Source organism: Asparagus officinalis, chromosome 4 (assembly GCF_001876935.1).
Source record: "Asparagus officinalis chromosome 4, Aspof.V1, whole genome shotgun sequence".
Taxonomy (NCBI): Eukaryota; Viridiplantae; Streptophyta; class Magnoliopsida; order Asparagales; family Asparagaceae; genus Asparagus; species Asparagus officinalis.
The window spans coordinates 131,559,883-131,631,971 of record NC_033797.1 but is presented as its reverse complement, the minus strand read 5'-3'; the positions used below and the strand labels follow the sequence as shown (position 1 = coordinate 131,631,971).

Sequence of the window (72,089 nt, the reverse complement as noted above, 5' to 3'; positions counted from 1 at the left end):
ACTACTGAAGAAAATGTCAGTTTTCAAGTTTCTGTCAAATTACAGTATAGTCGACTAATGAACATTATAGTCGACTACTGAGAACATTTTCCGAAAACACAGAGTCTGTTTGAACTCAGTGTAGTCGACTAATGACTACAGTAGTCGACTACAAAGACAGTTTTCCAGTTTTTCAGAATTTGAATTTCTGACAGTTTTTGGCCGTTTTTAAACGTTTTTAAACTTTAAAAAATTGTCTTTTCAAGGGCTATATATAGGTTATTTGTTCAGAAAAATAAAGACATATACATACCCATAAGCTTTGATTTTTGTGCAATTTTTCAAGTGAAAAACATTCTGATTTTATGAAAAAGAAGAGTTTCTGAAATTGCATATATACTTTCATCAAAAACAAATCAATTAGGCAAATTTACAGAGATTAAAAGAATCCTAAGCCACTGCTACACTTCATTACACATTCAAGGCTTATAGGATCATTGTGTTCTTACTACAACAAGTTTTTCTCTCGGTTGTGAGAGGGTTAATCTCTTGGCTTAGAGATTGGTGTTCAAATTGGCAAGGAGTTTGTCAATTGGTGTTGCAATTGTAAGTTTATTCAAAATCATAGTGAAAAATCTCAAGCGGGATTTGCTTGGGGACTGGATGTACACCTGATTGGTGGAACCAGTATAAAATCCTTGTGTTTGTGTTTGCAAATTTCTGAGTTTGCCATTTTTCTTTGCAATTTATTATCTACTTTGCAATAATTTTAAGAGAACACTATTCCCCCCCCCCCCTCTAGTGTTCTAGTGTATCTATTTCAGATCCTACATTTGGTATCAGAGCAAGGTGAAAGATGGCATCGTCAAATACATCACAATTCAAGGAAGGTCACTCTACAAATCGTCCTCCAATGTTCGATGGTTTGACCTACAACTATTGGAAGTGTCGAATGAAGATATACCTTCAATCAATTGGCTACGAACTTTGAAACGTTGTGGAAACAAAATATGAGAAGCCAACCACTCCTTTCGCGGAATGGACTACATCTCAAAGGAACAATGCAAATTTGGATTCTAAAGCAATGAATGCCTTATTTTGTGCACTTGACAAGAATGAGTTCAATAGGGTGTCAACGGCCACATCCGCATATGATATTTGGCACACACTCGAGGTAACTCATGAAGGTACAAATAAAGTTAAAGAATCTAAAATTTCTGTTCTTGTGCACAGATTTGAATTATTCAAGATGAAGGAAAATGAGACTATTGGAGAAATGTTCACAAGATTCACCGACATCACAAATTCTCTCATTGGTCTTGGAAAAACATATACACAAGTGGAGATGGTAAGAAAGATACTTCGTTTACTTACTCCACAATGGGAAAAGAAAGTTACTGCAATTGAAGAAGCCAATGATTTGTCAACTCTTACGGTTGAAAATCTTATTGGTAATCTTATGGCATATGAAGTACAACTTGAAGATAGGAAAAATGATGAAGAATCTAAGAACAAGAAAGTTCTTGCATTCAATACTACTTCCGATAAAGAAGATTCAGATGGTTTGCACGAAAATTTCGAAAATTTATCAAAAGAGGTAATTTTAAATTTAAGAGTTCAAATTCAAATAACCCTCTTTGTTTTAAGTGTAATAAACCAGGACATATGAAGAAAGATTGTCCAATGTTGAAGAATAAACAAAAATCAAGTTATTTCAACAACTTCAACAATATTCAAAATAACAAGAAAAAGAAAGCAATGGCAGTCACTTGGGATGATAGTGATGAATCATCTTCAGATGAAGAAATTGAAGAAAAGGAAAGTGCTCACATGTGTTTCATGGCACAAGATGATGTAAGTGAAAATGAAGAGCTTTTAGATGCTTTTAATGAATTATATGAAACTTTTATAAGATTAAAAATTTCACATAATTTTCTTAAAGGTGAGAATAAAAGGTTACGTGAAGAAATTTCAGATTTAAATTCCTCTACTTATACTAATTCTCAATTAGTTGAATTAAAAGAAGAAAATTTTTCTTTACTAAAAGAAAATGATAATTTATCTAATGAAAATAAATATTTAAAATCAGAATGTAATAAGTTAAATATTCGAATTAATAGTTTAGATAAAGATATTTCTTCTTTTAAATCAAGATATGAAGATATATGTTTAAATGTAAGCAAATTTAATAAAGGAAAAGAAAATCTTAATAATATTCTTTCTTTTCAAAGAGAATCACAAAAGACAAAAGGATTAGGTTTTCAAATTAATAAAAACAAATCAAAGAATACAATATTTGTAAAACCTTCTTGTGATTTGCATGATTATAAATATGAAAATTTGTATAAAAAGAAATCAAAATTCTTTTCTATTTGGGTTCCAAAAGAATTATCTTCTTTTAATAAGAATTTTTATATTTCTGATTTTATTAAAAATATTTGTTTATCATCTAATTATTTAAGTAAATCAAACTCTTCATGGGTTTGGTTTCCTAAAGGCTAATTTAAAGGACCCAACATAGTATGGGTACCAAAATGTAAATGTTTATTTTTTCAGGTACCCAAGAAAGATAGGTGGATTTTAGATAGTGGTTGCTCTAAACATATGACTGGAAATATTCAATTGTTGTCATCTTTTCAAAACAAGGATGGAGGTACCGTTACTTTTGGAGATAACAACAAAGGAAAAGTCATCGGTATTGGTTCCGTAGGTAATCCAAACAAACCTATCATTGATAATGTTTTATTAGTTAATGGTCTTAAACATAATTTACTAAGTATTAGTCAACTTTGTGATAAAGGTTATAAAATTGTTTTTGAAAAAGAATCATGCTTAATTTATGATATTGATTTAATAACCATTATTTTTAAAGGTTATAGAAAAAATAACATATATGTGTTATCAATGAATAATATTTCAAATGAACATTGTCTTATTGCATCATCTAATGATTCTATTTTATGGCATAAACGTTTTGGACATGTTAACTTTAAACATATGTCTAAGATTTCTAAAAATGATTCAGTAAATGGTTTGCCTAAGATGTCATTTAAAAATAATTTTTGTGATGCATGTCAACAAGGAAAAATGCACAAATCTTCTTTTAAATCTAAAAATATAATATCTACAAATAGACCATTAGAATTAATTCATATAGATCTTTTTGGTCCATCTAGAGTAGCATCTTTAAATGGAAGTAGATATGCATTTGTTCTTGTTGATGATTTTTCTAGATTCACTTGGGTAATTTTTCTTAAACATAAAAATGATGCTTTTAATGAGTTTTCTATATTTTGCAAGAAAATTCAAAATCAAAAATCAACTTCTATTATCTCTATACGTAGTGATCATGGAGGTGAATTTGAAAATGAATTATTTGCAAATTATTGTGATCAACATGGTATATCACACACATTCTCTTTTCCTCGAGCTGCTCCACAAAATGGAGTTGTAGAAAGGAAAAATAGAACCTTACAAGAATGTGCTAGAACCATGTTATGTGATAGTAATTTACCTAAATATTTTTGGGCAGAAGTCGTATCAACAGCTTGTTATGTATTAAATAGAGTTTTATTACGACCTATTTTAAAGAAAACATCTTATGAATTATTTTATAACAAAATTCCTAAAGTATCTTACTTTAAAGTTTTTGGTTGTAAATGTTTTATCTTAAATACAAAGGATAACTTAGATAAATTTGATTCAAAATCCGATGAAGGAATTTTTGTTGGATATTCTAATCACAGTAAAGCATATAGAATTTATAACAAAAGAACACAAGTTATTGAAGAATCTTTACATGTTTCTTTTAATGAAAGTTTTTCAAAAATACCTATTATACTAAATAATGATGATGATGTAATTGATACCATACAAGATACTCCTATGATAGATATTACAAAAGATGATAATCTACAAAATGATTTACCTAAAGATTTTGTAGAAGTTAAAAATCATCCACATGATTTAGTTATAGGAAATATATCTGACAAAGTAACTACTAGATCACATTTTAATTTGATTGCTCATAATGCTTTTATTTCAACTATTGAACCTAAAAATATAAAAGAAGCACTTCTTGATGATTCATGGATAATAGCTATGCAAGATGAACTTAATCAATTTACTAGAAATAATGTTTGGGATCTTATACCTAGACCTCAAAATAAATCCATTATTGGAACAAAATGGATTTTTAGAAACAAATTAGATGAATTTGGTCAAGTTGTTAGAAACAAAGCTAGATTAGTTGCTCAAGGTTATAATCAAGAAGAAGGAATTGATTATGATGAAACTTATGCACCAGTTGCACGATTAGAATCAATTAGGATTTTACTTGCATTTGCATGTTTTATGAATTTTAAATTATTTCAAATGGATGTTAAAAGTGCTTTTTTAAATGGTTTTATAAATGAAGAAGTTTTTGTAGAACAACCTCCAGGTTTTGAACATGAAAGTTTTCCAAATCATGTTTTTAAACTTAAGAAAGCATTATATGGTCTTAAACAAGCACCTCGTGCATGGTATGATAGATTAAAGAAATTTCTTTTAACTTCAGGTTTTGATATTGGAAAAGTTGATTCAACATTGTTTATTAAGAAAATAAATAAAGATATTTTACTAATTCAAATATATGTAGATGATATTATTTTTGGTTCTACTAACAATAATCTTTGTCAAGAATTTGCTAAGAATATGCAGGATGAATTTGAAATGAGTCACATGGGTGAACTAAATTTCTTTCTTGGACTTCAAATTAAACAATTGAAAGAAGGAATTTTCATCAATCAAAGCAAGTACGCAAAAGATTTACTTAAAAGATTCGGATTGGAAAATTCAACAAGCAAACCAACACCTATGAGCACTACAACATCTCTTGACAAAGATGAAAATGGTAAGAATGTTGATCAAAAGCTCTATCGAGGTATGATTGGATCACTTCTTTACATTACTGCTAGTAGACCTGATATTATGTTTAGTGTATGTTTATGTGCAAGATTTCAATCAAATCCTAAAGTTTCACATCTTAAAGCAGTAAAAAGAATATTTAGATATATTAAAGATACTACAAATTATGGTTTATTTTATCCAAAACATAGTTCTTTTGATTTAATATCATATAGTGATGCTGATTTTGCCGGATGTAAATCTGATAGAAAAAGTACAAGTGGAACATGTCATTTCTTAGGACATTCACTTGTATCTTGGTTTAGTAAGAAACAAAATTCAGTATCATTATCAACAACTGAAGCTGAATATATTGCTGCAAGTCTTGCATGTGCACAAATATTATGGATGAAACAAACTTTAACTGATTATGGCATAAATTGTCCCATATCATCTATTATGTGTGATAATTCTAGTGCAATTAATTTATCTAAAAATCCTATTCAACACTCACGTACAAAACACATTGATATTAGACATCATTTTTTACGTGATCATGTTCTTAAAGGTGACATATCATTAGAGTTTATACCTACAGATAAACAAATTGCAGATATATTAACAAAATTTAAATCTTAAGTAGTCGACTAATTTGACTTATAGTCGACTACATGCACAAGTCTTACAAACTTTTTTTTCTAAAAAAAAAAATTTATTACTTTATAGTCGACTATTTACCTTTATAGTCGACTACTCAATGTAAAATCTTAAAAATACACTTTCTGTTGATCAGTGTAGTCGACTAATTCACATATTGGTCGACTACTCAGAGTTAAAAACTACTTAACTTTCTGTCATTTACAGTGTAGTCGACTATTTTGACTATTAGTCGACTACTAATTCTGAACATTCAGTTTTTATTACAAGTGGATATTTTCTGTTTTAAACCCAAAATCCAATAACCATACCCATTTCACTTAAGTAAAAGTCATCTCAACCATTCATTTTCAACTACACCAATCCTAACCATTCAACTAAAATCTAATCTTAACCCTACATTCATTTCAATATCAAATCTGAACCATACATTGAATTTCTTTTTCTAAAAACAAATTAAAATCAAAAATTGCCATATAACTATACCCAAAAACCGAAACCTCTTCTCCCCTACTTCAGAAATTCGATTCCAGGTTAGGGCATTCTTATCTCTCTCAAAATTTCATCAATTTCCTTCAAATTCTCTTCAATTTCATCAATTCTGTCAAATATTCAAGCTCAGTAGACGACTAATCCAGGCTATAGTCGACTAATCTAGGGTTTCTGCAGTTTGGGGTATAATTCTAAACTTGCTCTTTCATTCTCTTGTTATTTATCTAGTTCATCATGTCTAGGTCTAAGAAAGCAAAGCAAACTCACAGTTCTGTTAATGATGAAATCATCGTTTATTTAAAAAGTCCTGAATTATTGGAAGAATTTAACAAACTATCATCTTTTGAAGTTCTTCCAGGACGATTTGTGAAGTTCGATGATTTCATTCCATGGAACTTTAATTCTTATTTTGAAAATGTGGGCTTGCTTGAGTTATTTTCTGCTGAAAATAGGAAACCATCATACCCATTTCTTGTGCAACTGTTCTATACCAATATAGAACGTGTGGGTACAATTGGTGGTTCTGAAAAAATTAAAACCCTTGTTAAAGGAATGGAGATTGAATTAACTACTAAATCAATTGGTAAAATATTCAATATTCCTTATCAAGGAGTTTCTCTTAGCTCTGTTAGGATGAATGATTCAGACTTGTTATCCAATCACATATTTCTTCCTGGACATGGAAAACCTTTGAATAATTCAAACAAACTTCGTCCAATTCCTAGGTTCATTGCTCGTATCCTAGCCTATAACTTGTTTCCAAAAACTGGAAGTTTTCATTTCATTTCCCTAGAATTAGCAAAAACTCTATATGCTATTATGGGAAATATTCAAGTTAATTGAGCTGAGGTTTATTTTGACAATCTTCTGACCATTCCTAGAGGATTTCTTCCTTATGGTGCATTCCTGACTAAGATCTTTGACAAATTCCATGTCGATCTCAAATCTGAAAAATCTGTTGTCCGTTCAATTGAATTTTTTGATTCAAATGCCCTAACTAGGATGAAATTGACAAATTTTGTAATTCAAGATCACAATCCTCAAAATGAACATGTTCAAAATGAACCTGAACCTCAACAAGAAGAAATTCCACAAACCTCAACTCAAACTGGAGCCTCCTCAAGTCAAGCACCACCATTTCCTACTGAACCCTCATGTTTTTCAGACGTGCAATACAATACTTTGAGTGCACGTATTCTAGAACTAGAAACTGGTCAAAGAGCTCTATATGCACAGAACAGATATATCATCAGTAATCAAGAAGACCTAATCAAAAAGTTTAAAAACTTGGACTCAAAGCTTAATTCGTATTTTCAAGGCCAACAACCTCCTCCAGCATCTTAGGATTTGTTTCTGTTATTTGTCAAAACAATTATGTTATTATGTTTAAACTTATGTGGTTGTGTTGCTATTATGTAAAGTTTGCTACAATATGACTATGTGTTAAGTTTGCTACTATGTTAAGTTTACTATTTGAATTGATACTATTTTGGTTAGTTAATATAACTGCTATATATTTTAAACAGATCATGGTGATGAACATTGTGGAACTTATGGTCTTTATGGCAAGTCTTTGCCTACCAATATGGATGGGTGAAGTTATGGACTATGTTCATAACCTGGATGATTTGTTTGAAGTGTTAGCTCATGTTGAAGAAATTATGTTATGTTTAGATTCCTCTTTTTGTTAATAACAAAGGGGGAGAAATAGTTAAGTTTTGTGTTTTTTTTTATTATGTATGTTAAAAAACTTTGCATATATGCAGGGGGAGTAAACATTATATGTTTTAAGTTTTAATATGATGCATAAATTATTTGTTATCATCAAAAAGGGGGAGAATGTTGAATATCATTTCTCCATGATAATGTTTTGATGATAACAATCTATATTGTGTGTGCACTAACTTTCATATGCAGATTTCAATATCAGAATATGTACAAGTGCAAGTGGATATCAAGGCATTTTGAAGTGAAGAAAATGAAGAACAAAAGATAATGTATTTGAATTTTTTCTTTACTTAGAATATTTGTACAAGCTTGATCACACACACACGCACACACACACAATTTTAGAACACACTAACACAGGCTTAGTGTGTTGGTTAACTATAGAAATCCCCTATGTTAACCATTAGAATAGTAGTTAAAACTTAATTATAAAAACTCATTATTTCTGAATTTTTGATCTTAATAGTCGACTAATTAGGATAGTAGTCGACTACTCATGTATATAACTCAAATACATGTTTCTGTCTTTTTACAGTATAGTCGACTAATCAACATTATAGTCGACTACTGAAGAAAATGTCAGTTTTTAAGTTTCTGTCAAATTACAATATAGTCGACTAATGAATATTATAGTCGACTACTGAGAACATTTTCCAAAAACACAGAGTCTGTTTGAACTCAGTGTAGTCGACTAATGACTACAGTAGTCGACTACAAAGACAGTTTTCCAGTTTTTCAGAATTTGAATTTCTGACAGTTTTTGGCCGTTTTTAAATGTTTTTAAACTTTAAAAATTTGTCTTTTCAAGGGCTATATATAGGTTATTTGTTCAGAAAAATAAAGACATATACATACCCATAAGCTTTGATTTTTATGCAATTTTTCAAGTGAAAAACATTCTGATTTTCTGAAAAAGAAGAGTTTCTGAAATTGCCTATATACTTTCATCAAAAACAAATCAATTAGGCAATTTTACAGAGATTAAAAGAATCCTAAGCCACTGCTACACTTCATTACACATTCAAGGCTTATAGGATCATTGTGTTCTTACTACAACAAGTTTTTCTCTCGGTTGATGTGAGAGGGTTAATCTCTTGGCTTAGAGATTGGTGTTCAAATTGGCAAGGAGTTTGTCAATTGGTGTTACAATTTGCAGGGACTTGCAAATTGGTCAGGTTTGCGTTTGATTTTGTAAGTTTATTCAAAATCATAGTGAAAATTCTCAAGCGGGATTTGCTTGGGGACTGGATGTACACCTGATTGGTGGAACCAATATAAAATCCTTGTGTTTGTGTTTGCAAATTTCTGAGATTGTCATTTTTCTTTGTAATTTATTATCTACTTTGCAATAATTTTAAGAGAATACTGTTCACCCCCCTAGTGTTCTAGTGTATCTATTTCAGATCCTACAGATAGGAGATCTTTTTGGAATCCGATCTAGGGTTCAGTTGGGTGGTTCCTAATTTCTATCAAATTTGTTCTTTCTCTACAATTTGGAGTTAGTTTGTAATGGGAGAAGAATGTGAAAGCAGCAAGTCGATGGCGAGTACAATACAAGTTGGTTTTCAGAACACTAAGATTAGTGTGGTGAAGTATGACGGCAAAATCAACTTTGGTTTGTGAATGAGTGACGTACAAGATGCGCTCAATGCTCAGAATTGAAAGAGACCATCATGGTCCACGAGACCACCTAAATATGATGAGGCGATATGGGAGAAGATGAATAGGAACGCGTGTGGGGTGATCAGGTCCTGTTTGGAACAGGAACTGAAATATGATGTGATTGGGGTGACGTCTGCAATAAAGATGTGGGAAATTCTCAATAACAAGTATCTCACAAAGAGTGTTGAGAACAGGTTGCACTTTCTGCGAAAACTCTTCAGATTTCAGATGTCCAGAAGCACCTCACTAGCGGCGCATGTGAACAACTATACTAAGTTGTTGTCGGACTTGGCAAATGTTATAAGAAGATTTCGGATGAGTACAAGGCTATTATCTTATTGGGCTCCTTACCGGATGAGGAGTATGACACCTTTATGCTTACTTTGTTGAATGGGAGATCTTCTATCAGCTATAGTGAAGTAACTAACGCTTTGACGAACTATGACTTGAGGAGGAAGGACAAAGAGACTTCCCGCGCTAGTACTTCAGGAGAGGTCTTGTCGACGAGAGGTAGAAGCACATATCTGAAAGGTGGTAATAGAGGAAGGTCAAAGTCTAGAGGTCGTCACCAGTTAGCAAAGAACCAATGTGCATTCTGCAAGGAGTAGGGACATTGGAAGAGAGACTGCCCGAAGCTCAAGGAGAAGGAGAATGGCAAGAAAAAAGGCCCGAAGGCCAATGAGGTGAACGTTGCGAAAGACGATGATTCTAATGATTCAAGCTTTTTTCTATTGATTACTCTGGAGGTGAACCACTTGGATGTATCAGATTGGATGCTTGATTCCAGTGCTACTTATCATGTGACTCCTAAACGAGATTGGTTTGCATCGTTCGAAAGACTCGATGGGGGTGTTGTTGTCATGAAAAATGATCAATCCTGTGGTATTTGTAGGATAGGTACCGTGCGGATTCGGATGCACGATGGAGTAGTCTGTGAATTGAAGGAGGTGAGATTCGTTCCTCAGCTGAAGAAGAATCTTATCTCAGTTGGAGCTTTAGAGGCAAAGGTATTCAAGGTGATATTTAAAGATGTTGTAGCAAAAGTTACTAAGGGATCTTTAGTGGTGATGAAGGGAGTCCACAGTTGGAACTTGTATTATTTGAAGGGGAGCACCGAGATTAGCCGGGTTGCTTTAGCTATTTAAGAGGCGGACATGAGTAGGCTTTGGCATTATAGGTTAGGGCACACAGGAGAGAAGTCACTGCAGGCGCTGTGCAAGCAGGGGCTATTAAAAGGAGACAAGAGTGGTAAAGTGGAGTTATGTGAGCACTGTGTTTTGAGCAAAAAGACGAAGGTGAAGTTCGGGACGACCATTCATAGGACGAGGGGCATTCTAGACTACGTGCACACAGACGTTTGGGGTCCCATCAAGACTGCATCACTTGGTGGTCGATATTGGTTTGTCACGTTCGTAGATGACTATTCTTGGCATTATTGGGTGTACACCATGAAGCATAAGAATAAAGTCCTAGATTTGTTTGTGAAGTGAAAGAAGAGATTGGAACTGCAGACTGGGAGAAAGATCAAGACGTTGCGATCCGACAACGGTGGTGAATATACTTCAAACCCTTTTTTATAGCTATGTCGAGATGAGAGCATAGAGAGACAGTTCACAATTAGTCATACACCGCAGCAGAATGGGGTGACAGAGAGGCTAAATCGGTCTTTGCTGGAGAAGGTCTGATGTTTATTGTTGCAGAGTGGTTTGGAGAAGATCTTTTGAGCTGAGGCACTTACATATGCGAGTCACCTCATTAACAGGCTGCTTTCATCTGCAATTGAGGGGAAAACCCCTATGGAGAAGTGGTCGGGAGAGCCAACACGAGATTATGACCAGCTCAATGTATTCGGGTGCCCTGTATTTTATCATGTGAGAACAGATAAATTGGAACCTCGAGCTAGGAAGACCATATTTGTAGGATTCAAGCGCGGTGTCAAGGGATACAAGCTTTGGGATTCAGTTGATAGGAAGATTGTGCTGAGTATAGACGTTACGTTTGATGAGGCTTCTATCTTGAAGCTTCCCAGCTCTCATCATATGGAGAGCGACCCGACAGATGAGATATCGCAGGTGGTGGAGATCGATGCAGCTCCACATTGTCCAGATGGTACAGTATCCATTAGAGTACCGACTGAGGTGACGCCAAGCGAGCACGACGATGACACGGGGGATACGAGTACTGATGTGCAGGATCAGGGACCGACGACTCAGATTCAGGATTCTATTGATGTTTGGAGACAGAGGAGAGACATACAAATGCCAACACGGTATGTCTACACAATTACGTATGTACTTCCGGTGAAGAGTATCGATGAGATGGTGCCTACTACATTCAGAGAGGCCGAGCAGAGTTCGGAGGCTGATTCGTGGCAGGTAGCTATGCAAGAGGAGATGGATTCTCTTCACAAGAACGATACGTGGGAGCTTGTTGTGCTTCCAAAGGGGCGGAAGGTAATTGGTTGTAAGTGGGTATACACGAAGAAGGAGGGCATTGAGGGCACTCCATTAAGGTTCAAAGCTAGATTGGTTGCGAAGGGCTATGCACAGAAAGAAGGTATTGACTATAATAAGGTTTTCTCTCCGGTGGTGAAGCACTCTTCGATTCGGATTTTGCTAGCTTTGGTGGCACAGTATGGTTTGGAGTTAGATCAGTTGGATGTGAAGACGACATTTCTTCATGGTGATCTTGATGAAGAAATTTATATGACTCAGCCATTAGGATTCTGAGCAGCAGGGAAGGATAAATTGGTTTGCAGATTGAAGAAATCGCTATACGGTTTGAAGCAGTCTCCTCGACAGTGGTATAGGCGATTCGATGGTTTTATCACTGGTCATTCGTACACTCGGAGCCAGTTTGATCCTTGCGTATATTTTTACAAGTTAAAAGGAGGTGTGTACATCTATTTATTGTTTTATATCAATGATATGTTAGTTGCCTCTATTTCCAGATCTGCTATAGATGAGTTGAAGGCACAGCTTTCAAAGGAGTTTGAGATGAAGGATTTGGGTGAGGCGAAGCGCATTTTAGGGATGGAGATCAGCAGAGACAAGAAGAATAGTAGAATTTATTTGACACAGGTGGTTTATTTGAAGAAGGTTCTACAACGATTCCATGTTAGCATGGATACGAAGCTAGTTGGTGTACCTTTGGGAGCCTATTTGAAGCTTTCAGCTGGTCTTTCACCAAAATCAGTTGAAGATCGAGAGTTGATGTCGAAAACTCCATATGCAAGCGCGGTTGGGAGCTTGATGTACGCGATGGTATGTATGGGACCAGATTTGTCACAGGCGGTGAGCATGGTTTTGAGATACATGCACGATCCAAGAGTGGGTCATTGGGACGCTGTGAGATGAATTTTGAGGTACATTCAAGGTACGCTCAATGTTGGTTTAGTTTATGAGCGGGACACTACAGGTGGGCAGTTATGCATTGGCTATGTTGATTCGGATTATGTCGGGGATTTGGATAAGCGCCGGTCTACGAGGGGGTATGTGTTTACTTTGACCCGTCCGCCAGTGTGTTAGAGATGCACCTTACAGTCTACGGTGGCTTTGTCTACGATGGAGGCCGAGTATATGGCAGTTACGGAGGCTGTAAAGGAGGCTATTTGGCTTCGAAGACTTTTGAAGGAAATTGGTATATCGTAGAGGTCTGTCACTCTTCATTGTGATAGCATGAGTGCTATCTATTTGGCAAAGAATCGGGTTTTTCATACGCAAACGAAGCATATTAATGTTCGTTATCACTTCGTTCGGGATATTCTTGAAGATGACGAGTGAAGGTCCACACGAAGGATAATCCGGCGGATATGCTCACTAAGATGGTTCCGAGCAACAAGTTTGATTATTGTATAAGCTTGTTGCACATTCATGATTGTTGAGGCCGTTGGCGGCCATTTGGATGAACTATGTGAGGCTTGATTCTTGGGCAAGATGATACGTAGGCAGTCTTTACGATGCAGACGGTTTGGATTAGTTGATTTTGATGGGGGTGAGATTGTTTGGACTCTCGTTTGGGTTCCCGACTTGTTGTGGAGTGAGTCATTTTATTAATGTATTAAATGAAAGTAAAGTGTTGGCTAAATGTCCAGTACGTCGTGAAGTTAATGTATTAAATGACGATCACATAAATTTATTACATTAAGATTCATTTATTAATGTATTAAATGAAAGTAAAGTGTTGGCTAAATGTTAGGTCATGTGCAATCAATCACAGCCTAGGTTTGCACACAACAACCAATTTCTTAAATCAATTTCAGTTAGTTTGTCTTTTTTTTTTTGAAATCCACAAATGTGGCGATGCTTTATTAAATCATATCTAAGTTAGTTTGTCTTTAAAAGATCATTAAAAAATTAATCACTCACTACTCTCATTATCCAACCGACTTCCTTTTCTCTCTATTGAGATAAATATTGTTATAAATTTTTTCTCTCTATTTAGATTAAATAATTTAAGATACTCACTACTCTCATTATGAATTTTAAAATTGTTATAAATTTATGTGCATATGTTCTTGTAATAGTAGCAAATTTCAATCCTACGATCAACTAGGTTACAAGATATAGTAAGGTGGACATGAGGAGGGACATCATAATCCAGGAAGACATCACAATCAAAATTGACGACAATGATGCGGTTCTCGAATTACCAAAAAAGAAGATAAAGGTGGAAAATGAATGATCAAGGGACCAAAAAAATTAACATGACCAATTTTTAATTTTCAATACATTTACAAATCTGCTGAAGGATTTTTAACGAACTTTTCATATGCTTTTAAGATGATAAACTGATGAATGTTATTTGTTAGGACAATTTATGAATTATAAGCATATGCACATATAGTTGTTTGATACCTATTGCATGCTTTGATTAATTATGCAATTATTAGCGTAAATTTATCATTCAATTGTGTGAATCTAAATACATATTCATAGAATACTTGACTTTATTACTTTTAAGATGCATATGAGCTATTTTTTTGTGATCTCGCCTACAAGCAAACTCTTGTTGATGAGTCATTGGAAAGAAGGGTTTCAGCTCATGGACATATCCTCTCAGATTCTATTCAATAGGGCAATGACACAGCTTAGTTTATGTGCCTTGAAGTTAAATCTTATTGTAGAAGCGCATGGGTGCCTTTTTGAAATTTATACAGATAGTAGGGTGAAGAACCTGCTTGCGCAAGGTGTATCTCAAAATCGGTATCCTGAAAAAACATATGAGCAGGTATGTGCCATATTTATTGCTGAATTTTTTTCATCCAAGCTAATATAACTGATTTATCATAATAACGCCTCTTCCTTAGTAATGATCACAAGAGCCTGTTCAAATGGTAATATCCTTTAGCACACACGCAGGCACGCACGTGTGTTCTTTAATCCATGCCTTCATCACTTTAGAAGATAATGTTTTATTTTTTTAAACGTCTTTACTTCTGATCCTTCCGCAATAGTGATGACAATGTTTAATACTTCTCTTCTGGAAAATGTTAAGCCAAAGCATCCCAATTGCTATATGAGTCAAAGCTGTACAGAATCCTACAAGGAGGAAGTATGAATTTTTTTAACCTTTTGTTATGTCAGTTAGTTATCAGTGATATTTCTAAGTCGTGTTCTAATTTCTGGTCCTTTTCTTTTAATATGGCAGCTGGGATTCCAAATGTGAAGTGGTTTGAAGTTAAAGGAAACCATAATGTCGTTGTAATGGATTTACTGGGACCGGTTTTGAAGACCTTCTCAATTTCTACAGTAGGAAGCAATCACTAAAGACTCTTCTTATGTTGGCTGATCAAATGGTAAGTTTTAAATGCCTCAATTGCTTTTGATTCTAAGCATAGGTGACTATAATTTCATTATTTCTGGACTTTCTTTGACAGATCAATCGGATTTAATTTGTTCTGCAAATTCTTTTTTGCATAGGAATATTAAACCAGACAATTTCCTAATGGAATTGGGCAAACGATCAAATCACGTAATTATGCTTTTGTAAAGTTAAATATACTATTTTGTTTCCTTTCATTTGTGATTAAAAGTATACACTTTTGACTATTTATTTTTTGCATTTTCATATAGATTTACATTATAGATTTTGACCTTGCTAAGAAGTATAGGGATACTTCAAGTATAGGGATACTTGAAAGCACCAACACACACCTTATAGGTATTGTAAATGTTTTATAATTAGATATTGAAATTTATATTATAAATTTTAATAGCATTTTAAAGCATTCAATTACAACCTGTGTTTATTGCAAAGCGAAGTGGTCCTAAATGATTGTATAATATTTGTGCTAAATTTTCTTTTAGTTATATTTTATTTCCCATATAATGCAAATAGCAGACATAATATATTTGGAAAAATACAAAATTGCTTGTTGTGTTTTTGTGTACATTTTATAGATTGACTATATATTGCTACCCAAAAAAAGCTTGTACATGTGCTTTTATGCAAGTGTTTGTTTACCTAAATTCATGTGTTGCAGAGAGAATAAGAACTTGACTGGGAATGCGAGGTATGCAAGCATGAACATCCACCTTGGTATAGGTATGTATTCTAATATTAATTTCTTCAAACACTTCCTAACATATTTTAGTTTTCTTTTACACCTTGCTGAGGTTGGCAGCTACTTATCATATTTTATATGCTTGACTTATGTACATTAGAATCTTATGAACAAAGCAGGAGGGATGATCTGGAATCTCTAGGATTTGTTCTCACGTATTTTTTATAAGGAAGATCTGGTGTCTATCTCAACTTTATTTTTAGTAGCTTTGTCCATAGTATGGTGTAACGAAAATTTATTTTTCTTATTGTTTCCAGTCTTCCCTGACAAGGTCTAAAAGCTGGAACAAAGAATCAGAAATATTAAAAAATTAATAAAACAACAGTTACCACCTCTATTGAGGTAAGATCTATTTCACATAATAAAGTTGGGAACCTTGACGACATCTTTTCATACTTTTCTTAATAATAACTAAATAGATATATATATTTTTAATCATGACAACATTAACATGTTATCTTCAGGCATTATGCCGTGAATATCCTACATAATTTGCATCCAACTTCCACTACTACCGTTCACTACGGTTTGACGACAAACCTGATTATTTATAACTTACAAGAATATTCTGTGACCTTTTTATTCGTGAGGAGAAGCTATTCTGGTAACTCATACTGTTCATGTTGATGAGGAATTCTGTGCTGATGATAGGTTTAGATATCTGTAATTTCTCAAGCAAGATGTTGAATGATGTTGAATCTTAATCTATAAGATTTCTATTTGAATATATGTTTGATTGGACCATATTGAAGTATCACCAATCACAAATTGCTAGCACTCCTTCATGACCTCTTGTAAGTCTTGCATATATAGGCTTATTAATTTCTTGCAGAAATGTTTTCATTTATTTTGATTTCTTTTTATTTATCATAGTAACACCTTGCTCATTTTTTATCTTCCATATAGGGTTCTGGAGCAGGACCTAGCTCTGGGTTGGCACTAGTTCTTGGTAACGTCAATAGGCAATCTGGTAGTTGATTTTGCTAATTGTTCCTTTGAGAGTATGCTGTTAAGTTTGTTACATCTGTTTATGTCATAGAATACATCTTGTTTTACTTTCTTTTTTATTAAAAAATTACCTCCTTCATGCTTGCTCCGGTATATGTTTTATCAATTTCCTAACCAAGTGCATCTGTGCCACTCAGTTATTGTGTTTCATTAACATGGTCATTTGTTCTTAGGCCTAACATAGAAAAATGTGTTTATAATATCTTCATTTTTATTAACAACTACCAAAAATACCTTTCCCAGAATAGCATTTACTAAATTTCGTACTTGAAAACTTTAATTTAGATGGTAAAGAAGGAAGAACAAGTTGTTGGTTAGCAGACCCTTCTCGTTGCCGTGCATCGGGACAAGCCGTAAATGCAGACAACTTACTAAAAACACGGGTAGCAAATGATTCAAAAAAGGCTTTGGTGAATCAATAGTTCTATATGTCATTGTTTTTAGCCTATGATAAGTCAACTTCAGTGGATCTACGCGCGCAACATTTAAATTTTATTTTAATAAGAAACTTAGTGGAGCCTAATCAGAAATAAACTCTACATGAAATATCAATTAAAGCTGATCCATATCTGTAAAGACAAATCTGTTTCTTTTTAGTTATAGTCTCATGGTTTTCGCCTTTGGTTTCATCTGCAATTGATTTTATCAAAGATAGAACGGCTGTTTTAAGAGTATGATTCTTTGGTTCTTTGCCTTCTAAAAAATTCTGTACTATCTTCGCAATTTTTTAAAATCTTGCAATTTACTTTGATTCGATGAATTTTATAGACATGTAATCAGAAAATCTCACGCTCGTAATAGTTATAAGTAGCTTACCGCTAGAAAGAAATTTGGAACCATTAAAGCTCAAAATATCCAATTATAAAGAGAGATATTTATAGTATCTCTATTATTTGTTGCATAACTATTAATTGTTTTGAAGAGATAGAAATATGTAGGACTAAAGAAAAAAAAATTGATGCTACTATTTTAATTGCATTTATATTAGATGATTATGATTAAATAGGCCGTCTACTGTCATCTATATATAGGTAGCATTGGTTGATTGAAAGTCAATGTTGTATATCAAATAAAATTCTTTTCTAAAATTATTCATTATTTACTATTGTTAAGGATGCAAACAATCTATTATCACCCAGTTGATACATAAATGTAATTTTATTATTCAATCCTTTTGAATTTTTAAATTCTATCCATATGTTTGATACATGGTTTGAATTAAATAAATCTTAATGAAATGAATCAATAATAAAAAATTCTCCCCAAAAATTCGCTCTTTTAAAGGAAGAAAATGAAATGATTTCATATTCTAGGGTCTTATTTGTAATTTTCATACTTAGAGTGAGTATAACTACTATGATTACGATACAGTATAGATATATGTGATGGGAGCATGTAACATACAAATTAAGAGCTGAGATGCTTTTGGGCAAAAGTGCACAAGAATTTGCAGCCTCAGAAGCCAGAGATAGGAGAGACGAATCATTTTTTTTAGCAAAAACAATGGATATACCCTGTCATTTGTATTAAGAGACAAGTTTTACAAAAAAACAAGATACAAATCATTGAACTAAGGTTTTCATTCAAAAAGATATCATATATATACATACATGTAAATTGTATAGGTTTTAATGAGAATGAGTTTGAGAGGGCTTTGTGCAATATTGCACATTAAATTCGTGCATGCATGAGAGAGAGTGCGACAATACTTGTATCATGCAGATTTATGGTTTAGTGCACATGGTTAAATATCATGATTATTTAAATTAATAAAAATAGAATAAAAATAAAAAAAATAAAGTTTTTTTATGGTATTGATCGTCAACTCAATAATATCTGTGGGCCTGTTTGGCTATTTCCCAAAAAAAAAAAAAAATGGAAATGCCACATTTCAAATGCTTTTATGACATTTCAAGACATTTCACAGTTTTCTTTTCTTTTGTTTGTTTCGCAAAGAAAACCTCCATTTTCACTGCCAAGTCACACAAAAAACAAAAAAAAGCCTCCATAGTAACAGTGTTGGACATTTCCATTTCTTTTGTTTGTTTGAGAAAAAAAAATAAAAAGAGAGAAAACCAATTTAAATAATATGTTTTATTCTTCATAACCTCATAAACAATGCTTTTACTAATTAATAATTCTCAGATGGGACATTTCCAAGTGTTTTCAGCCCATTTTGTTGTGAAAACACATTTCTTAAAAATGTGAGGTGACATCCTACGTGGCACTTCATTTCTTAAAAATTAAAAACGAAACAAACACTTGAAATGGAAACCTCTTGAAAACAAAAACACATGTGGTACATGGGTAATTTCTTAAAAGTTGAGGTGGCAACACATTTCTCATTTTTTTGAGCAAACAAACAGACCCTTAGGGCCTGTTCGTTTGCCTAAAAAAAAGAGGGAAATCAAAGAAATGGAAAACTATTAAAATGAAGAATTATTTTTGGAGTGTTTGGTTGGCTAAAAAAAGAAGGAAATCAAAGAAATAAAATTGAAATGATGTTAGTTGTCACCTTATTATTGGATGATGTTTGTGATTTTTTAAGAAAACTAGTTTTGGAGTGTTCGGTTGGTGAAAAAAAAAAGGAAATGAATTATAAGAAACATATTTCCTGTAGTTTCTTGTTTCTTTTGTTCGGTTCATTCTTAAAAATAAGAAATGAAATGAGATGAGATGAGTTGTCATTGTATTATTGGGTGATGTGAAGAAAGATTAAGAAAAGTGTTTTCATAACTTTTTGGGATGAAAATGAAGAAATGAAATGTTAATGAGATGAGGTGAATTGTTATAATATTTTATTGGATGATGTGAGTGATTTGAAATGATGAGAAGAGATGAGTTGAGTGATGTTTGGATGAAAATAATATTTTATTAGATGTGATGGATGAGTTGTTAGATGAAAATAATATTTTATTAGATGTGATGGATGAGTGGTTAGATGAAAATCATATTTTATTAGATGATGTGGATGAGTTATTGGATGAAAATAATATTTTATTAGATGTTGTGGGTGAGTTTTAAGGATGGAAATGGAGGAAATGGTGAGTTTTGAGATTTTCACCATTTCCATTTCTTGGTTTTTAGAAAACAAACGAACAGGCCCTTAACTGAAATATCGGTCATCTCTACATGGGTAGTTCCGTAATATCCCCCTCTCCGGTGCCCCCTTTCCACAACCGACGTTCCTAATTTTCTCTTTCGTTTTCCTATATAAATACAGCAGGATCTAGGGCTCTTTGCTCCGTTATTACGCGGGTCTCAAAGTGCGGGTCTTTTGCTTTAATCTCTCTCAATTTCAGTTTCCAGTTTTCGAATTCTAGGGTTTCGGATCATCGCGATCTCGAGATGCCTCCTCGGGCGGTGAAGAGGGGAGCGAAGGCGAGGGCGGCGAAAGGAGCGAAGGCCGCCCCGCCTCGACGGAGGCGGAGGAGACTGTGAAGATGGAAGAGGAGACGGTGAAGGTGGATGAAGAGACGGTGACTGAGGCGAAGGAAGAAATGAAGGCCGAAGAGGTCGGGATCGAGGAGGGGAAACCCTCGGTTGAGGAATCAGAGGCCAAGAGCTCTGTAAATGCGGAAGGTAAAGTTTTTTTTATCGTTAGATGTAAAATTAGTAGGGCTTTGCTTTGTTTTTAGTGAAATTTGTTTTTTTTTCTTCCCCGTAGTGTTGCATTTTGCTTAATTAATTACTTGATTGTTGCTAATTGTTTGCCGATATTTGTTTTAGATATGATTTTCTCATCCCAAATTTTCCTGCCTAAGTTAAATGTTTCTCCTTTGCATGTTTCTTTTTTACTTTAGGGTTTTACATTACATTAGACCCTAAATTCTTTAAGCTTCATATTTATAACTTACACTCAAGATATAGGAAATTGTTATAAATAACACCTTTTAAACGTAGAGTTTGGCCGTAACATCTTTCTTAATTTTATATAAGGCGCAACTCTATTGATTACGTGTATTAACCATAGTATGGTAATGATTATGGATGAAATCCGGAGTTGGGGGTTTTATTTAGAACAACTTAAGAGGTGTAAATTAGAAATTTGAAGATTTGCAGCGTAATATAAAAATAAGAAAAAAATTAGGCTTCATTATTGCAAAAGCCCTTTTCTTTATTTTTCTTTACCATCTGACAGGTTTGGGGCTTAGTATAAAATACCCCTAAATCTTCATATTTCTAGATGATAAGCCAAATCTATTAATTGGATTAGTTAATCATACTATGGTAACAATTGTGGGTGCAATCTAATAAGCGGGGCAACTTAAGAGATTCAGAACTGTAAATTAGAAATCTTGAGATTTGGGGGCCTGATAATAAATAAATAAGGCTCTAATATGGCAAAAAAAAATCAGTTTTTTTATCTTTCTTATATTTCTCTTTACTCTCTGACAACTTTTTGGGTTGACATTGTTTCTCTTTAATTCTTATGTTTTTTTGTCAAGGATTATATTTTCACTGTAATCCCTTATGTGTGCAAATTCAAGCAATATATATTCTCTGGATGAAGTGATATTACGACCTTCTTGGTGTTTTCAGTCATTTACTTGTCTGATTTTAAGGAAGTATTATTGAGTTTGATATGCCCTTTCTTTTCATAATTCATTAAGTTCATGCATTGTCATTTCTTCTTTTAGCACATAATAATATTTTATGGAAGAAAAAATCAATTTATACTATTGCCCGTTGGCTCGTGTTCGGCTTGATAGAGGAACTTTCGTCCTTATATTGAATTTGTTCCAAATATAGACATAGGGGATGTGAAGGAGCCTCACGAAGAAGAAGATAGAGGTGAGAGGTTAGAGCTCGAAGATGAACCTGAGTATGAAGTTGAGGAAGAGACTGCAGTAGACTATGGAGAACAAGAAGTGGAGCATGGTGAGCAGGAGTTGGTGGAGGAGGCAGCTGAGGAAGATGGTGAAGGAGACATTGGCGACGAGGAAGAAGCTGAGGTCGCAGACCAAGAAATGGATGATGGTGGAGAGGATGCTGAGGGTGAAGAATATGTGGATGGTGAAGAGGAAGAAAATGAGGTTGATGGTGAGGGGCAAGAACACCATGAGGTTGTAAAGGAACATCGCAAACGGAAGGAATTTGAAATATTTGTTGGTGGCTTAGATAAAGATGCAACTGAAGATGATCTCAGGAAAGTGTTCAGTGCAATTGGCGAAATCACTGAAGTTAGGCTCATGATGAATCCTCTGACAAAGAAAAATAAAGGATTCGCTTTTTTGCATTTTGCAGCCGTTGAACAAGCAAAACGTGCTGTTTCGGAGCTAAAGACCCCAGTGGTTTGTGTTTTGCTTTAATCCAACTATCGCTTTTTAGCGTTCACTGAGAGAAGTTTCTTCTGTGGACATTATAATGATCAATTAATTGCCTTAATTAGGTGAATGGTAAACAGTGTGGTGTTGCCCCCTGTCGAGACAGTGACACACTCTTTGTTGGGAACATATGCAAGACTTGGACCAAGGAACATGTAAGTGGACAAACACATTAAAGCTGCAGTTTCTTTTAGCAAGCCCCTTTCAACAAATTACCTATAACCAATTTTTCTTTGATCTATTTAGTTGAAGGAGAAATTGAAGAATTTTGGAATCGAGAATCTTGAGGACTTGAGCCTGGTTGAAGATACAAATAGTGACGGAATGAATCGTGGTTTTGCGTTTTTGGAATTTTCATCGCGTTCTGAAGCAATGGAAGCTTTCAGACGCTTGCAAAGGAGGGATGTTTTTCTTGGTACTGAGAGAAATGCAAAGGTTTCTTTTGCTGATTCTTTTATTGAACCAGATGATGAGATCATGGCTCAGGTGAAGAGCATGTCCACTAATGTGGTTATGGAATTTTTTTTGTTCTTCTTCTTTCCAACCTCCTGTTTTGAATTAGCTTAGCATGTATCTCCTCTCTGTAGGTAGCGAAATTAGTTCCAAATTGAGGCTCCACTAGATATACGATGACCATTAAATATGCTATTGTTTTACCTGGTTTGTTTTTCATAGCTTAGAATCTATCTAATTGTTACGTACAAATTTACATTTAAAATTTCAGGTCAAAACCATCTTTATTGATGGTTTGCCTGCTACATGGGATGAAGACCGCGTTAAGGACTATCTAAAGAAATATGGTCTAGTTGAGAGTATTGAGCTTGCTCGGAATATGCCTTCTGCTAAGAGGAAGGACTTTGGGTTTGTCACTTTCGACACGCATGACAATGCTGTTACATGTGCTGAAGCCATAAACAACAAGGAGTTGGGAGAAGGAGACCACAAGGTTTGTCTCTATGCTTTGATGTTTCATTATTCTTGTTCCATTACATGTGGAGTGCATTGTAAAGTTCTGCCTTTCTACTTGGGTTTATAATTCCATGCATAGGTTAAAGTAAGGGCTAGATTGTCAAGACCTCACCAGAAAGGTACAGGAAACCGTGACAATTGGGGGGAGAGTAGGATCGGTCGAGGTTTTTCCAGAGGCGGTCGCATCTCTTATAGTCGTCCTCCACCTCATAGGTTCCCAGGACGGGGTATCAGACCTATTTTTAGTACTCGTGGTGCACTAACAGGTGGTCGTGGATTTAAGCGTCCTATTCCATTCAGAGGGAAGCGCCCTTTTATGGCTGTGGATGAGAGGCCTCGACGTTTGCCTCCACCAGAGAGGTCCTATGATAGGAGGCCACCAGGTGAATTTCCTTGTTCATTTTCCTTGTTCATTGATCAGCTATAAGTTTTACTTCTTTGCCAGGGTAGTTCATATTTTGCTTAATCTTTTTTCCCCTTTCTGTTGATAGTTCCTGTATATCCTAAAAGTAGCACGAGAAGGGAGCACAGTAGGCGAGATGAACCTCCTCCAAGAAATAGAGCTGTTACTGAATATCCACCTAGAATACCTATCGAGAGACGCTCAGCTTACAGGGATGAGTACTCTGACATCCCACCCCGTAGTGATCCTCGAGGTCCAGATAGGAGAGCGTACGTAGAAGACGGTTATGGGCGAAAACCTGAAAGGCCTCCTCCGACTTATCGAGAAGGACCCAGCCGAAACTATGATTCATTTTCAGGATCCAAGCGCCCATACTCGGAATTGGTGACTATTTGTTTTTTACTTTCCCTTTTTATTCCTACAATAAAGACCTATTTATTTTGACGTTCATGTCAATTTAATGTTTATTGCCTTCAAGGATGATGTGCCTCCTCGATATGTTGATGTGAGCATGCGCCACTCAAGGGCTCGTTTGGAATATGGTGTTGGCGGCAGCAGTGCCCAATATGACGATGCTTATGGAGACAGGTCTGTTTAATAAATTTATCTGGAAATATAATGCTTCATTATTATTTTTGAAGCAGCATTTAAGTTTTCCCCATATGAATTCAGATTTATATTAATAATTGTTGATGCTGTGTAGGTTTGGACCCTCTCATATGGGATATGGAAGTGGTCGCAGTTCTCTTTCTGCTCAAGATGGACTGTACAGCAGCCGTCAGGGCATGAGTTATGGTAGAGGTATATATAAAATTTTCTTATTTGTTTGTGTCAGTCAGTTACTATTGTTTATTTAACCTTTTTATTGATTCTTTTTTGTTTGTTTTCTGTTTTTTTATAGGTTCTGCTAGCGGTAGGGATGTTGGTGGAATGTATTCATCAAGCTATAGTAGCAACTATCCTCCACAAGAATATGATGTAAAGCTTATTTTTGTTGCTTCGGTTATGATCTAGAAATATTCTTATCTCCTGGCATATGCTTTTGTCTCTGCAGGTTGGTGGTAGCTCCTATTCCTCCCTGTATTCTGGTCGTAGCTCTAGTGGCAATGGGTACTTAGGTGGCAGGGGCTCTGGTTCATACTATTAAGGTGCACATTTTTTCATCTAGTTCGGTAATTGTTCATTTAACTATTTGTTTAAAATATATTATATTGATTATTTAAGAAAAAACAAATATTTTTACTCCCCCACCCCCCGCCAAAAAAATTTGTTTTTCCCACTCAAGCCCGATTAAAAATATGAGCATTTACATGTTTTATTTGTTTGTTTACCAATTATTGTTTCTTTTCCTCAATGCTTTTACGTTATTTGATTTAAATTGGTTTTATACTTCTCATCTTCCTTCAAATTTTTTAGTCTAGATTATTTGCTTTCCTTGAGAGACTTGGAGTCCTGATATGTGGCCGTAGCCCTCTCTCTCTCTCTCTCTCTCAACTGATGATGATTCTCACATTGAATTTTGTAATGAAACATTCAAATAACAGACTCATACATCTTCTTCAAGGTTTTAAATATTGGCGGATAAATTGATATTATTGGCGATTTATCGGTTTTTGGGCCCTTCCGCTATGATGAATTCAAATTTTAATCGGTTATCGTTTTGGGGTAATTATTGGCAATAAGCTGATAAATCGGCCGAGTTTAGTTGTAAAAATTATCGGTTAGCAATCTTAAACATGTGTATTTACATTTGATTATTGATATTAAACATGTGTATTTACATTTGATTATTGATCTTAAACATGTGCATTTACATTTTGGTATGTTTATATTTCATCAAGTTTCTACATTTGATTAGTTTATCAATTGTTATTTGCTTGTATGTTATTCAAATTGTATCTTAGGACATTATATTATGCATGTACACCCCTCGATATGCACTCCAATAAATACTACTTATCCCCGATATATCTCGGATTTCTGCTATCCGATATGGATTTTGACCGTCCGATAAATCCCCAATAAACGACATTTAAAACCTTGATCGTCTTATAAAGAAATAGTCTCCTAATCGATTTTAGATTTTAAATTATTATTAGTAAGCGAATCAAATCATTAATCAAATGGAAAATCTGTTTAATTATATAATTTTCTATATATAAACTATAGAATAATTAATTAAGTAAAAACATTATTGTATTATCCCTTCATGTTCTAATTCAGCATTTCAAGGAGAAAAATTGATTTTGGATTCAATGATTTTAGATGAATAGAAGTAGAACCACTTTAAGATTCTATTCATGCTGCCTACTTGTAAATTGCAGGTACTCCCTTGTTCTTGTAAAAACTGAAAGCCATGTGCTCTTATGCTAGTGTTGATTCTGCAGTTATTAATAGTTATAGATTCTGCTATTATAGTCGGTCTAATGAAGGCCTGAACTGTTTTTTCGTATCGGTTTGGATTGTGGGCATGATGCTTGTCCATGACATATGAATTTGTCTCTAACAGATTTGAGATCTCAGGAGGATGGTGTAGGCTTTGGAAAAGAAAAATTGAAGCGTCTTATTGTGCCCTACAAGCTTGGAAAAGAGAGGACAATGCAATATGCACAACCTGTTTATTGATGAGGGAGAAATCACTGGAGTTGAGTTTATGAAGTCAAAAGAACTTTATACTTGTCTGGGCGATTTATCCAGTGATAGACTACTTAAATTATCTCGGTGTAAGAAAGTTTGAGTCATCTGGTCAGCGTTAAGAATATCAAGCAAACCCGGTGTAGTATGTATGACAGTATGAGAACTTCGTTTCTTCTATGTTTATTGAGACATCCACGTGATGGATCGTGCACTTTTTAAGTTTATTACAAGTGACATGAGTGAGATTTTATGGAATTTGACCAGCCTTATGGATGACTAGTTTATGAATAAGTTTCAACATGAATAACTTGTCATTTGCATGCTCGTGCTCAACAGGAAACTTCTATTGGCTCATGAAAAAACCTCTTCTCCCGAGAATAAGCAGGATTTGTAATTGAAAGAGACAGCAGGACGCTCTGTAGGCTTTTTACTGTACCTTTGCTTTCTCTTGAGTTATTTTACACAATGCATTTAAATCTGCTTGAATCCTGGTTCAGTAGGTTATTTATAAGCAATGCAGATCTGTCCTTTGAGTTGTGGACTTGTTTAAAAGGACTCTAAGGTTGTGACTTAAGAGCACATCGGTGCCCTGTGTTAAAACATGGAGTATGATGGATAACCATACGATAGTGTGATTCTTAACCATACTCTTTATTTTTCTTGGTTTGAAGGAAGTTAAAATCTTCTGGAAATTTGTAATTCATTCTTCATGTTGTCTTGAATTTGAGGAAGGCATAGTAGTTAAATATGGATGTGACACATTTAAGACAAGCGGTTGACTGAGGTTTTTTAGAACTTTGGTACTTTATTGGGCATAAAGTGATCACAAAATATGTTGTTTATGGTTCAAGAGATTTCTTTCCTGGCGAATTATACCGAATTATATCTGTGCGTTTTACCACATCAAACAGACTGATTACCAAATGACTTTATTTGAATTCTATAGATTACTACTGGGTTTAGGATGATAAAAAGCAGTAAAAAAATGGATTGTAGCAAGGGGTCTGGGATAAGCACAGACTTCAATGAAGGCGTTGTCAGTTTTCAGTTTGACCCCTATATAAGGGTTGTTTTGTCTGGTTAATGAATTTTTTTTAAGCTTGGTTCAGATTCAAGTTGGGGTTTGCTGGTGAATGTGAATGTTTGCACCAAAGTTATGATGGTGCTTTAATTCAAAGTGGTTTTAGTTAGGGCCACTGAAGAAATGAAAGCCCGTGATGGAAAGATGTACTATTCTGTTTAGGGAGAATGATATGTCATTATCTTGATGCCATATTTCTGCGGACGGAGTTTGTCTAGTTATGTGTCTTGCCATCACATTTTCTAACATAATATCTTCTTTTGTTGCTCGACTGCTAGTGAGAATTCTAAGGAATTCATGAGTTAGTAGATGGTAGTTGTTCTTCCCATATCATTAAATTTGGAATTTTGTCTTCTCTTCGTTTCTTTTTCTCGCTTTTTGTGTTTTAGCCATCTTTTTTTTTAGCTTCTTTAGGCACATTGTGAAGCATAAACATATGTGACATTAGGATTCCAGTAAGTGAAAAGTTTATCTTTTGCTTAGATAAAAATGTCACCAGGGCTGGTTTATTGTTATATACTATTATGTTGTTAGTGTAATTATATATATTTATCAAATGTCTTTATCCAAATTTGTCGATGAACATGGCAAAACCTTACAACATAAATCTTTCCTGTTCATATGTGTGAGTGGTTTGTTATTTAGCTTTGAAGTATTCGTATTATTTGCTGTCAAAAGTGTATTTCACTTTGTTTTTAGACTGTGTTGTTAAGTTGATATTTGTTTGATCAGAGTTCTCTATAGGGCTTATAGTTCCATCATCACGAAAATTATTTTGGGCAAGAATTTCTGCTTTTCTTATTTTTCCTTGTAATGTCCATTAATATAAGCTGTTGCTACTTACCATCAAACTGGAAATAAACAATTAATTAATCATCTAGTTTATTGTAGGGATGCAAATACTTCTTGTTGTGGCCATTCCTCATGTTCGTCTCCTTATATAGACTTGCAGTTTGTACGTGACTATATTTTCTTCTTTAAAAGACTGAAACCTTTTTGTCTTTCAATCATATAAATGAAAATTTTGTCCTTTTTAGTTGATTCTTTTTCTTCTGTTTCATAAGGTTGTCAATATTCATTGAATATTGGCCATGGCTTCTTATGGATGATAAAGTTGACAGGGTGAACTGGTTTTCAATTAAATCCATCAGTATTATATTCTTTTTCATGGTAATTGCAGGGTTCTTGTCGTTTTCTCTATGTTCCCACTCTCATATTTACAAAACTAAAATAGAAAAAGAAAAATGGATGGAAAATAGCTTTTTTGCATTTTGAGGGCTGCTCGTTGATCAGTAGATCTCAATTCAGCCTTTCTATGGTTCATCAGGATGGTAGTACAACTACCCTTAGCATTCAAAAAAAAAATAAAATAAAAATAAATAAAAATAAAAAACAAAACAAAACAAAACAAAACAAAACCACCACAAAAAACACAACAAAACCAAAACCCTCTTAACCCAACATAAAAAAAAAGCCATCCCCCACCCTTCTTTAGTTTTACCCTTAGAAAAAGAGAAATTTGATTTTTAACAAATTGACCATGAAGGGTAAGAACTGCCCTTGTTTGAGGGGGGGTGTTTTTAGAAGCAATCTGAGTTGCGTTTAAAAACACCTAGTGATTTTTGTAGTTTTTATAGTTTTTATGTCATATGTATCTTTAGGTTGACATATTACCTTACCTAAATTTATCTCGTCTAGTTTGATAGATAAAGCTATGTCTATTTTGTTATTTTCACTTATAATGATCTTTAAGCGAAGTTTTATCAAACACCTTTTTTGCTTCATAAGCAGCTTATGATATATGATTACCAAACGGCTATTTCTAGTATCTTATATAGGTTGCTTCTATGAACTTCTAATATAAGCAACTTTCCAGCAACACTAAACTAGTAGCCTGTAGTCGCATCCTAATTGCAAGTATATAATCAAAAGGGGGTCTATCCACTACTAACTCGTTAATTTAATGAAATCTTTTAATTTTGCAGATACTGTAGCTGGGATGAAACTAACCCAGGTCTACGGCTGACTTATCACGTTTACTGCTGTTCAGGGAGTAGTCCAAGTAGGACAAATTTTCATTTTCGACCATTTTTGAAATTTACTTGGCGTTTTCGACATTCTTTGCACTTAATTACCAATTTTGAGCCAGAGGTGGCTAAAACTGGGTTGAAATTGATAAATAAGTGCAAAGTTGATCGAATTTGATAATTAAGTTTTAAAAATAGTCGAAAATGAAAATTTGTCCTGTAAAAGTATGATGCATTAGTTAAAGAAATAAGGGCTCAACTTTATCAAGGGTTGCTGACAATTTAAAATAAGATAGTTTCTATAAAAATTACATTATATTATTTAAAGCTGAAAGTTTTTTAATTGAGACCAAAACATAACAACTGAGTCATTTGCCTATGGGTCATGCAATCAAAGTTATGGTGTATAATTCTTTGGTTCTCTTACCCAAAGACAACTTGTTTAGTTTTTCATGGCAGCTTGAGTACTGGCCATGACAGCTGACTTGAGACTGAACTGCATTTGACATTGATTATGGTTCCGCCAAAATGAAGGTAGGAAACAGCCATATAAGGTTTGCGATGAGAAAGAGGCGTGTCAGAAACTTCGGAGAGGATTTTCTGTGCGTTTGGTTGCTTGCATGCTTTCAAATATCCAGGAAAGATTATATGATAAGTTTTTATTTCTAGATGACCTTATTTAATTGTACAACATCATTGTTATCGTTATTGTCAGTGTTTTAATAGTTGCACATCATCTCTTTTACTGCTCTTTGCTCTTTTGTTGTGATGGGATTTCTTATTTGTATATGCTGACGAGCATAGAGTACTGGTGTTATCATCAGCTGAAGTCGAAATTTTTAAGCTGTGAACAAATTCAACGGGTTCTAACCTTGTTTTTCTGCGCGTGTAATGTGCTCTGCCTAATTGTTGGAAATGGAAAATTGTTTCGATCATAGGTCTCAGAATTTGTTTATGATTCAATCCGCATTGGATACTCATGATACGACAATTTGTAAGTCTATTCATTTGGCTTATCTATGTTGCGTGTTAATTATCTATGTTGCGCGTTTATTTACATTGTTGTACGTTGTCAATCTGTTGGCAAATGTATCTGAATGGCTTAAGCACGATTCGAGTTTGCTGGGTGCATAGAACATGGTTGCTTCTGTGAAGTTTTCGAGGCTTGTTCAGTAGGTTCTTGGGTAAGAGCAAAGTGGTGCCAACTTGTCGTAATACCAAATGTTTCAGCGTTACACTACTGTTGCTGCAACTGTTTGCAAACTGCAGCGATGGGATTCAGCGATGTAACGCGGCATTGTCCTTTGCATTGATTATTTTGTAAAGTAGTGTCTACTTGCTGAAAGATCCTAAGGTAATGTGTGTGGTTAAAAAGTTTGGTGGACAATTTTTTCTTATCCATTTAAGTTGACATAAGAATTACTATATATATAGTTAAACTCCTATAAACTTAGGTGGATTGAAAAACTTGTCCACTAATTTTTTATTTATTTATTAGATTTGTTTTGAGATTTGTGCAAGACATGAATGATATCTTTGAGATGTGTGTTTAAGGTTTTTGAACTTGATAACCCAATATCCATAATTAAACCTTTCTAAAAATATCCAGGAGTTTTGTTTCCCTTTTTTATGGACAGGTGTCCTGTTTGTCAAGTCAAGCGTGTTCCCATTCGTTTCTCTCTCTTCTCCGAACCCAAACATAGGAACGAAGAACACGCTAGCCAGAGCTCAACTAGAGATTGGATCTTCTCTATTCGACACTACAAGACCTTCTCTCATTCCTATTTTTGATTCTAGAATATTTCATATCTCAAAATAGTAAGTGACTTAGTATTTTTAACAGTAAAGCTTTTTAGGGTTTTTTAATTTGAAATCTAATTGAGAAATCATTTTAAGCTTCTCTTTCTTCTTTATTAAGTTGGATTTTCGGATCATTTATATATATATATATATGAGGAAAATGGAGGAACTTCGTACCAAGTTCCTCCAAGGAACTTGGTACCTATGTGGCATCATCTCATTCGTCCATCTACGTTTGAATAGATAATAGTTAGTGGTTGTATTTTTGCAAAAAAACCCTCCACTCTCAACTTTCTCTCTCCCTCCCATGATCTGCTCTCTCTCCCCCCAAAACCCATCACCTCCATTTTTCTCTCTCTCAAACAAATTCAAATCTAAAATCCTTTATAAAAATAGGAGGATCAAAAGAATAATTGTTCATGTTACAGTAAATGCTACAGTAGCATTTACTGTAACGTTATCACCGTAGCAAATAGGATATAGGTTACTGTAGCATTTTTTTTGAAAAAAACGGTATCACAAAAGAATATTGTAGCATTTTTAAAAACTGTAGCAGAGGAGGGATATGTAACGATTCAAAAAATTACTGTAGCATTAAAATTGGGATAACTGTAGCAAGGAAAAAAAAATTAAATGACGTGCTTTACACGGTGTTCACGACTAGTATATATATAGTAAAACCCTAATAAACTTCGGTGGATTGAAAAACTTGTCCATTATTTTTTTTATTATTATTAGATTTGCTTTGAGATTTGTGTAAGACATTAATGATATTTTTGAGATGTGTGCATTTATTTATTAAATTTGTTTTGAGATTTGTATAAGATGTGAATGCATTTTTGAGATGTGTGCATCTATTTATTAGATTTGCTTTGAAATTTGTGTAACACATGAATGTATCTTTGAGATGTGTGCATTCATGCTCGTCACATGTTAGCACAAATCTCAAAACAAATCTAGTGAATAAAAAAGTTAGCGAACAAATATTTTTATTCACTTAAGTTTATAGAAGTTTTACTTTGTGTGTTTGTGTGATAAAATGATATGGTAAGATGCGATTCTTATCGTGAAATGACCTATTAGATTTCAGAACGTGATTGGTGTTGTCTATCGTGTTTTGTACTTATCATGGTCTAATGTAGAAAAATTTTATCGTTTTAAAATTTGTACATATTATTTTAGCCGTAGAAATTTTTAAAACAGACTCATTTATAACTTTATATTCACCCCATTTCAAACATATTCACAAAAATCTACTTATTTTTAGCTAGGTCAAAACATTTTTTTGGTAATTAGTTAGGGTTGTCAACCCCGATTAATTAGTTGGGGTTAGTAACCGTGATTATTTTGAACTTAGTATTAGCCATCACTATAGACTCGTGTAATTAAACTAGCATCTAATTAATTGGGATTAGCAATGCCAATTCTTTAAAAAGAAGCATTTTTTACATAAGTATCCAGTTTCAGCCCGCGCTACTAACGTGGTCAAAACTGAGTCAATTTTCATAAATAAATTTGAAATGAGTAGATTTTGGGGAATAAATAAATCTATTTTGAAAATTTCTCCTATTTTAGCTATGTGCAAAAGGGAGGACGGTTAAGCTATCTGAAAAGTTAATATATTCAACTAGTTTGTTTTATACTCAAGAAGTTTTCAAATTATGTGAAAATTTAACCATATACATTTGATGATATTTTGAACAAGATGTACAGTATAGATCATGAATTTGATAGCGTGTGTGCAATGTATATGAAGTGACGATTCATTTTGCTAAATGAGCTACCAGGATATGGTCATGTGGTGAGACCCACCTTGCTAGTCACATCAAAAGTTATGGACTTTACTATTTTTAACTCATAGTAGCTCATTTAGCAAATGAGCTGCCACCTAGTGTGTGCGTGTATTTGTGTATATGATAAATTTTTTTCCTTCTTTTCTTGTGGCCGAAAGGGAGCCTATTGCCATCGTTATACACTTATACTTTTCCTGCTCATTACCGCTAAATTCTGCTCATTGTTCAGTAATTACTTTAGATTCAAGGCTATCGGAGAAAGCAGGTACTCTCTGGTGCGTGAATATGAAATGCTACGTGTCCACCCTTCGGATATGAAAGGCTATTGGAGACATTTATTAAGTTTTATTTTCGAAGGTTCAAAGCCAATAAATAATGGAAAATTCTTGATGCCAATAGGAATTCAAGAAAGCAAGAAGCATCTGGCTAGTAATCCGTTGTGCGCTTAATTAAAACCGCCCGGCCATCATAAAAGCAAATCAATATTCTTTTATAATAAATTACAAGAACAATGACTAAAATACTTTATTTGCAAATCCTCCGATAATTTACCGCCTTATTAAAGCCTATCGTGCAAGAACAACAATTCTAACAAGGTAAAGATAGACGGTGAGACTTCTTCAGAAGACTCCAAAGAATACGATAATGATGGTTTAATTACTACCCATAGAAACCAATATTATTATTATTATTATTATTAACCAACTTAACAAAATGGAAGGCTTCATACAAAACCTGCCACATGAAAGAAAACATAACAATGCTTCTTTCCAAATACACGAGCTGAGTATACATACATCATTCGAGCAAAAATTAGATTATACTTTTTTTGGGCGTGTTTTTTGCTTTGCATACTACCCCCGCACAAAAATAAAAAAGAAGAAACAAGGGTAGGTAGGTGAATGTCAAGTAGCAATGTCATCAACCTCTGAGTTGAACACAAAACTCGGAAAAGTAGTCGTTATGTCCCTGCAACGAGTCAAAGATGTTTTTTTGCGTCATAAGAAAATAAGCGACAATAAATTAAACAATGCTGTGAAAAGTTCAACCAACATATAAAGATTTTTACAGCTTTATCTCAAGAATGAGTTTGAAAATATGATAAAATCCAAATTGACAAGGAGAAAAGCGACGAAAGATGACAAAATCCTGCATAAAAATGCGTTGTAGCACCTTGGCACATTGAAATTAAATGTATTAGGGTACAACTTTTGTGTGCGCCAAAAAACCTACCATGGCATCTTTGTAAATGTAATTTAGTATATTTGTATTCTAAAAGATGAATTCGCCCAATAACTCCAATGCAAGCCGAAACTACGTAGGTTTTAGGTGAAGCTCATCGATGATCTCCGACATTCTCTGACTCTCCATGAAGCTCTCCCATGCTCCACGAAGCTCTCCGACGAATGCCATTTTCCCCAACAGAGCAATCAGTGATTTATTTTTGATTCATGAAACTTTAGTTCTAGTTTAGGTGTAGTACCTAATTAATTTTAATGTATGGATTAGAATTTTAGTTAACTAGCTATTAATTGTTCAATTGCATGTCTGTTGGTCTCGCCTAAGAATTTTTCATGAATTTTTTTTGTGTGTAATATGTTAAAAACCCAAAATTGCATAATTCCACATGATCCAATTAATCAGCACATAATTTGATTGATCATAACTCATTCTCAGACCGTATGCATAATAAAACTGTGTTTTCTGAACATTTTATTTTTAGCCATTGTAAACGAGTTCATACATTATACCTTGAACTAGTAAATATCACAGTCAAGCAGATCTATTTTCCTTCTTTTTGTGTTTTATTGAACCTGACTATTCATAAAAGTACAAGGTGGTTGTTGATTGCATAGCATCAAATGAAGAAGAAACTCATGTAGCTACAGGGACAAGGATTATGCTAAAATTCAAACAGTAAATTATTATTATCAGTTCAATCGTCAGAGGAGGAGATGGGTTTGACCCATAAACAATATTGTACATCCAATTTATGTTGGGACTTTTAACACAAAGCTAGTAGTTGAGTAAGTATTTGCTAATGCATCAAATATTGTACATGGCCCAAGTCTCAAATTATAGAGGTGAACAATGCTTTAGTTCCAGCCTAAATTGTAACCCAATTGCAGAAAGGAGGGGATCCCAGGGTTTAGTCATAAGGTCACACACAGATATCTCAAGAAACATTTCAAGATCTCCGCGCAACCAAAAACTGTAAGTTTTCCTCTCATTTGATTGTAGAAAATTTTCTATATATTGATCACCACAAGTTTCAATGGAATTGACAAACATGAGATTGGTTTTGATATGGGGCATACATGCATCACACATATTAATAGTTTTTGAAAGGGAGTCAAAATCAATCACGGCCTATACTGAATTTAATTACCTGATATGCTTGAGACCTTGAGACCTAGTTCAAAAGTTTACACTAAAGATCTTACTAGTTTCATGTTTCTATGTACAGAAAAAGACGAGTTGTGGTAAGCTAAAAGGTAGGACAAGAAACTACTAGCTCCGATTGAGGATAGCACACGGTAGAGCAAGATGATTTATTCATGTGCGATGAGGACCACTTGTGCACATGTTAGAAGTGACGGTATCATGGACTGTTAACAGGATAGAACTGAATTAACATGGATTAAGCCGACTAAAAGAAAATATAGATGCTAACATAGAGAAGCCTTAACAGAGATCATTCGAGATTATGTTCCCGAGAAACCTAGAAAAGAAGAATTTGTGTGCTGGCTCCAAGGATTCTAGATAAAAGTTTTGTTGTTGTTGTCGTCGTCAAGAACGTTGTTGTTGCTGCCGTTGATTTCTTTCCTGCACTCTTATGTGCATGATATGAACCGTATTTGCTCTCCTAATGTGGAACTCTAAAATGCTGTAGGCCTTCTTACCTAATGCAGAAAAGATAAGTAACAACTTTTCTTGCTAACGCCAAAGATGGTTCTGAAGTGGAGGATACAAATTGGTTGTATGGTTGCCTAAACTTGATGACTCTTTTGTACCCTTTTTCACAGACATCTACTATGACTTACATGGTTGTGTTGAGCTTCTTCACCTTACCTAAAGCTTTTAAATTAAACTCATCTTTGAGAAATTTGAAATGTCTAAGTGTTTTTGTGACATTGTACTTTCAATTTACGCGTCTCTCAAAGTGTACATGATCTTCACATTTTGTTGTTCTCTCCTATAAGTGCTCATATATATGTGTGTGATTGATTCATGATCCTTGCTATGCATATCTTATACAACTACGAACTAAACAAGGCAAGAATGCAGAGATATTTGCAACTACAAACTAAACAAACTAGCTTGTCAAAGAGTTCGAGGATACTACTTGCCTGAGATATGGGAGAGTCATTATCTTCAACAGTGATGGGTTGTGAGAAACAAAGTTGTGCCACTCTAATTTGTCGATCTTTCCATCCTTGTCTACATCAGCCTCCTGAAATGTCTGTTCATGATGGACATGATTTTAGAATAAATAATTGCCTCAGGTGATTTGTAAACCAGAGAATTGAAACTGAAGTGAACTGACGATGTATTAAAAAATGTTATTTACCTTATCCAGAATAAGTTCAACAGTTTCATCAGATAATCTCATTTCAGATTCTGATAGAAGTGCAATTAGCATTTGCTTGACCTATAAAATAGAAGTGCAGCTGTCATGATACATAGTAATATTATCAACAAATCAAGAACCACCATAAAGAGTTACATGCAAATGATATGACTGCATATATATATATATAATATATATATTATATATATATATAATAATATATATATATAGAGAGAGAGAGAGAGAGAGAAGAGACAGAAATGGAGACCTTAGTACCAAAGTTGCTTAAAGCAACTTGGTAGTGATGTGCATAATCTTGCCCTACATCATACATCGAAGATAGAGCCTCAACCACCCTTCACCAACTCAATGTAGATGTAGGACAAGATTAGGCCACATCATTACCAAGTTTCTCCATTTTTCTCATATATATATATATATATATATATATATATATATATATTATATATATATATATATATATATATATAATATATATATATATATGCAGAAAGCTAGCAAATCTCATAGATACATGAAATTAACTCAAATGGATAAAGATGGAAGGTCTCCTGAATGAAAACAGGACTGAAAATTAATAACCAGCTTTGGTAGTATAAAGTGTATCACGTAATAATTTCAGAAAAATGGTAAATTTTGTAATGTTGTAGCTTGCACGCTCACAATTCAGTAGATGATCGGTTACAACACTTCTATTTCATCAAACTATATTATCCCCTTTATGCATTGTTGCTGCTTATAGTGGGGGTATTTGAACGTTAGCATCTTAAAGTTGACTGCTTGAGCTTCTGCTTCTTTCCAGGCATTTACTTAAACCAAAAATCCAAAAAATTGTTCCCAACTACGGGATAATTTGTAATAGCCATAAACAAAAAAAGTAAAATATTACCTCTTTCCGCTCAATAAAGCCTGTGCCATGCAAATCATGAAGTTTGAATGAGACTGCAAAATCATGTGATATCTCAGTCTCTCATATAATAGTATTATGACAATATGCCAGAAAACTCAGAAAATTCTAGGAACTTACAATCAATTTTTTCTTCTTGTGAGACGCTCGGGTGAAATACATTCAGTGCCCGAACAAAGTCACCAAAATCAATGACTCCCTTTTGCTTTACATCAAACATATCAAAGATCTGTGTTTATATGAATTCAAAATGTCAAAAGATATTGTTCCTTTAGAAGACGGGTGTGCACAAATGCACACCCAAAACTATGTGAATGAATAACTGCAAATGCTTGCATACATACATATGCACATATATTCAGAGTGTACAAGCACAAACACAAAAATACGCGAATGAATAATTGCAAATGCTTGCATACATGCACATGCACATAAATAAAGCCACAGAGTAAGTGAGATTTGGATATTACCAAGTGACATAAATAAAATAACAGAAAGAACGAAAATGGAGAGAAGCTGCCAAAAAGGAGAAAGACATAAAGAGCAAACATGACATAAGGTGTCAATAGAAAAAAAAAATGTTCTACTGTGTAATGATAAAAATTGGACATTGTTAAATGTTCCAAATTCCTAAAAAGATTTAAACATGGCGGATCCATTTATTTTCTTGTTTAGATATGCCAGTAGAGAATTATGGAGGCACTAGTAGTTAAACTTGTAAAGTAGTAGAAGAATAAAATTGAGGCGTACAAATAATTTTTATTTTTATTTACTGTAATAACCTTGTTGTGGGAGGGCGGAAAGCATACAAACAATTATACTGAGGTCAACAACACTACTTTTCCGTATAAATTTATGATTGATGGCACTTATCCTGAACACAAGAATCATCTCTTTCTCCCTTCAATGGTTCAACCTCTCCTCTGGTTCAAAAAAATTCCTCCTGACAGCATTCAACATCTTGGACAGTTTCATATAGAAAATAATATTATTCTGTGTTTCCTTTTTATTTGTTCTTAAGCAGTTTTTTGGTGTACTTACAATGAAATTTACCATGACTGGAAGAGAAAAATAAGACTTGAAACTCCCCACAGAAACAAACTTTTCCACTCATTGTTTTGAAAATTTTAAGATTATAAACACTCAGTATTGGTAAACCAGACCTAGATTTTTCGCTTGAAATGCATCAAGAAGACCGCTAACTTGCAGCTGGAAGTGGAACTGTAGGACTTTCTAAGGTGATATAAAACCAATAGCTGTCACAAATCATAATAAGTATGGTACTTCTGGAGGACCTTATAGAATCCAGTAACATGAGTCAGAAAAGATAAGTTAATAAGAACTAAAATGAAATAGACTCTGTCTTAATCCTACGGAATTGAAACTAACTGAATGATGACTTGACATTAAGATATTAAATGCAATAAAAATTGTGTGTACTACAATAGCAAATGGTAACAAGATGAGAGGCAGGATTTGTGTAGTACCCTGTTTGCGAAAAGATTTTCCTTTCTCTTGTTCTTAAACAAGGCAAGCTGAAATTCTTCCTGCATACAACGAAAATAGATAAATGTTTCAAATTCTTATCTTCTTGTGGCTCATATAATGAATATTGTCAACAAAAGATATACAGACAAGTAAACCTAGTTACTAGTCAACTATAAATTTTAGATTCTAAGTTCTAACTGATACAATGAGTGGACATGTCATCAAACCTTTAAAAAACACTATAGAATACTAGGAATGCAGCATACAGAGACATACTACTACTACAAACATATTAAGGCACACAGTACTGCAATGATTGTGAACTGATATTCCTATTAAATATGTGTCAGTCCTTGACAAGGAAGGAAAAAAAACTATGTCAGTCCTTGACAATGAAGAGTAAGCATCAGGTGTCAACAATTCCACGAGTTTAATAAATTAATTTTGGATTTGCTTAGAAAGCCATATATAACGAATAATAAGCATCAGGTACCACCGTCCATGAATTAGGCACAAGTTGAAAAAAGTATATGGTCTACACACAGCAGTAACTGAGAGCAGACGAGGTGGTACCTAAGTTGCATGGAAACAGGTATGGGTACCGGTATGGGTGTAAATACAGGTACGGGACATGGCAATACTATAAAATGTAAGGTACGGGGACAGGGCTAATATATATATATATATAGTATATATATATACTATATGTATATATATATATATTAATATATATATATCATATAGAAGAGAGAGAGAAGCGAGAGAGGGGGGGGGGAGAGAACTTATGTGAACTAAGTTGGATGCTTCCACCAAATGTTCTCTATCGACTCATTTGTCTAGGGATGCTCTGTGCGATGTATGAGGGCCTTTTTATATATATAAATGAGTGGATAGAAACTTTGGTGCGACAAACTTGCGTGCTCGCACTTAAGTTGACATAATTCTACTCTCTCTCTTCTGCTGCGTCGTCTGGTCCGCGTGGATAGTATGTAGGTATAATACTATATTTATATATATATATATATATATATAATGTACATGAGATTATTTTTTTCCGCTTCATGTGTCATTAGAATTAAAATTCCAATCATATTTTTAAGTTTCTTTTATCATATTGATTATCATAAATTGGAAACTACTCATCTTATTACTAGATATCCAAACAACCCTTTAACTATATAGTTTTGAACTTGGGTATGGACTGAAATGAACCCGACTCATATCTAACTTGTTTCAAGAGATGGATGTCAAGTGTAAGCTATACGTGCAAGAAGTGGCTTGACAAGTGTTTTAAATTAACACATATATAGTATAATTGAGTACATGTTGTAATAAATGCATGAATATATTCAAGAAGCGTCCACGAAGTTTGAGTGCGCGAAGTGTCGGGTACGTGTCCGGTATGGGTACGGCTTAATTATAGAAGAACCTGGGCAACATAGGGTGGTACCCATTGATGTTGACTAGAAGATGGCTCCTGACAAGAAAGAGAAGATCAAACTGAATTTTTCCATAATGGTCCTAAAATTTTCTGAAACATGCAATCTCAAGATTCAAGTGTCCAACACTGAAACTGACCAATGAAATGCATAGGAAAACGATTACAATGCATCCTAGGGCATTTGCTACTTTCAACCATAAAATATAATTGATATTTGGTTTTTCAGATCTCTTAAAATGATATGATCTCGATCAACTTGAATGACATAGACCTCTGATTTGCACCCTTAAGGTCATTGTGAAATTTAAAACAAAAATGAAGGAAAGAAAAACATTTTATGGTCTCGTGTGTCAAAGATGTATATATGAGCATTACCTTGTTTATCAGCCCATCATCTATCACAGAACTGCTAATGCTCTTAAATAGCTCAAACAGTGCCTCAACTTCACTAACACTGACTGCAGATTAAGTAAAGATAAAATCTATATAAAACATTTGTCAAGTAAGTTCCAAGAGAGAGATAAACATCTATTATAAATACGCCAAGTATAATTGTATAACAATCATCTCGTGTGTCTGCATGATAAATAAATGTGAACAATCTACTCGAATGGAAGTAACGATAAATATTTCAGATTTTTTTTTTCTTTTTCAGTGTTGGGTGGGGACTGTTTACCATAATAATCAATTAGTTGATATGAATATATTAAGGAAAAAATTGCAGTACAACACCGCATATATAAATCGAGCACAATAAAATAACTTGAGAAGTGGAATTTTAAGATTTCACAGCAATTGTGTCATCAAGCTATAGTAATGAATTTTAAGACTGGTTCTTGGAGTGGGATGACACAACAGAAAATGCATCACATTTTTCCTTCACCTTTCAATTTGCCCAATGCACATATTCATCATGATAACCATCTCAAGTTCCTCAACATAATTCAACGCATGCACAAAATAAAGTAATTGTGCTAGAAAAAGGAAGAAGCTAAATTGGGTAAAAGAAGAAAATTTTGTTGCATTACTGAACACAACTAGGTTGAGAAGGCAACAGGTAAAGCAAAAATGCCTAGGACATAAAAAAGGGAACATCCACAGATGCTAAACAAATTATGTGAGATTGATAACCTTTCATTTAGTATGTATCTTGAATCCTTGATATAGGAGAGCGTAAGTCCATATCCCAGTTTGCTTGTTAAGGACGAATTAATCACCATTGGCAAGGAGACAAGCAGCAAAGTACACTAATGTGATGTTAAAGGAAGGTATGGGATTAGTGGGAGTAGGTTCTCGCGTCATAAGAAGAAAAACCAATCCTTGAATACATGAACATCATTAGCACCATTGTTATCGAGGCGCGCGCACCAGGCGTGTCCCATGCGCCAGGCGCTACGGCCTGTAGCAAACGCGCCCCCTCTCTGCGCTCCAACTGATGGTGCGCAGTGAGTTGGGTTGTTTTGAATTAAACGGGTTTCGGGTCTGGTACCCGCATATTCCCATTAAACCCTTTTCTTCTTAGGGTTTCGAGTACTAATTTGATTATTTGACTTTATATGAGTTGCAGATACACACCAAGAAGAGGAATAGGTTGGATCACAATAGATTGTAGGATCTAGTATATTGCAAATATAATCAAGCTTTGAAGGAAAGATTTGACTGCAAGGATATTGTTGATCCAATCAAGTTGATTGACATAGATGAAAGCAACGAGTGTTTATTAGGTCAATTTGGAGAGGGCAACAATGAAGAGAATGACTTGGTGGATGAGGAGGATGACCTTAGATGGGGTGTTGTAGGCGAAGCAAGGGGAGTTAAAGAAAATTTTGGACCAACTTTAAGATCTACTGCTAGGGTTCGAGGATCTTCAAGTGGTATTGCTTTGTCATCTAGGAGGAGCGAGTCGGACTCAATGAAGAAGAGTTCGGTGAAGAAGAGGACGAAACTGAGGATGAGGAAATTCCACATCAGTTGGATGACGATGATGATGAGGATGACTAGACACTATTATTTTGCTACTTGTTTATTTTGTTTCGTACACTTTTGCTCATGTTGGATATTATCTTGCATTGTGATTTGTGAAAACTTATGAACTTCTCTATGTTATGCGTTGGATATTATCTTGCATTGTGATTTGTGAAAACTTATGAACTTCTCTATGTTATGCATGCTAATTAAGACTCTTTGTGATTTGTGAAAACTTATGAACTTCTCTATGTTATGCATGCTAATTAAGACTCTTTCGTGATTTAGTAAGTGAAATTATATTTCTTAGTCTTTTTATGTGACAATTTATAAACATGTTGCTTCTTTGTCTTATATTGAAAAATATTAGTTTGAGTTGTGTGCCTCAATTCAGTGAGGTGCGCGTATCGTTACGCGTCTTGCGCATGGTGCGCGTAAAGAACCTTTATGCCCCGCATTGTGCCTTGTGCGTAGATAACACAGATTAGCACAGTAATAAGTTGTGCACGAGGTTCCTACCAACAATGTTATAGACAAATGACATGTGGACTCTTACAACTATTCATGCAGAACCATCTTATAGGGAAAACTAAATTAGAAATGCAAAATGCTTCTCTTTTTAAAGATAGTTTTACTGAAATTAATTAGTGAAGACATAGAATATTGTGACATCACCATTTTCGAGTAAAAGTAAACGAGGTATATGAAGGAACATCATAACTAGCTTCCATTTAACATGGAAATTTTGAGATATGATGTGATACACTACTCATATTCTTGACCTATGTTGCACGGAAATAGATACAAGTACTGGTCCAAAACACGACAAATTTATAAAAGATAGCGTACGGGGATATAACTATGTATATTTTTATACACTCGTATATATTATATATTGAAATTAATAGTTTACACATAATTTTTTTATAAATATTTATATACATATATATATATATATTGAAATTAATAATTTACACTGACATCAATATTTTTTTATTCACTTGTTATGAGAATTAAAGTTTCCATAACATTTTTATGTTCCTTTTATTATGTGGATTATAATTGCAAAATCGCTCATTTTTGAACTAGGCCCAGACCCAACCCATTAAGATCATAGTTAAAGATTCAACGAGTGTCAAGAAGTGGATATGAAGTGTAGAATACAAGCATGACACATGTTCTAAAGTAAAATATATATTGTTTAATTTGAGTACATGCCCGAATAAATGTATACATATCAGTGACGGGCATCCAAGGAGTTTGGGTATGGATATACGTGTCCGGTACGGTACAGCTTCAGATAGAAGTACCAAGGTAACATAGCTCTTAACTAAGTTAAGCACACAAGATAATATTGAGTTGAATAGCCAAGCAAGTATGTCAATGGTTTTGCCCACATTAAAATGGAATATTTTGTCCAATTATATACAATTTTCAAACCAGCAATTATAGTATAAGTAACAAACCGCCTTTACCCTACCACACTTATTCCTTTTATTCCCAAAAGGTTTGCAGTAGAAATTTTCTAAAAGATCTCCAAGATCCAACAAACGATGTCCAATTTACCACTTTAGATCTTTTTTTTTCTCCCCCTATTTGATCTCTCTTCTCCAACATGGCCAACCTAAACTCTGGCTACTCATCACCTCTACCTAACTAACATTGGCTCTATTATCATCCTCTATTACATTGCTCCTTTATCAATGACATCGTGTTTCCTCCAACCTCACCTTCGTTTTTCCTATACAGACGCCATCCCCTCCTTAACATCCATCACCCAATGTGTCCGCTATAGTTTATTTATCTTTGTAGTTTTCTATTGTAGCCTCATACTGTTTTACTGCACATAGCCCAACCGATAGAAATATGTCCGCTTAAAGGCTCAACCTATGTTTCGATAGTTTGGAAGAGATGGACCACAAAATAGTTTGGTGATGCAGAGTTTCTATTTAAATTAAGATTTTCTGGAGTTATTTTTCATTGTCATCACCTTTTGCATGTTAGCTTTTCTGAGAATGTAAGTGCTGAAAAAAATTAAACTATCAAATACAGTACCATCCGAAGGAATCAAAATCAATATTTTAACTCTATGCCCTGCAGTATAAGCATTATTTCCTTCACCTCCCTGAATTTGGACAAGGGAACGTGCACTTCACTCTATCCACAAACAGAGACATCAGTTTCCAATGTCATTCACCTCCATCCATCTTCAATTCAAGAATATAATCAATATCATGAATTTTTAATGACAAACAAGATCTCAAAAAACCTTCCAAATTGATGACAATGTTCACCATCAAGCACTCACAGCCGCACTCCATCAGGTTTTGCTCATGCGTGATATGACTCAGGAAACGATTACATAAACGAATTCCTCAAGTGGTCTATAATTCAAGGAACAGAATATCAAAAAAAGGATGTGCATGAACCTTTTCTTCGAACATCTACAAAAAATAAAATTGTGGAAAACCATTGTCTGGCGCGTCTTCCAGACCAATATTGATGGTATTCCAGAGTTTTATTATTCACATATGTTCAAAGAAAAGATGTGTGCTCTACTCTCTGATGCACCCGCTCTTGAGTTCAGCGTCTTTGATGATGGATCCTTAAGTTATAAACTGCTTAAGGGAGTTTGTTTACTTAATCGCTTGTTGACTCATATCGTGAATGAACAGTCAGATAGAATGCGTTCATAAGCTTCCGATGCTGAGCATTGTCATTGATTTAGAAGGTCCTGTGGAATCTCATCTTGACATCAACTATTCATGATTATTGATTATATTTCTCGAACCGAATATGGACGGAGGTGATTGACATTGGAGTGTGTTCGTTTGTGGATATAAGGCATAAGGCTGAAAATGCACATTTGTATGTCTAAATCTAGGAGGTGGAGAGCAGAAGGAAACCATCTTTATATTGCAGGCTTGGAGTTGAAACATAGATTGTAGTTCCTCTACGTGGTATTGTATTCACTTCTCATGGGTGTCTATTTCTTCTGATTAGATTCATCCATCGCCTCTATGCAATTTCATGGGTTTGCACAACATGCCCCACCAGATAAGATTTAAATAAGTATTTAAGTTTCCTATTGCATAAGGTATAAACAACATTTAATCTTCTTTGTGGATTTTTGGATTTTATTTGATTAATTAGTAATTTCAAGGAAACCATATCTACAAGGTAATATCTTAAGTAGTATAGGTCAGATTTTACTTCAAATGTAAGCCCTTCTAAAAAAGAAGTCATTTGGTTGCGGTGGGATTTTAGAAATCAAGTCCTTAAATAAGATACGAACTCGTTAAAACTAAAAAGCTTAACTGCAATGTTTTCTCTTTAGAAGGACACTAGGTGGAAATGTTTCATCTCTGCTAGCCAAGAATGTATGCATATACATGTATAACTCGTGAATCAAATCCTGAAAAGTACAACCTTGTATCTGTAATACCTCATACTTATTCATCTTTAAAAATTTTAAACAAGGAAACTCTAATAAGAAAAGGAAATATATAATAATCCTACAAGATATTTTTTTTCTTGTTAGTAGTCCTAGTAAGATATTATATTTTAACTTATACATTGAGTATAAGCACTTTTTGTCAATGAACATAAATTTCATTTACAATATGAACAGTGTAAGTAGATTAAGAAACTCAAGCCTACCTGAGAATATAAGGATTAAAACTTCATTTTATATTACAACATCATCCTTTGGAATCCTCATATTTATCAAGCCCTTTCTCTATATTTTATGTTTAAAATTCTTGAAGAAGACAAGAAAGGGTTGGTGGATGTCATTAGGAGGAATACTACTTTGTATAATAGGCTCAAAGGCAATATTTGCAGATCTCGGTCACTTCTCATACACTAACTAATCTCCCCACTATACCAAATCCTAACAAAACCCACCAACCCACTAACTAATTTTTCACTACTTAAAACTAACTCATCCACTAATCTCTCTTAAAAAAACCCTTTTTCAAATTTTTCCTCACAAGAAAAGATTCTCACGAGAGAGAGAGAGAGAGAGAGAGAGGAAGAAAAAAGAAAGAGAAAAAAAAAGAAAGGAAAAAAGGGAGGGGAGATTGGCTAATTGAGAGGAGAATAGGGTATTCAAGGAGAAGGAATGGATAGGGATTTCAAATTTTAGAGTTTAATTTTGGCAAGCATTCCTTTAACTCTTTTATTGATCGCCTAATTTTTTTCATAATCGGCAAGCATTCCTTCAGCTCTTTTATTTTTCATGATTGACTTATTTTTCATACGGCAAGTGTTCATCTCCTTGCTTGTTTTATAAATTCCAGAAATTTTATTTTTCTAAATCTATTTTACCATTTTTATTTGATCTTTGGCTGGCGATAATGTCGGTCGAATCACGCATTGAATTGATTTAGTTGTCTGTGGTCACTCGTAGCTTATGGAACTATATAGAAATTTATTTCTGAATATGGACTCAAGCTATATGGGACAAGTACATTTGTCTCTAGAAAAGATAGGAATAATAATTTCGTGGACATTTGTTATAATATATGTGCACGATGTTCTGTAAAAGGACCCACTTAGATTGGTAAGTTATTTTCTTCTAGGAGTATTGATGAGCTTTGACAAGGATAATTAAGATTAAGTTTTGGTTTAAGGAAGCTTACTGTCACTTCTTCATATAGTTTCTTTCTCATGCCAGCATCTTATCTAAACAGTTGCATGTGTTTCCCATTCATCATTATTAAAATTCATCAACATGATGACATGTGGGATCAGTGCTACACGGGTGACATGTGAAATAGAGGGTGTGTTGTCCTAGAAAACAACATGGAAGCATCTAGGTACTACTTGTATCTCATTGGATATATACGTTTGATGAATTAGTGGAACGTACGTCAGTATTCTAAATATGAGATTATGGGTAAGGGAATGTTTCAAGGTTCATAAAGCATTCAATGTTTGATATATTGTAGCTCTAAAAGAATTATATATGAATCCAAATATACAAAGAAAATATTTGTTGCTATACTACTCATTATTCAACTCCTGAATCTTGAAGCTTACCCATCACTTCATGGGTAGCGTCTAAAGCCAAGTGTTTATTTAAAGTGGATTTTCTCTATGCATGTCTGGATTAAATATAGGAGTGAGCTTGTTATTGGTTGGTTGAGCATTATAGAACACAACTCTCCTCAATGAACCTCTAATTGGGTCTTTACCTCCAAATAAGTAAAGATAGCAACCGCTAAGAACAGCACAACCAAGCTCACCCAAATCCCTTTACAGGTAGAGTGATCAACATAGGTTGTAGATATAAATGTTCATTGTGTGACTGGTATAGTATGTTGTTAGATATCGTATTGTGTTTGACGAATTATACAACCTCCTATTTGATCACATAGCCACATCTACTAGGTGGGCTATGCATGAGTAAGTATCATGTTAAGTTATGGATCAGAGCATGACCTGGTAACGTCGACCATATGATATATGAATTACTGATTTGTACTTTTTAGGAAATATTGTGGTTGACACGCATGACTTTATGAAAAATTGTTGTTTGACCACCTAGTTGTCATCCAATGGGAGAGACTGTGTATGAAGACGACTCTTATTAAAAATGTGATATATAAGCGTGCTTTCATAGCATGGTTATGCTCTCAATATCGATATCCCGATATGAGATTTTTCCTTAGCTATTACTATGATAGCATCGACTAGACGATGCATCCATCTTGATTGGACATGTTCTAGGTCACAACTATTTTTTATAGTTTTACGAAAGCCGTTCCACAATAACTCTGTGGTTAGTCCATAACATTTCATGCACAGTCACTTAAATTAAACCGACAAATATGGGGTTTATAAAACGGAATTGGACGGAGAATATATAAGGTATATAAATGGGCTCATGCGCATTCTTGATATCTTGAGTTATATATATACAAGGGCCAAGGGCCAATACCTGACTTGAAGCTGTATTCTCGGGACGTGTTACGAGAAGACTGATTTATATGCATGATACTATTCTCCTCTAATTCAAACAACATGTAAAATAAGAATAATGTGACTATATGTGTGATAGATTTGACATGCACGACATGTCCTGGATAAGGTGTTGGTGATGTACTTCTTTATTACTTGTTTATAGGATTTTTGGAGTTAATATTTAACGATTCACAATTTGAGATATATGGTATATGCGAGGGTTTTCTTGTTTGGATTATTCACTCGACATACCCATCTCCGTGTTGTGGGTTTCTAAATCTTTACTCCTTTTAGTACAGGGTATAAGATATATGCTTTGTGGTGGACCTTATTTGATATCTACAATTTGCAATTTTATTTATCATCTTTAATTGAGATTTCATCTTTTCTTTATACCTGTCATATACACTTACATGCGCACAATTTTCTCATTTTACATGTTTGCTGGGAGTTTTCTGACTCCCCTGGGGTTTGCGTGCCCCAGACTCGGGGACAATTCTTTCTTCGCAAGACCGAGAGTACTTTGAGGATCAGGTCGATCGACAGTGATCACCTTCTGACCTATCACTCTCTCAACTTTATTTTATTTAGCCAGATATTTGTTTTAGACTTTTCCTGTAATCACATGTGGTTCTCCAGACTATGATGTATCTTCCTTTTTCCCACTTTGGATAATTGTGGACTTATCGTAGAACTCTGTCTTTTCAAAGATTTCTTTATCTATCTATTTTCTTTGTTATCTTAGTTACATGCTCTATGTAGTAGTTCTTTTCGCAATATATTTGTATACATGATGATCCAGAGACGTGAATGTGACCGTATGGTTACATTGTCAGCCAAGTCATGTTCTAAATTATTGCATTTAGAACTGGGGCGTGACAGTATCCAAAATAAAAAAATGCTTACTCGTACAATAAAGGAGAAAATCTATCAAATCCATGAGAATCGAAGGACACACTAAGGCACAACAGTTGTTTTTGTCAAGCATAACAGATCCAATGATGAACATTCAAAGTGCTTCTAGCCCAAATAACTTGGGAATATATTCAAAGAGACGAAGCAAATTTACATTTTCCTTGGGGGGTTTGACAAGATAACTTTTCAATGATCCTTCGGGCCTAGGGCATCAAACCCCTGGGCGTGACCAAGGGGCACCCCAATGCACGGCCACAAATATTCTAGGAAATTAATTTCCTATGGGTGCTCCAAAGAGAGTCGAACGAACTTGGCGTACTACTCATAGGCAGCTTACCAACTCGGCTGGACCCTCTTGGATAATTCACATGAATTTCACATGTAAGAGGTACTTTATCGTAAAAGTTCAAAATATCACATACAGCATACATCCCAACAATCACACAGATCAGAAAGTGAAATCCTCAACTGATTCAAAAATCATAAACAAGATCATGCATCGATCACAAATTAACTGAAAGAACCCAAAATCGAGAACTCACAAGCAGTCTCCGATGCGAGAATCACGGGGTCTTCATAGCCCGGGACATGCTTTCTCGAAGTGGAACCGACGCAGCCCATTGATCGCACGATCGCCGATCGATCGGATCAGGGACCTCGCAGATTACAAACCGCGATCATCTCGATTCGAGAGAATAGGGGAGGAATCACGAAACCCTAACCCTAGATCCGAGAAGGTGAGGGATGAGTAAAAGAGGAAATGTTTTTTTTCTCCCAGCCAGTTGGGTGTTGCCACGTGGCGGGGACATGGATTTAGCTTCTTCAAATCGGAGAGAAGCGCCGTACGGGCAGCCGGTAGGATTTTGACGCGTAATTTTAATTGCTAGGGATTTTGTTTTGAGTGGCACTACAGGCACACTTGTGCCACACTTTCAGCCACACTCTCATCTCTCTGCTACAGTAACCAGGCCCACATGAGATTTATAAATAAATCTCATGTGGGCCCGGTTACTGTAGCAGAGAGAGGGGAGTGTGGCTGAAGGTGTGGCACAAGGTGTGCCTGTATCATATTTGATTTTGTTTTTCCGAATGATGAGAGATCGGGTGGGGAGTCTGGAACAGGAGACAGGGTGACTTTTGGCGCGAAGTTCGTTCGCTTGCGGCCGCGAGGGCTACAGGAGTAGGATCCTTTTCACTTAATTATTGAGCATGTACTGACTCGATATGGAATAATTGAGGTTAATAATCAACGTCACGGCCGAACATGATCCTGTTTTATATGCTTTTTTTATTTCGGCGAAGACTCGAATTAATACTGTTTAATTTTTTGTAGGCCCGAAAGAACTCTGTAAACTGGTTTTAATTTGGACAAATCCTCATCTCGACTAAAATCAATTTATAATGAAACTGTCAGTTTTTAACATGTTGCTAAAGAGCGCTCTTTTTTTTAAGAAATGAGTAAGAGCTGAACTTAAATATGTTTGCAAATACACATGTGAGAATAATTTTGCACACGACGTGAGTTTTTTTTAGTTAAGCATTACACATATGTTGGTTGAGATTCGTGTATATTAATTGTTGTATAATACACGCGCATGAACCTATAATTAAAGTTTAGCAATAAGGATTTTCACCCCCCCCTCCATCTTTTAGTTAGTAAATTAAAGTACATGTTTATGTTTTTCCGCATAAATCATACACATCAAAATTTTACTAGCATACAAAATACGTGTTTATTTCTTGAAAAAGAAGGAAGGTGTACTTTTCCTGTTAAGTGTGTGATTGTACGGTCCAACCCCAACCGCTAAAAAAGATCGAAAACACAATACCTCTTGATCGAACGCTTCACGTGTCTTAGGCAAGCTATGCCGAGCCAGCTGTCATCCGTACTCATAATGTACAAGTAATTGTAAATTTGGAAGATGACGCTATGGGGGGGTGTATGGTTAAATGAAGGTGACTCGAATGTGTGAAAGTCACTTATTTTTGCAAGTGTGAAAGTGAATTTATGTCAACATGAAAGTGAAATGCAATGTTTGTTTGTAAAAATGAATTAATCTTGGAACTAGGAAAATAAATATGATGTGGCGATTATTTATTTATTTGTTATTTAAATTCATATTACACTCTAAACTCTAATAATTATTCCGGTAACAACTAAAGAACGAATTGAAAGCCTCAGGTATATATATCATCAATTACTTGTACTAATTTTTACAGATTCTTTGTATTCTGTATTTTTTACTTATGTACTTTTTTTTTTAATAAAGTAATGGCTTATCAACAATCACGCTAAAATGTGTAGTCATGTTCATAAATTGTCTAATTCGTACTATATACATGACATAACAATGTACACAACTATTAAATGCTATAAAAGAAATAATATAATTAGCATGTAAGAAAATTTTGTGGGGAGGTGGTTGTTTCCACCGAATAACATGGGAAAATAAGTTAAGTTAAATAATAAATATACTAATTAATTAGGAATGATCCCCACTTTTTTCTCACTTTCACTTGACTTCAGCACTTTTTAGGGGAACTTAAACATGCATTTGAGCTGATGTGGACTCATTTTAACATTTCACTTTCAAAATTATTTTCAATAAAACAAACACCAAAAGTCTTAAAATCATTTCACTTTCACACTTTTACAATTCACTTTCATAAAAACAAACACACGCTAACTATAGGTTGACAATCTATTTAGAAAATGAGATACAAAGTCACTAACTTATGAGCAACACGCATTGCACTGATGTGAGTAGTAGGAAAACTCACAAAAGCCCCTATCTATTGGCGGTTCATTTTCTTAAATGGATTGTCAACTCATTTCCAATTTTGCCATTTTAGAATAATATATAGTATGTTATTTTAAAATCAGAGAATTATACATAGTCTATAACTTAGTTGGACAATGCTAATTATAATATTAGTGAACACTTAAGCATAACTAACGGTCATAAAACGCCAACATGATCAACTACTACTTAAACCAATCTGATTAATCCAATCATATGAGTGATTTAACTAATCTTAACAAAAAGCCTCAGTGTACTGTATAAATGTTCCTCGTGCTACTAATTAGTCTTTTTAATATTTACTACAAATTTAGAGGGAAAAAAGATAAAATTATTACCAGTAGTCCGCATGCATAATTTAGGGATTCTACCAGAATCCCACCACAGGGCTCTTAAACACTTGGCTCAGAACGCTCTGCACAATGAAGGATGCTCTGATACGATTCCTGCTCATTAAGGTGGTCCACATAATTGAAAATAGAAGAATATCAGTATTCTAACGTCATAAAAGTCAGAAGAGTTGTTTAAGTTAATTTAAGGAAAGCTTTTGAAGCGTGAGGGATAACACTCCTATGTGTTACTTATCAGATCACTTGACATTCATGGATACAGAGACGGATATACATGGAGATATACACAGATACAAAAAGGACGTGAGAGCCAAATAACATCAAAACATTGTTCATATAATAGAAGAGAGCTCATTAATATATTCTGTATGTCTAAAAAGCTAAAAATGAATCTTTTGATCATCAAAACTAGTCTCAAATCTATTAATTAAGAAATAAAAATAATTGCAACTGTATGATCAACATATAATCTAATATTTACTTCAGATACGAATTTAAATAATTCACTATATAACTATGTCCATAACTTTTATTTGGATTAGAGATTTTTTGGGATTTACTTTTACAATGTTATTGCTGGAGGACAAGGATTAGGATTTTAGAAAAATTCCTCAATGACCCAAAATATGGGACCAATAGAGGGGACAATGTTGTGCGCGGCGGAAGCTTTCTAGGACAACACGAACAATAACTCGAACTAAACCACAAACAATATGCAAACCACAATCACAGCAAGAACACACAATTTACGTGGTTCGGCAAGTTGCCTACGTCCACGGGGCAAGGAGGGGGGAGTTCTTTCTACTAGAAATCAAGAGAATACAAATAGGGTTACAAATCTCTCAGACCAAATCCTAAAACAAAACTCTAGATCTCTCAAAGCTCTCTCACAATTGGATGCAATGATTCTCTCTCTTTGGCTGCTCAAATTCGTCCAACGTCTACCCTAAACAAACAGGTTTAGGTATATATAGAACTTACAAAACGAATCGGGTCGAAAACCTGAAAGCCCAGCCCAAAACAGCGTCGGTCGACCGGACCGGTCGACCGCGATCAATTCCGGTCGACCGGCCCGGTCGACCGACCAGCTCTCAGTAGAAAACCCAAACTCCAGAGAACCCCTCGGTCGACCGCACCGGTCGACCGACCACCTTCCTGACGCACAGTAAGCTTTGTGCACGAATGCGGTCGACCGGACCGGTCGACCGCCGCCTGTTTTTCCTGATTCTGCTGCTGATGCTGAAATTCCTTCAATTCTCCACCTCGGCGAATGTTTCCACCAAAACTGAGCCGACACCAAACCATCCAATAGTTCCTCAACAGGTCCAGGAACAATACTCGAGCTGAAACACGATCTCCCCCCATCTTGATCAACTGATCAAACCGGCTGCATCTAAAGACTGCCTACGTATCCTCTTGCCCAAGGAATCAAGCCGAACGTAGTTCACCCAAATGGCCGCCAACGGCCTCAGCACTGAAGGATGTTCAACAACTTCAAACAATGACCAAATTTCACTCCTGAAACAACTTTGGTCAACATATCTGCAGGGTTGTCATTTGTGTGGACCTTCTCCAATATGACATCTCCATCATTCAAGACGTCCCGTACAAAGTGGAATCTGACATCGATGTGCTTTGTGCGCGCATGATAAACCTGGTTCTTTGCCAAATAGATAGCCGACATACTATCACAATATATCCGAATAGTCTCCTGTGCAATCCCCAAGTCCTCCAATAATCCACGCAACCATAAAGCCTCCTTAATAGCTTCAGTAACTGCCATATACTCTGCCTCTGTAGTAGAGAGAGCCACTGTGGACTGAAGCGTGCAACGCCAACATACAGGTGCACCTGCCAATGTAAAAGCATAACCTGACGTAGACCGGCGTTTGTCAAGATCTCCAGCATAATCTGAATCCACATAACCAATACAAGCCTGCCCGTCCTTCTCATCCTTCTGAAACACTAAACCAACATCCACGGTGCCTCGAACATACCGTAGAATCCACTTCACGGCCTCCCAGTGACCCTTCCCGGGGTCATGCATGTATCTCGATACCATGCTCACGGCCTGTGACAAATCTGGCCTCGTACACACCATCGCATACATCAAGCTACCTACTGCACTAGCATATGGGACCTTCGACATATAATCTCTGTCCTCAACTGAAACAGGTGACATCAACGCTGAAAGCTTGAAGTGGGGAGCCAATGGTGTGCTAACTGCTTTTGCATTGCCATCAAAGCTGAATTTCTTCAACATCTTCTGCAAGTAGCTCTTCTGTGTAAGCTTCAATTTCCCCTTCACCCTGTCTCGCTCGATCTCCATACCCAATATCTTCTTTGCCTCTCCAAGATCCTTCATCTCAAACTCGGATGATAACTCCTCTTTCAGCTTTCGAATAGCTGAAGAATTCCTGGAAGCAATAAGCATATCATCAACATATAAAAGCAAATATATGAGCTCACCATCCTGTAGCTTGTGCATATAAACACATGGGTCATATGGGCTCCTTGTGTACCCTCGGCCAATCATAAAGCCGTCGAATCTCTTATACCACTGTCTTGGTGACTGCTTCAAACCATAAAGAGACTTCTTCAGCTTACAAACCAAATTTTCCTTTCCTGCAGCTTTGAAACCCTGTGGTTGTGTCATGTAGATCTCCTCATCTAAATCACCGTGTAGAAAGGCTGTCTTCACATCCATCTGGACCAAATCCAAATCCAACTGTGCCACCAATGCCAATAAAATCCGAATCGACGAATGCTTCACAACGGGTGAAAATACCTCGTTGTAATCAATGCCCTCAAGCTGTGCATATCCCTTGGCAACTAATCTGGCTTTGAACCGAATGTCCCCAATAGAAGATCCCTCCTTCTTCGCATATACCCACTTGCAACCAATAGCTTTCTTACCCTTAGGTAGATGTGCAAGTGTCCAAGTGTCGTTCTTCTGAAGAGACCGCATCTCCTCCTCCATAGCTTCCCTCCACCTGATCGAATCGGGGCTAGACTCTGCCTCCCTGAATGTGGCTGGAACCATATCATCAACGACCTCCACTGATAATGCATATGCGACCATGACATCATTATACCTAGCTGGCCGACGAATCTCTCTCCTCGGTCTATCTGCTGCAATGGTCCTCTGAACATGACCCTGTTCCTGAGTCCCATGATCTACTGTATCCTGTATCTGCCCATCTGTCATCTCATCTCCTCCCAGTGTCACCTCTGTAGGAGCCTCAATGGATACAGTATTCTCTGGAGTGGGTGGAGTCACATCATCCTCCACCTGCTGCGATATCTCTCCTGTCTGGTCTCCCTCCACCTGCTGAGGGGCTCGAGGCCTCATCATGTACGCCTCGTCAAATGTGACATCTCTGCTAATAACTATCTTCTTGTCCTGTGGATCCCATAACTTGAAGCCTTTGACTCCATCTCTAAATCCCACAAAGACTGCTTTCCTCGCTCTCGGATTTAATTTACCATCACTGACATGATAATAAGCTGGACACCCGAATATCCGAAGCGACTCATAGTCACTAGCCACCGAACCAAACCAACGCTCCAAAGGAGTCTTCCCGTCTATCGCAGTGCACGGCAACCTGTTCACAAGATGGCTCGCATAAACCAACGCCTCGGCCCAAAAGGATCTAGGCAATCCACTCTGCGTCATCATACACCGCACCTTCTCCAGCAAGGTACGGTTCAATCTCTCAGCCACCCCGTTCTGTTGCGATGTCTCTCCGGCAAAACTGCAGAAACGGATCACTCTTGTACTCTCCACCGTTATCTGAACGTAGAGTCTTCACCTTTCTACCTGTCTGCAGCTCCACTTTCTTCTTCCACTCCACAAAAATATCCAGGACCTGATGTTTATGCTTCATCGGGTATACCCAATTCCTCCTGGAATAATCATCAATGAAAGTGACAAAATAGTTGGCCCCACCAAGAGATGTGTTCTTGGAAGGACCCCAAACATCCGTGTGAATATAATCCAATGTACCTTGGGTGTTTGAATATAATCCAATGTACCTAGGGTGTTATGAACAGCGGTGTCAAACTTCACTCTAGTCTTCTTCCCAAGTACACATTGCTCACACAACTCCATCTTGCAGGTCTTAGCACCTTTTAATAGCCCCTGTTTAGCCAATGACTGTAGGGACTTATCTGCTGTGTGTCCAAGTCTCATGTGCCATAAGGTGGTAGTGTCCTCCTCTGTAGTGGTAGAAGCTGCCAGACCCCCTGTAACTGTCTTGCCCTTCAAGTAGTAAAGGTAGTTTTCCCTGACACCTTGCATCACCACCATAGAACCCTTTGTGACCTTCACTGTAGCATCCTCTAAGATCACTCGATATCCTGCTGCCTCCAAAGTCCCAAGAGAAATGATGTTCTTCGTCAACTGCGGCACGAACCTCACTTCCTTCAATTCCCTCACTACACCATCATGCATCCTGATCCGGACTGAACCAATACCACCAATAGGGCATACATGATCATTACCCATAAGCACGACATCCCCTCTTTCCAGCTCCTCAAAGCTAGAAAACCACTCCCTCTTAGGGCAGATGTGATATGTAGCTCCCGAATCCATCATCCACTCCGTGGAATCCGCATAGCAAACCGACGGTAAAGCAGGGCATGAATAGCCTGAAGAATCTGAATCTGAATGCTCACCAATAGCTTTTGCAACATTCACTTCTGAAGCTTGTGCAGCTTTCCCCTTATTCTTTCCGGCTTTTTCTTTCCACTTTGGGCAGTCAATCTTCCAATGTCCTTCTTCTTTACAATACCGACATTGATTTCTACCAACACTCTTATAGGCACTCCTATTCTTTGACTTTGAGCGGTTAAACTGACGACGGTTTGGATCTCGGCCTCGAACTGCTAACGCATCTCCCGATGCCTTCTCGGAGGGTTCACCATCACTCTTCCTCAACTCATAGTTCACCAAAGCTGAGGTCACCTCCTTGTAGCTAACTGTAGTTCTTCCATTGATCATAGTGAGAACGAACGTACCATAATCATCTTCGGGCAACGAACACAGAAGTAGCATCGCCTTGTCTTCATCCTCAACTATAATATCAACATTGGCCATATCTGAAAGTAGCTTAGTGAAATTGTTGACATGCTCCCTGATGGAAACCCCTCTCTTCATCTTGAACTGGTAAAATCTCTTCTTCAAGTGAAGCCGATTCTCAATGCTCTTCGTAAGATATTTCTCATTGAGTGTTTCCCACATCTTCTTCGCCGACGTCTCGTTCATAACATCATAAATAAGATCCGGCGTCAAGCATGACCTAATAACACCACAAGCTCTACTGTTCATCTTTCTCCAAACCTTATCCTCCAACTCAGCGGGTTTCTCTTTTAACTCAAGAGTCTCCTCCAAATTCTGTGCATCCAAAGCATCCATCACCTGACACCTCCACAATCCAAAATTGATCTTGCCATCGAACTTCGGAACATCAATCTTCGTGTTATTGATGCTCAGACTCTGTATCGCCTTTGTTAGAGACGAACCTGACGTGCTTGCATCTCCCATGTTGTCGATCTAGCTCTGATACCAATTGTTGTGCGCGGCGGAAGCTTTCTAGGGCAACACGAACAATAACTCGAACTAAACCACAAACAATATGCAAACCACAACCACAGCAAGAACACACAATTTACGTGGTTCGGCAAGTTGCCTACGTCCACGGGGCAAGGAGGGGGGAGTTCTTTCTACTAGAAATCAAGAGAATACAAATAGGGTTACAAATCTCTCAGACCAAACCCTAAAACAAAGCTCTAGATCTCTCAAAGCTCTCTCACAATTGGATGCAATGATTCTCTCTCTTTGGCTGCTCAAATTCGTCCAACCTCTACCCTAAACAAACAGGTTTAGGTATATATAGAACTTACAAAACGAATCGGGTCGAAAACCTGAAAGCCCAGCCCAAAACAGCGTCGGTCGACCGGACCGGTCGACCGCGATCAATTCCGGTCGACCGGCCCGGTCGACCGATCACCATCCAGCAGAAAACCCAAACTCCAGAGAACCGTCGGTCGACCGCACCGGTCGACCGATCTCCTTGTGCACGAATGCGGTCGACCGGACCGGTCGACCGCCGCCTGGTTTGCCTGATTCTTCTGAGTTTCTGTAATTTCTTCAGACAAGTGAGGTGTCCCCCTCCTATTGGATAATGAGTTGACCATCATTAATGATGGTCAACTCATTATCCAATAGGAGGGGACACCTCACTTGCCCCCCTATTGGTCCCATATTTTAGGTCCCTGTAGCAAAGCTCAGGATTTTAACTCTATGGTGTTATTGGTTTAGGATTAATATGTGTATTTTGACTTTGTGGTGTTATTGGTTGTTTAGAATTATGAATAGGATTAGAACTTCAAAATCCAATTCCAATTCAACTCTATACATTCTAGTGAAAAATTACAAGAAAAAGTCTATATTAAAAATGGATGATTGTGATCTTCCTCCTAGGATTCTCTCTCCCCTTCCTTTAATGAGTTCACAAAAAAAATCACTACTAACTAATAATTAAAATATTTTTCTAGTTAATATCAAATATTAATATTAATATTATATATCCATTTTATAAAACATTAAATATATTTAGTTTAACTATTTTTAAATTAACTATTTAAATATACTTAACATATAAATGAAATATATTTAATAATTAATATCATCTAATCATTTTTATATTTAATAAATTTAATATAATATATTTCATTCTAAATATATAAAAATTATTTAAATATTTAATATTAATATTAAATATTTATATTTTTACTTAAACATTACATAAGAATATAGTAAATATTAAATGTAAGTAATATTTAAAAATTCAAATAAATTATTATTTAATATTTTATATTGTTTAATCATTTGTAGCTTTAATAACTAATACATACATTTAATAGTCTAATATATTTGATATTAAATGTATCATATAAAATAGTTTATTAGTAGTATATTTATTCTTAATATTTATCTCAATTTATATTTAATATTTATTTAAACATTAGATAAGAAATATATCAAGTAGGTAATATTAAATAATAACAATATTAAAATATTAAATAATTAAACAATTTTTATATTGAATGTTTGACCAAATTTTCTGTCGTATTTAATGTTTACACATTGAGATGTACAAACTAGTAGTAAAAATGTAATTATAATAAAGTATTAATTAAATAATAACTACATTTTTAATTAAAAATTAGTTACGCTTGTTAATAGTTATTCAACACTCGGTCCAAAAATGAGGATACAGATATTTTTTGCACCTGGATGGATGGAGAAGTCTTCTTAAAACGAACGTCATCGTCTTTTTCTTATTTATTTTATTATTTATAATTAATTGGGATGCATCACGTTAACCATTAAACGATGAAACCGCACCAAAGCAAAAAAAAAAAAAAAAAAAAAAAAAAAAAAAAAAAAAAAAAAAAAAAAAAAACTTCAATGGGTTTCTCTACAGGTGTGTGACATCACGTGGTCGATGCGTGCCTGGGTCTAAATGCGGATCCCCCTTCGTCAGGCGGGTCGTCATCTAAGCTACCGACAAAAGAAGACGCGAAGCTACTGACCAACCCCCCCCCCCCCACCACCCAACCCCCCTCTTAAAAATAATCCACAACGGAATAATTCTTACACCGTGGGCTGGCCTAAAATACCATGTTGGTCTAGTTTAATGTTTGTTTTTATACGGATTAACATTCGAACTAGCTTATAATAGTCCATATTAGTGTTTAATTTTAGAGGGTTATGAATGTTCGGACTAATATCATAGGCACAATGACTTTTTCACCCTCAGCAAATAATAAAATAAAATAAAATGTGCTCATGATCTTGTCTAAGGCACTGTTTGGCAACCAAAAAAAGTGTCTTATCTAAGAGCTTGTGTCTTATTGACTTTGTCAACAAGCTAGTAGAGTTGTTTGGTAACCAAAAATAGGAGGAGATTATTTTGGAGATTGTGTCTTTTGCAAGTAGATTTTGGAAAGCTATCTCAAGTAGCGTTTGTCTTTGGGAATGAGCTGTCAATTTTTTTCTTCCGTTTTTGCCCCTAATAATTCTAATTTTATATCAATAATATTGCATGATCTTTTTAGTCATGAACAAATTTAAGCTAGTTGTACAGCTTCTTTTGCCAAACAGCTCTAGTCAATCAGCTAGCTACACAGCTATCAGCTTTCAGCTATAATTTTACAGCTTTCAGCTAGCTTGACAGCTTTCAGCTATAATCTCGCAGCTTTCAGCTAGTTTTTGCCAAACAGAGCCTAAAAGTAGACGTACTACCATATACCTATCATGATACAATAAACAATCCTATTTATTTAACAAAATATTATCATAAAAAAAACTAAAATAAATCCAACTAAATATGAAGATTGCTAACCAAAATAACAAATAGCGCCAACCGACGATGTTTTTTGTATTCAGAGTAAAAGACGTTAAAAATACTACTCAAGTTACTGAAGATAATATCCAAATATCAAATTATAAATATGAATTCAAATATCCCAAAAGGGGGTCATCAATTTGATGTATTGTCAAATTTGGGAGTTCAAAGTTACTGAACAATTTGTTTAATGTATACACCACATGTTTTCATCTAGTGCAAACGCATTATGGATATTTGCATCAATAAAATAGTTCCCTATGTCCAATTCAATAGCTAAGATATTAAACTTTGATATGTTTCATATTCCCAAAAGTTTGATCTCGTATTTTTTTTCTACAACTCGTTATTTTTTTAATGACTTCTTTCTTCCTTGCCAAAAGAAAGCACTGGAGAAAAATAATGGAAAAACACACTCAAAAAAATAAAAGAACAAAATTTTTGTTGAAATCTAAAAGACATTTTGTTGATATCTAAAATACATTTTGTTGATATCTAAAAGACAAAATGTATGTGGACATTACTTTGTATGTGGACTATTAACTTCATGTCCTTTTTGTCTTTCATCATGTATCTATAAATTGTACGATGTATGGAAATGGAGATGATGAATAAAAATTATAATTTCTCTTCTTCTCTTGTCTCTTGTCTCTTGTTTCATTTCTTTAGTATATTACAACACGTTATCAGCACGAGTGGCTCTAGCCGGTTCATGATCATCGGTTCGTAGCAATAGATTTTTAGGTGTACATCTTCTGCAAGGTAATAATACATTCGGCCTTTGTCTATTTACATAGTATCAAACTTTACGTCGAATGATTATGATTATGTCCAGTATGATATGCAATTCTTTGGTTTGTTTTTATGCGAATCATGTGCTAATGATATATTTGCTGAGTTTTTATAAACACATTATCATTGCATCCGGCTTGCCTCTGTAGTGAATTTACATATGTCCCATTGTCATATTAATATATGGGTGGGCTTTGCATGTTACAATACAGATAACACTTGAATATCATAAATTTGTGACACAAAATGGTGTCGCTGATCTACTGCAAACGTCCAAATGACAGTTCATATGCAGACTAATCAACTCTTCATCTCATCCAATAAATTAAAAAAAAAAAGAGCATATTAGAAGAGTTGATAGTAAATTAATGCCTATGGAGCATATTAGAAGAATTGATAGTAAATATATTTCCATCATTGCGTGTGTCATAAATTTCTCATTTAATGACATAAATCTCTAGGCCTAGTTGTCAAGAAGTAGACCTTCTCCTTATTTCCATAATTCCAGTTGGTTAATATTTTAGCATCTGTGTGTCACAAATATGGATGAGGTTCCATTCAACATATTCAAAGATTTCAATGTTGTGTTGTGGTATAATCCGTGTGAAATACTTCTGCAATCTTGGTTCGACACTTCATTACATGATTGTTATATAAAAATGAAAAGGAAGCTAATTTTATTTCTTATATCTTCCGTATTCATAAAACAATTAACAGAAATTAATAGATTTAATGAATCCCATTGTTCAGAAATCACCCATAGGCCATAGGGCAAGAGATTCATTCATTTAATTCATATATCAGTAGACCATAGGTATTTCAATAGCAAGAAGCAAAGGTTATTCATTTGATATTTCAAATGAGATAGATATCGGAACACAAAATTTGCAAATAAACCATGCATATAAACCATTTATTATATGTTGAATTAATGTAGTTTGGTTTAATACAATTTGCAAATGCACACCTTCTGTTGATTGATCACTTGTCCTAGCTAATTAGAACAGAGTCATGCACTATAACTAATGATTTGTGACTCCTTTATTTATTCGCTTCTGTTTGTATGCACACCTTGTATAGTGCAATATTTTATAAATTTGGTGGTGTTTTGAATCTGGTAACCTTGAGTATAGAAGAAAGGATAGCACAAACTACTTATGCCTTTGTTTATGATGGTCGTGGATCGTCCGAGCATTTAAAATTTTGTGTGAATTTTAATATCAAACTAGTTTGCCAGAAGCAAACATTTGAAAGATAACCTTTATGGAGACCTTTAGAAAAAGGAGCTTTATGATTTTTGTGATCTTATTAAAATGTGAATATTTCTAATTTCTCATGCACTAATCTTTCGTCCCCGTGAGTAGTGCACTGTGATATATGATAGTAATTATTACTTGTTTTTCGCCTCGAACGTTCATTTTTACTGACACCCTTGTGATTTTTGCACGATTATATCTCTTTATTCTTTAAGTATCTTTGTCCAGAAGACAAACACTTTTAAATTTTCTCTCTATCAATTAAGACGTGAAAAATTAATACCTCACTGAAAAAGTATTCACTTTTCTGGGCAATCCCTGAAGGATCACTTTGATCTATGAAAACCAATAATCTTCTCTCAAACGCAACTGGCAGACTGAATCAGAACTTTTTGGATTTCAAATACATGACTAAATATGATTCAGCTCTGTACCAAATTATCTAGCAGCTGAAACTCTGTAAGCAGAACATTACAGACAGTGATAAAATTGATCGAAAATTTTTTTTCCCTATTCCACGCAAATAATATTGTACTCCAGCAGTAGTACATGACCAAGAATTGCACTTAGCATTCTTTCCCTATTCCACGCAAATAATATTGTACTCCAGCAGTAGTACATGACCAAGAATTGCACTTAGCATTCTGAATTGATTAGTAGTCGCAGCAAGAATTGCACTTAGCATTCTGAATTGATTAGTAGTCGCAGAGAAGCACAATCAATTGATGATTAGAATTACAATGTCAGACTAGTTGACTTATGAGTTGTGTTTGTAGCACATGCTACAATTTATAAAATTACTTATACGCGTGGACAAGGGGGAGGCTATGAACATAGTAGGAGATCTTATCCTATAGCCATTTTGGATTTTAAACCCTCGATTGAATACAATTCAACAAGTAACCTTGTACTCTTACAATAGTACAACTAAAAGCATTTATGAACTAATCCTTGCATTATGGTTCAGTTGTACGTAGTGCCTGAAGCACATGTCATAATTCAAATTAATATTCATAAGCTCGGACGAGGGGGAGGTAGTAGATCTTATTGAGGTGGTCAAGGTAAACTATTTGGTTTTTCTATATTTGGATTATATGCATTTGTCAGACAATTTTAATTTATCTTGATTTTGCTTTAAACTCTTATGAACCTATGTGGTTTTTATTCATATGTGTATATTTTAGAATTTGTCTGACCTAAAATACAACATGTTGCGATGAGTTTGAGATTTAGGGACCCAAGTTCTTTTAAATTTTGGCATGAGCGATTGGGTTATCTTGGGCAAAATATGATTTTTCGGATTTCCTTAAATTAAATGGGGCATTCAAACCAAATCCGACCAACTGCATATCATAATTTTCTCCCTTTATCTAATACGTGATGAAGAAGCGAAACATTTCTCATCTGCGTATTATTTATTTGCAGTCCATGTTTCTATATCACCACTATAGCGTACCTCTATGGGACCTCGGTGAAGGTACATACATTATTTATGAAACTCCGTCAATAATTTAGTACCTATGGCCCATGTTAGAGGATCAATTTACAATTTAGTACGCTGACTGTATTTTTTATTGAAGATCAATTCTCGACATTAGGGGGAGATTAGTGTCCAAAATACAAAATAATGTCAAGAAATTTCATTGGTGAAAAAGATCTTCAATATTTATATCCACGTACTAGTCAAACTGAACCAGAAGTTCAAATGATAATCTGCTAAGAAAAGAGTGACTAAGCCCCATATTCATGTTGAATATATCATTGATGATTTGGTATGCCAGAAGCATATTGTGTCAGAAGCATATAAAACATGTTAGTGTAAAAGAGTCCGCGACAAACTAAATTATATATATAGAAAGACAGTCACTCCCATAACCTCCAGAAGAGGTTCATCCTGAAGATGGAATCTCCAGTAAATTGCACGTGCACTTGATAATTATAATATTGGAGATGCGGAACGGCCAAATCTAATTGTTAAGGGAAATGACAAGGATTTGGTTGACATAAAATAAGAATTGAAGTGGCCACGAATTTGTGAAAAAGGAGAAATATATAATAGAAATATAAAAGTTGTCGACAACATATTTGCCTCTATAGTTGCTCTTACTATCTCCGAAAATAATCTGGATCCAGAACCTAAGTCGGTAATAGAGTGCTTGAAGCACTCGGACTAGGTGAGATGGAAAGCGGTAATTAAGGCTGAGCTGAACTCACTATAGTATTTTGAACCTGTAGTCCATATATCCCTGCACGATATATATGGGTCTTCGTAAGAAAAATAAATGAAATTGTAAGGTGGTGAGATATAAAGCGAGATTCATAGCTCAATGGGTTCAACAAGGAATGCCCGTCTTCTTCACCTCTTGAGCAGAGATCAATGTGTTGATTTTGCTCTCTAGGTTTTTAATCTTCGAGTCTTCACTTGTATCTTCGTCGGCATCCTCGTTACAACCCCCTGCATTGACAGGAGGGTTATTGGCATTGTGAGCTTCATCTCTATCCGTGTGCTCCTCTTCCTGACTGATGGACTTAAAATTCCTGAATTAAGAGAAAACAAGAATCACAACATGTATAGCATTAAATTATAAAAGTTGTTATACGACTTGAAACAGTCGGGTAGAACGTGGTAAGTTCCTCCTGAAGAGGAGATATGCAAATAATGATGTATGCTCTTGTGTGTTTATAAAGAAATTCGAAAATGGCTTCTGTATTATATCAGTCTATATTAATGATATAAATGTTATTGGAACGCATAAGGAGCTTACAAAAGCTAGCTCATGCCTAAAGACGGAGTTTGAAATGAAAGACTTGGGAAAAACCAAGTTTTGTCTCGGCCTGCAGATCGAGCATTTTTTCAGAAGGAATTTTTCTACACCAGTCAACCTATGTGAAAAAGGTTTTGGAAAGATTTTATATGGATAAATCTCATCCACTTAGCACACCAATGGTCGTTCGGTCCCTCGAAGTGGATAAAGATCCATTTAGACCCAAAGAAGATAATGAAAAAATGTTAGGGCCAGAAGTTCCCTATCTGAGCACCATTGGAGCACTTCTTTATCTCGCAAATTGCACCAGGCCTGATATTGCATTTGCGGTGAACTTGCTAGCAAGGTATAGTGCTTATCCTACAATGAGGCAATGGAATGTCGTTAAACATTATCCTACAATGAGGCAATGGAATGTCGTTAAACATTTCCTTCGCTATCTTCAAGGTACAAAAGATCTTAGACTATTCTATAAAAAAAACCAAGATATGACATTGGTGGGCTATTAGGACGCTGGCTACATGTCTGATCCCCATGACGTCAGATCCCAGACTGGTTATGTTTTTCTCTGTGGTGGTACTGTTGTTTCTTAGAGGTCTATTAAGCAGACCATGATGACTACTTCTTCTAACCACTCAGAGATTATCGCTTTATATGAGACCTCACGAGAATGTATATGATTAAGATCGTTGATACGACATATTTGTGGCTCGTGTGGTCTAGCGAAAGATGATATTCCCCCCACTGTCCTTTATGAGGACAATGCAGCTTGTGTTGCACAAATGAGCAATGGATATGTAAAAGAAACTATGACAAAATATATTACGCCAAAATTCTTTTATCCACATGAGCTCCAAAAGAATGGCGAAATCACCATCGAAAAAGTTCGCTCAAGTGACAATCTTGCAGATTTGTTCACTAAATCTCTGCCTACATCAACTTATGAGAAATATGTTCACAATATGCATAGACTTGAAAGACTATCTTCTTTAGGGGGAGCAAATTCTTAAAGAACAATCCTGAAGATTAGGCTCTGAAGGTCTATTATCATAATTTGCCCCTTTTCGCTAAGTTTTGTCCCACTGGGTTTTTCTTAGCATAGACTCAGAAGATTGTCATCATCAGGGGGAGCGAATTTTCAACGCAATCCCGAAGATTGTGCCTTGAAGGACTATAGTTGTACTCTTTTTTCCTTTTGCTAAGTTTTGTCCCACAGGGTTTTCTTAGCTAAAGATTTTTAATGAGGCAACTAATGCAACACAAGTTTGGATCCCGAAGATCTATAGTTGTACTCTTTTTCCATTTTGCTAAGTTTTGTCCCACAGGGTTTTCTTAGTTAAAGGTTTTTAATGAGGCAACTAATGCAATAAGACTCTATTAATGTCGTGTACTCTTTTCCTCGACTAGTTTTTATCCCACTGGGTTTTTCTAGCGAGGTTTTTAACGAGGCATTGACATTTCGAAGTAATGTCCAAGGGGAGTGTTGAAATCTAAAAGATATTTTGTTGATATCTAAAAGATATTTTGTTGATATCTAAAAGACAAAATATATGTGGACATTACTTTGTATGCGGACTATTAACTTCATGTCCTTTTGTCTTCCATCATGTATCTATAAATTGTACGATGTATGGAAATGGAGATGATGAATAAAAATTATAATTTCTCTTCTTCTCTTGTCTCTTGTCTCTTGTTTCATTTCTTTAGTATATTACAAATTATTACTTTAAAAAAAAAATATTATACATGTGATAATGACAAGCGGGCAACAAGCTGCGCCGCTAATCCTTTCTGAATTGCAAAACCCAACCGACGAAACACGTAGTCAGCTAATCCTGCTGTAGCCACATTCAAATAAATTTTAATCCCGCTAGATGGTTAATACCTAGGTTATAAATGTAGAGGGGGTGAAGTGGGTTTAGTTTAGTCCCCGTTATGAGTATTAATTAGTCCCTGTTTAGAAATAGTCTGAACGAGATTTATAAATAAATGTGAGCTAAAGAGGTGGATTACATTCAATAGCAACTACAATGAGAGACGATAATAACACGGAAAGCTTATTGTGATGTGCGCATCAATGTTGATGTAAGATATGTTATACTCATCCTCTATCTTCCAAATGTGTTAAAAGAGTGAAGATTTATTGCTCTTTCTAGGGATTTGAAAATCAAATTTGCGTAAAGGAATCTTTTTCAAACCAACCGTGCTTTTTGGCTCGCGCTTTAACGCGCGAGCCAACTCGCACATGAAACAGGGGGTGGTCCCCACTGACACAGTGGGGACCACCCCCTGTTTCACGAGCGAGTTGGCTCACGCGTTAAAGCGCGAGCCAAAAATCTTTTTCCTTTTCAAACTATGTATTTAGTAAATTACTCTTGAGAACTGGATCCATCCGTCCATCCAAACCTTCTAAGTTTTGTTAAAAATTAAAACTACTATCGCCAATGCTCTCCTTACTATTACATTAAAACTCCAAATTTGTAGCGAGTAAGATATCGTGTCGTGCACCTTTCTTTATGGTTGAAAGTTGGACACTGTTTTTAATTTGTGATCGGTAGAAATTGAACTTGGATTATTTTGATATCATGTTAATAATCCTTCCAATGTACCAAAACTTAAAAAATTACGACTATGATTGTTGGGTAAACTTGATACTTCTAAGGTTAATTACCACTTAAATACTTTTATAGTTTCCCTGCTTCGCGGTTGCACTCATATACCCTCCATTATTTTTGTTAGCACTTATACAACCTGAAATTTCTAAAATTTATGTTTTAATACCTTATGTTTATGCAAATGTGAGATTTTTCTCTTAAAAATTTCCGCAAGCTAATTTTATAACTTTCTATCTCATAATGTGCTGGTGAGTTCATTGTAAATAAGCAGTAGTTCTATTTTAAACTTGCTTTAATTATATCTTAAAATAGTATTATGTTGGGTTAACAATAAATTTAAGAATATTAAGAGCTAAAAAAATTCTAGAATTGAGTCTATACGTGTCACATGGAAAAATCTACGAGAAAATATTCTCATCTATATAAAAGAAGATATTAAAGTGAAGGCTTTAGAAACTTTGGTGTGTAGAAGTACTGGCAAAAATAAGTAAGGGCATATAGTCTCAAAGTAAGGAAACTCTAAGGTATTTAAGTGCTAATTGGTCTACTTATAACAATGAGATTCTATACTCTTTAGGGGTTGTTTGGTTCGTTTTTTAACTAGGTGGAAAAGTTTTACACCGCCTCCACATCAGATTTTTCGTGGCCACGTAGGATATAAGCTTTCCGTCGGGTTTTTTTTCCCATATTTGGTTCGCTAGGGTTGAAGAAGGGAAACTCGGTGAAAATCGCCGCCACATCAGATTTTTTTCTCTCCCCCAATTCCTTCCTCAACCTCGTGAAATCGATGAAAACTGCAGCCACGTTAGCTTTTTACCATATAAACAAAAGTTTTCTCTTTTTTTTCCATGCGAACCAAACACAAGAAAAATAAATACATTGGTTTCCCACTATTTTTTTGTGCAAACCAAAGCAAAACAATCTATTTCTTAAAAAAGTTTGGAAAACTCAAAACTTGTGTTTTTATACATGGAAATACATTTCCCTATATCTAGAAAACGAACCAAACAGCCCCTTAAAGAAAATCCCTTAATAGTTTGCTTTTAGGGAAAAATGTGTCCAGGCCCCAAAATCAGAAACTTCATGTGACGAGGCCCCTCATAGTTTCCCCCATGTGGATCAGCCCATTGAAATGTGACACTTTGTACTGCAGCCCCTTTTTAGCAATTATTACATGCCAGCTGAGCTAAAATCTCCAAATTATCATTATCCTCTCTCCTCAATTCCTCAAACCAGCTCTCTCTCTCTCTCTCTCTCTCTCTCTCTCTCTCCTCTCTCTCTCTCCTCTCTCTCTCTCTCAAGCTCTCAAGCTCCATTCCTGCCCGCGACTACGCCTGTAGGCTGTCTAAAAATCACAACAGATAGCCAATCTCCATCAAACACCGATGATGGAAGTTACAATCTGACGACTTCCAGAAGGTTACAATTTGAAGACTTTCACATGGATCGATGAAGGTTACAATCTGACGACCTTCGCAACAACTGATGAAAGCTCTAATCAACAGCCTTCACAATCAACATCGGGAGTTACAATCTGACGACTCTCACATTTTCAAGGAGCCAAGACGAAGATTATAAGATGACGATCTTTGTAGCGCTCTAGCAAAAGAGACTACAAATCGACGATCTCTTCAAATCAAAACGCAGATATATCTCAAACCGTAAGGAATTTGGCAAAACTGATGGAGCAAACCGAACCTAATAGGGTTGGTTTGGTCATCTCCGTCTTGTCGAGATAGCCGATTTTCATATATAATTCGTCTAATTCCGACTTACGGTTTGAAAGTTATGACATGTTCTTCGCAGCAAGTTATGTTCTGAAGTCCGTCTGCGAGACTGGACTTCGTCAGAACATTGGACTTAGCCTGAAGCTCGCCAAGCCCGCTTAAGGTTCGCCTCTGCATTACAGAGTCAAAACGCAGAGTTCGTGGACTTAAAACGCAGAGTTTGTAGACTTAAAACGCAGAGTTCAACTCTGCGTCCAACAACAAAAACGCACAGTTAATGTGGAGCCTAACTCTGCGTCCCAGGTCCAAAAACGCATAGTTAATGCGCAGCCTAACTTTGCGTCCCAGGTCCAGAAATGCACAGTTAATGTGCAGCCTAACTCTGCGTCCCAGGTCCAGAGACGCAGAGTTAATGCAGAACCCAACTCTGCGTCCCAGGTCCAGAGACGCACAGTTAATGCAGAACCCAACTCTGCGTCCCAGGTCCAGAAACACACAGTTCATGCAGAACCCAACTCTGTGTCTCAGGTCCAAAACGTAGAGTTCATCTCTGCGCAGCGTGACCTGTGCGTTTTCAGCCTAAAACAGGCCCAACTCTGCGTTTTAGGTCCAGAAACGCACAGTTCGGGCCCAGAATGCTGTTTTCAGCGTTTGACTCGTTCAAGCACGACTTGAACGGTTCCAGAACCGTTTTCTCCCCAAGATTTGAGGGGATCACTACCCTATCATGGAGAGATTTATGGGGGGCAGTTACACCCCATTAAACCCTCATTTAGGAGAGATTTAAGGGGTGGTTACACCCCTAAATCCCCTATAAATAGTGGGAAACTCAATTGAGTTGAGGCTGGCTTTTGGGATCTTGGATCTGGGAATTTTGGAGATCAAAAGGCCCTCTTTTAGAGATCGGTTGGACTTCTTCAGATCTTCTTGGAGCTTTGGAGATCAGCAACTTGAAGAAACTCTTGAATCATCTTGGAAGGCTTTTAGTGAAGCCTTTGAGATTATTCGGCTTGGCTTGGCTTGTGAACTCTTTCTAAGAGTTCTTCTCAACTCGATCAGAGTTCAAAACTTGCTCTGCAAGTTCTTCTAAAACTCGCTCTGAGTTATTAACTCGTTAAGAGTTATTTTCAAACTTGCTACGCAAGTTCTCCACAACGTCAAATCGTGAGGAGAAGATATCGTTCCAGTGAATCAAGACGTTCGGATCGTTAACGGAGAGCAAATTCGACGCAGGCATTCGAAGGAGGCACTCCATCGCCACTGTGAAGAACCCAGAATTAAACAAAGGGGAGAATTAAATTCATTCTCCTCTCTTTTGTAATTGGAATCCAATTGTAATCGATTGTGAGAGAATACAAATCAATTTTTTTTCTTTCATTTCTTTTACATCAAATTTTCCAACAAACAATGCCCTTCACGACGGCGTCGGGCTCTCATCTCCCCCCCTCTCTCTCTCATCTCCTCTCTCCTCTCTCTCTCTCTCAAGCTCTCAAGCCCCATTCCTGCCCGCGACTACGCCCTTCACGACGACGTCGGGCTCCAGATCCGCACCCTAGCTTGCGAGTTAGGCCCTCGAGTTCCCAACCACTTCCCCTCCTCTCCTCCGCCCTGCCTCGTCACCGTTGCTCGCCGCCGCTTCCCGCCTCGCCCTTGACTACGCCGGAGTTCGCCATTGTCGCTAACTGCCTTGCCCTTGAGTTCGTCATTGTCGGGATGCCATCAAACCGGATGCTTGCCAAGAAGAAGCTACAGGTCTTTAACAACTTAGACTAACATATATCGCATCACATGTTGATCGTGCCCAGCATCAACTTTCACCACGACAAATGTTTTTTTAGCTTTTTCAATATTCAGGAGAACAAAGTGATGTTGATTCTGATGGTAATTAATCAAAACATTATTTAATCTTGCATCTAAACCTTTGAATTCCTCTCTTTTGGACTTAGGCTCTTGGGCAATGAATTGGTCGGAGTAGATTCTCCATTCGATTGTGTTTATTTGGCAATGAATTGGTCGGAGTAAATTCTCCATGCTAGTTTTAGCCCGCACCATGCTAGTTCTAGATCGCACTATGTTAGT

The 72,089-nt window shown here is 35.5% G+C and overlaps 2 protein-coding genes and 1 pseudogene across 5 annotated transcripts; 2 read left to right on the top strand and 1 right to left on the bottom strand.

Annotated features, from left to right (window-relative positions):
- On the top strand, positions 14,863-17,400 carry LOC109839312 (annotated as a pseudogene).
- On the top strand, positions 20,311-30,191 carry LOC109838918 (heterogeneous nuclear ribonucleoprotein R). Of its 4 annotated transcripts, none has more exons than XM_020407346.1 (12): positions 20,311-20,560; positions 21,731-22,272; positions 22,371-22,460; positions 22,552-22,791; positions 23,030-23,251; positions 23,354-23,657; positions 23,766-24,061; positions 24,156-24,265; positions 24,381-24,478; positions 24,579-24,655; positions 24,732-24,825; positions 26,187-26,634. In XM_020407346.1, the coding sequence occupies exons 1-11, from the start codon at positions 20,422-20,424 to the stop codon at positions 24,822-24,824; spliced, it is 2,211 nt and encodes a 736-aa protein (XP_020262935.1). In that variant the 5' UTR covers positions 20,311-20,421; the 3' UTR covers position 24,825; positions 26,187-26,634. The 4 variants fall into 4 exon arrangements, with proteins under 4 accessions (XP_020262935.1, XP_020262933.1, XP_020262932.1 ...); XM_020407344.1 differs by lacking the exon at positions 26,187-26,634 and adding an exon at positions 29,381-30,191 and having other exon boundaries at positions 20,385-20,560; XM_020407343.1 differs by having other exon boundaries at positions 20,385-20,560; positions 26,201-26,634.
- LOC109838915 (calcineurin B-like protein 1) lies at positions 33,685-50,079 on the bottom strand. The gene is made up of 8 exons (XM_020407341.1): positions 49,833-50,079; positions 40,819-40,901; positions 39,002-39,061; positions 37,635-37,743; positions 37,497-37,549; positions 36,587-36,667; positions 36,366-36,478; positions 33,685-33,984 (listed from the first exon to the last, which is right to left on the bottom strand). The coding sequence occupies exons 1-8, from the start codon at positions 49,909-49,911 to the stop codon at positions 33,921-33,923; spliced, it is 642 nt and encodes a 213-aa protein (XP_020262930.1). The 5' UTR covers positions 49,912-50,079; the 3' UTR covers positions 33,685-33,920.

Excerpts from the sequence above, each read along its gene's own strand:
- LOC109838915 (XM_020407341.1), bottom strand. The coding sequence starts at position 49,911 with ATGGGCTGCGTCGGTTCCACTTCGAGAAAGCATGTCCCGGGCTATGAA. Across the intron at positions 37,550-37,634 it reads ACAAGAAGAAAAAATTGATT|TCTCATTCAAACTTCATGAT; the intron begins GTAAGTTCCTAG and ends ATGATTTTGCAG. Across the intron at positions 36,479-36,586 it reads TTGAACTTATTCTGGATAAG|ACATTTCAGGAGGCTGATGT; the intron begins GTAAATAACATT and ends CATCATGAACAG.
- LOC109838918 (XM_020407344.1), top strand. The coding sequence starts at position 20,422 with ATGGAAGAGGAGACGGTGAAGGTGGATGAAGAGACGGTGACTGAGGCG. Across the intron at positions 22,461-22,551 it reads AGACTTGGACCAAGGAACAT|TTGAAGGAGAAATTGAAGAA; the intron begins GTAAGTGGACAA and ends TGATCTATTTAG. Across the intron at positions 23,658-23,765 it reads CTATGATAGGAGGCCACCAG|TTCCTGTATATCCTAAAAGT; the intron begins GTGAATTTCCTT and ends TTCTGTTGATAG.